This window comes from Peromyscus maniculatus, chromosome 4 (genome assembly GCF_049852395.1).
Source record: "Peromyscus maniculatus bairdii isolate BWxNUB_F1_BW_parent chromosome 4, HU_Pman_BW_mat_3.1, whole genome shotgun sequence".
NCBI classification, from domain to species: domain Eukaryota; kingdom Metazoa; phylum Chordata; class Mammalia; order Rodentia; family Cricetidae; genus Peromyscus; species Peromyscus maniculatus.
This window is the reverse complement of record NC_134855.1, coordinates 60,237,885-60,309,973: the sequence shown is the minus strand read 5'-3', so window position 1 is coordinate 60,309,973 and position 72,089 is coordinate 60,237,885. Positions and strand designations below refer to the sequence as shown.

At 35.9% G+C, this 72,089-nt stretch overlaps 1 pseudogene; it reads right to left on the bottom strand.

Annotated features, from left to right (window-relative positions):
- Positions 1-17,085: 17,085 nt before the first annotated feature.
- On the bottom strand, positions 17,086-62,606 carry LOC143272597 (nitric oxide synthase-interacting protein pseudogene; annotated as a pseudogene).
- Between the last annotated feature and the right edge of the window lie 9,483 nt (positions 62,607-72,089).

The following is a 72,089-nucleotide window of genomic DNA, read 5'->3' as shown; positions in this document are numbered from 1 at the left end:
AACTTGGCTGCATCTTTCTCTGGGATAACCCTTTCAACTCAGAGTTTTATCACTTCATGTTTATATATCTCCTTTTACTCTGCTCATTCCTTGAACATTTCTTACTCTTCTTGGTACTAGACAATGGATCTGGAAGCCATTGACTCTTAGTGACTATTAGCCCTTTGGCATCCTACTTCCTGATTTTAAGCTCACCAGAGCTGAGAAAGATTATATTGCTCTGAAAGAAGGCATATCAAAATTGTGAAGCAATATTCTATAGCTTGTTAGCAAAATTTTCATTCAGTTGCCACAGCATAAGTATATACAGAAGCATCACATTTATTGTTCTAAAACATCACAGGTTCTCTACAGAAATACAGAGTCTGCAAGAAAAGTAATTTAAAAATAAGTTAATATATACTTTCAAGCCCTTTGTCTTAGATTTCACATAGAATGTTACAGTGAGATTTTGTTTTCTATTTAAGGTGATTTTTTTTTTGTTTTCATCACTTGCATCTTTTTTCCTCTGGGACATTATTTTCTCTAGGATTCTATCATTGACCAAAAGCCTAACTGCCTTTTAGCGCCATCTTAACTTAATGTACCTTTCATGAGTAATGGTGCATGACTGTAATCACAGCACTTTGTTAACTGGGGCAGGGCATACAAAGTTCCAGGGCAGCCAGAGAAACATAGAGAAACCCCATTTAGAGTGAAAAAGTAAAACACATGTATGTGCACACATATAAGTACACACACACACACACACACACACACACACACACACACATAACTCAAAGGGAAAAATGGTTTTGTTTAGGAAGGTTAATATCAGATAAATGGTCTTTCCATTTATGTTATTGTGGATTGCACATTCCATGCATAAAAATGAAAACTTTTAAAAATTATAATTTTAATCTTTTGATTATAATACCATTACATCACTTCCTCCTTCCCTTTTCTCCCTCCAAACTTTCCCATGTACCCTTCTTTTCTCTCTTTCAAATTTTTGGAAAAAATTGTTCTTCAATTCCTGGGGGCTATTTGGGTAACCATGACAAAATAAAATAATTGCCAGGTATTTTGTTTTAGGTCTTTCTGGATTACAAAGGATATGGATGCTGGAGACAACGTATTTTTTTTGTTTGTAATTATACTTGTCATAGTCATCTATTTCATAAGTATTCAACTTTTCCTAACAGAAATAATGATTCCAAGTAAAAGCACAAATCACCCATGTTGAGCTCTTCTAAGTATAATTTAAACATCCCTGAGGATTTCCAGCAACTTTCATATAAACTACCTGCAAGGGCATCTCAACCTTTACTGGTGCCTTTGACTCACAATATTAATCATGCTCTCCAGACAGTGGGACTGCCATGAGAGCTTGGGAGCAGAAAACTCAGGGGGATGAAACAATGATATAAATTGACATTTGTGATTAACTGAGCTTGTCATCTGGAAATTTGCTGTCAGTACTGACCTCCACATTTAGCTCATGCGGCATTCTTGGTACTCTGGCAAAAACCAGTGGGCATAAGTATGTAAGATGTCTGATGAGTAAAATTACATAAGCCAGCACTAAACAAGCTTCATTAAAATATTTTTTACAGAACATTAACTAGATATTTTGAATGCTATACTTAAACCATGTTAAATAATATGCCTTTTTAATTATAAACCAACTACTTCTCTCCCCTTTTTAAATAGATTCATTCTCCTAAATAATACTCTACCCTTTCAAATTCTTTCAACTGGATCACATGAAATAAAAAGGAAGGAGGGACACTTGACCTTCAAGCATCAAAAAAGAAGAAAGAAAGAAAAGAAAAAGAAAACAACAATAAAAATCCCATAGTAAGTTTTAAATTTTCTATATTTATTAGCAGATATTAGCAGAAGTACCTATATAATTGAACAATGGTTTACAAATAATATGTGAATATATAAATTTTATTCTATTACACTAAATTTCTATCATCTACAGTAAATGGATTTGATAAGTCTTTCATTGATCATGTAAAGTTAATTAAGTTATTTAGGAGCTCATATTCCATCATCTACATTGTGGAGCTCACAAATGCCTATAACACCATCTCCCAGAAACACAATGCCTTCTTCTGTCCTTTGTGGGCATCAGCATATGTATGGAGACACAGAGAAACTCATACACATTGGTACATGTGCAGACACCCAAATAAAGTATAATATAGCTTTATTAAACTATGTGGTCTTGCAGTAACAAAGCTTTTGTATCAAAATCAAGAAATTAAGGTAAATATAAATTTGTTTTTTCCTTTAAGATACAAACAGATCATGCTTATAGTACTTTGAATTCTGATATTTCTTTTGCTTTTAACCATAAACGAATTAAATCAAAATTGAATTTGAATTTTGCAATCATATCTATTTGTAAGTCAAACAAATAGATCACTAGGGAAGTCAAAATAGGTATATTATAAATGAGACAATGTGTAGGGTCTTTTGTTTTTATTTACTTACTTGTTCATGTTCGTATGCACATACAATGTGTCCATGTGCATGTACCTCTCTCAATCTTATTACCCTGAAATGGGATCACTCATAGAGACTTGGAGCTCACAGTTTTTCAGCTGGGCTGCAGACCAGAAGCCTCTGCAATCCTTCCCTCTCTGCCCCTTCACCCTATTTCCACCACAGTTATAGGTACACACTGCCATGCTGGGCTTCTCCATAGGTGCAGGGTGTTTGAACTTAGGTTCTCATATTCCCACTGAGCTCTCTCCTAAACCCTTAGCTGTCTTCTAAATAACCAAACAAAATGAACAATAAAACCCCAAGCTTATGATGTTTGTGCTGTTAGATCTGTACAAGGTTACACAACTAGTCTTCTTTATGATCCATCACCTAGAGGACCAGCAGTTGAGAAAACAGACCACAGGAAAGGAAATCTTGAGGCATTTGTGTTAAACAAATTTTGGGATTACGAAATGTATAAAATAAGAGGAAATGTCTATGGGACATTGGAGCTTGTAAAAAAGACTCTGAAAATGCATTAGAGCTTAAAACAGACACAAGAATTACATGGTGATGCATTTTTATTTGTCCTCCAGAGTGTTTACTAATCTCAGAATCAAGATGTCTAGTTTATTAGATGAAACAATGCTAAGTTTTGGGAGTAGAACATAAATACACCCCAGTTGCTGGAAATACACCATAGCCCACGAGTTATTGCAGAATCAGTTTACTAAGTACTATCCAAAATCAATACATCTGGGAAAACAAATTGTACTTGTTCTGAGATTTGAGGAATTCCAATAGTGTTTCGTTTAAGCTGTAGCCCCTTAGGCATCACATAAAATGAAGCACATAATCAGCTTTCAGACTGTATTTGCCTTCATTAATCATCAACAGTAGGCAAATTCTGAGCTTGCAAATTTAGATCCTTTATTGTCGCTTTGTGTTAATGATTATTGTCATTTATTCCCCTCCAGGTTTAACATTTTCAGCACAGATGGCAGAAAGCAGAAAGCCCTCACAGAGATGTAATCAGAAAATGTGAGCATGTTGTATTCAAAACACAAGATAAAGGAAAGTCGTGAATTGCTCCCTAGCCTAGCTAATCAATCAAAATGTTATTACATAAATATCTATAGCAAAGCAGTCTCAATTTTGATTTACCACAGGAATCACAGTCTAAGTATATGTTACAACTTTGAATATCAATACATAAAATGCTTATATTAGACAAAAGCTATGCAATAATCTCTACATTGCAAGTTATGCTTACATTAATAAACTAAATTGCTATAATTCATATTTATAATAATAAAAATTTGAACTAGTACTTTGAACAGTATCTTAACTTTCATTTATAGAATGCTAATCTACAAAATTTTAATTTTGCAAAACTTTGCCATCTACAGTCAAAACTTGATTTGTACACAGAGACACCCAATTATGAAGATCAATAATTCACTTATAACTATATCATTCATATGTTTACAAGATTTTCCAATTCATAGTGGAAAAATAATAACTTTGATACAAATTTTCAGGAATGCTAGATTAATGAGAGAGGAAAATGTATTTGAAAAGTAATTAAATTTCTTTCTAAGGTAATGTATTAATTGACAATATATATTTAAAAGAACAAGTAAGGTATTTTGATATGCTTATCTTTTCAAAAAGTAAATCAAACCAAATAACATAACTATTACCCTTCAGAGTATCTTTTTAAATTGGCTAAGGGAGTTAAAAATCTATTATTTTGACAATCTTAGAATGTATTGAGTTAGGAATCACCATGCAGTGACTCTGTCTTCTAGTATCATTGACACTGTACCATCACACCTTCCTTGGCAATTTCAAACATCTCAACCTCCATCAACTTGAGCCACATTCTTTCCTGTGTAGACTCTGGAATCAAGAGAGAGGAAACTAATATTTTTCAAATTGATTGGGTATAGAAGAATATGTTTGAACTACAGGTGCTTTGTGTTATTGCTCTAGTAGTTGCACATAATTTAATTTATAATAGACACATTTTCCTTAATAAGTTAAAAATGGTAGCATAACCACATACATCTTATTTACCCACTCAACTAGAAAGATAAATTCTATCCCTATGACAGTTCTATTGAATCAGAATATCTGAGAATTGGCCCTGGCAAACCAGGATGTATATAGACGCTCCCTAGATGACATTTAACCATATAAAACTTTGAAAAAGACTGCAAGAAGCCATACAATTATTTAATAAGATTAAAGTCTTTTTGTGTGTGTGTGTGTTCAACTGATTCTTTTGATGCAAGTTAGGCAGCATCAATAATGCCACTATAAACACTGACTTTTTAAATAGTGCATGATATGCCAAAGAGAACTTGAGCAAGCCCCCTGTGAGTCTCTGGTTACACATAAGCCAGTCACTACGTAGGTTCATTTTCCTATGTCGTTGTCAAAATAGTCAGTCTTAAAATATCGAAAATCTGCTATTTCCTAACAACCTCCTTGTATAACTTAGTAGGTATTGTGAAGGAGAAGCTGCAGCCCCATGAGCTGCAGAATCTGCCAGGCCTGCACATTTGACGTTTTCCACACAGTGTTGCCTTTTGGAAATCTGAGTCAGCTGGCACCATTTGAGAAGGGTTTGACATTTTCCTGATCCAGGTTAAAGTGACCATAAATTCCTTTGGATTTCAGCCTCACAGCTATGCCTTTTAATCTGTCTTTATCTCATGAATCCACTAGTTTAACCATTTTTCTGTCTTTTGTATACCTCCTTCATGAACTGTAAACGTTACTGCTTTCCACAGTGGCCTCAGGAAAATAGGTAAACTACCTTCCTTCCTTCCTTCCTTCCTTCCTTCCTTTCTTTCTCTCATTCATTCTGTTATGTCCATGATGCCTCAAAAGTATGCAATTTGAGGATGAACTATATGTATTTTCATTTTTATTAGTAAAATCACAAAATAGCAATTATAATCTATTTCACAAGGAAGCAATAAAAAGCTCGTGAGAGAAAGCAGGGTAGACATTAAAGGGTGTGTATTTGACTCGTGGCAAACAAGTGTTTATAATCACAAAAGCTGGCATGGTCTCGAGATTATTCCCACCTGCTTTGACCTGTTTAGGTATAACAATACAGGGTGTTCTCTTATGTGTTTGACTTCTTCCATGCATCTTGAGACATGTTGGTTCAGTTGTGTTCAGATACAGATCAATAGTGTATACTTCTTTTCTTCAGTATTGTATTGCCTTCTATGCTCCTACTATTTGTGAATTAGCCTATTGAACAAACATTTAGATTGCTTCTAATTTTGTCAATTTTTTGATAACCCATGTGTATTGCCAAGCCACTTTTCAAAGTGTTTTTATTGTGTTTTCAGCAATTGATTCACAGTGGTATTCATTCTGATATTTACGGCTCCCAAGCCTCCATGCACTAAGAGGTGAAAAGAGGGTTGTGAGGAACTCTCTATATCATGGTCAGGACAATTGACTGCAAAGGAGTAAGATGCAAATGCTTTTACAAGAACTTGTTCCCTAAAGGGGTGAAACCTTAGAGTGCACAGTGCAATGACACAGATTGTTTTAGAAGTTAGCAGACTTTTTCCCAAACTCCCCAGATTCTGACTATACATGTTTTGCTGGTTAGTTTTAACCACCCAATTAACATAACCCAGAAACATCTGGGAAGACAAAGTCTTAATGAAAAATTATCTAGATCAGATTTACTTGTGGGAATGTCTCTGGGGTATTTTCTTTTTGTTAGTTGAGGTGGAAAGACCCAGCATGAATAAGGATGGCATTCTTTTATTATTCTGTTTAAACCAAACCAAATCAAACAACCCCCCAAAACAAAACAAACAATGCCCCCTCCCTCCCCATATTAAAACATTCTAACAAATAATGGGACCTACTAAGAGTGAAGCTGAAGCGTGACCATTGCATTTGGGGGATATTATGAGAATGTAAACAATGAACCCAATAAAGCATTGTTAAAATGGAACTATATAGCTGAGACCAGGAATGTGCGGAATGTCTCAATAGAGTCATGACATGACTCAGCCTTAAATATATAGCAGAAGTGTGCAATGACCCTGAAATAACCACAACAGCACAAAAGAAAAAGGCTCTTTCGGGCGGTGGTGGCGCACGCCTTTAATCCCAGCACTCGGGAGGCAGAGGCAGGCGGATCTCTGTGAGTTCGAGGCCAGCCTGGACTACCAAGTGAGTCCCAGGAAAGGCGCAAAGCTACACAAAAAAAAAAAAAAAAAAAAAAAAAGAAAAAGGCTCTTTCATTTCTCACTACTGTAGCAATCAACATTATTTCCCAGTGAAAAAACCACTTTGAAATATCTGATAAGCCTAGAAAGCATAATGCTGTCTAAGGAAAAAAAGGAAGTCTTTTAAACTCTTCTCTATTTAATATAAATTTACTCTCTGAATAAAGTAAAGGTCAATTATTGCCTAATTTTGAGTGGCATTTTAGATATGTATCTAAAACTCCTTTTAATAAGGTGGATGCTAATTTTGAGATAATGACTTTTGGTTGTTGTACAATGATAGAATCCTTCTACCTTTTAAATACAGGTGAGTCATTTTTATAATTTAGGAAAAATAAACACACACACATACATAAGCAAATTTTGGAGATATATATATATATACACATTTATATATGTATATATATTGAACTTAAAGTTTATCAGCAAATATGTTGCTGGTCTTTAATTTTCATTATTATGATATCGTTATGAAGCAGGATTGACATTTTTGACCTCCATTCTGTTTCAGTATTTTGCACAGAAACTTACTTGCTTATTCAAGATAATTTGGGCAGCATGGAGTACAGAATGTTTGCTAACTCAAAGCAAATTATAATGCTGATTTTTATAGGGCAACTCAATATAAAACTCATCTATTTCTCAAATTATTATTTCTATCATAGTTCTTTTTATAAACTTAGTAATCTCAGCTTTACACATAGGCAGCACATTAAGTTAAAGATTAAATTAAATGTGAATTACTTAAATATTTTTCTCAGTTACATTAGAAGAATTAGCACCTTAATTAGAATTCCCTCAAGTTCTGAGTGCCCTGACTATGGGGAAGTAGTTTTGGTTGATTGTACTTATCAGCATCAAGACACAAGGCGAAGGTGAGAAAAATTTCATGTTTATCAGTATAGTCCTTGAAGTTGTAGTACAAGTTGAAGTTTTATAAAACTTGTTCATTTTTACAGTTCTCAAGTTTCATATATACATAAGGCTGCATGGCCTAAGTTCTTAAAAAGAAGTGGCATCATTAGAAGGTTTGTTCTAAGCCAGTGTTTCTAGCCTGAAGGGGAGAAGTAATCACTGCAAGCTAATAATAAAACCAGTACTTAACACATTAGTTTTCTAGGAATTTTTTGCAGACCTAAGATGTTTGCAGACTTTTAATAAGTAGTCAAACTTTTGGGGCATATGAAACCCTCAGCATATTGAGAGATGTAAGTATCAACACTTATTATAAGTATCAACATTTCTCTCTTCTCCCTTTGATCCTATACAAAAAGAAACATGCAGGCTGAGTACAATTTCTCAGGGTTCCTAGCACTTTTTCTACAGAACGCTAATAGGGTTCCATCTTTCATGCATCAATACATGATTTCTGTGGCAGTATAGTTTTAAAACTTACTGAGTTTTAAGTTATTTTTCTTGATTGTAGCATTATATTTAGAATTTAATATATATTAACTGGCCAGTGATTTTCCAAATGAATGGTTTTCATACAACATTTTCAAATGAGTACAGAACTCCCTTCCATAATATCTTTCAGAACTAACATCAATCAGGGTGTAATTTAAGGAACACCCTCTTAAGATTATGATTCTATCATATCTGATGTGGTAGATGGCATTTCTGTACAACTGAAGTAACAATATGTTACATGTTAAAGCCATACTTGCCTTAAAAAACAGATTATGTCAAGATTTGTATAATCTAGTAAAACCCTTTTTTATTAATTGGATTAAATTCTAGTTTATTTGTAATATTATACCTCATATACCATACACCTATAGATACACTTCTAAATCATTACTTTTAATTATTTATTTTCTGAACCAATATTGTGAATATGCACTATTGTCCCAGTTTATAAGATAAAATGCTAAGAAACAATTGGGACACTTTATTAAAATTAAAGATTTATTATATTGAGAGATGAACTGAGAGTCAATTCAAGCTGCTTGAACTACACTTAAAACATGTTTCCTATTGTTTATGCTGCTTTTTGACATTAGACATATCATGTTTCTCAGTTCAGAAATAAAATATACAAATGCCATTGACAATATCTGTACACCATCTCAACACCTATGTCTATATTATTTAAGGAATAAAAACTATCAGAAAGATATTGCAATTATAATTCTACAGAAGACATTAGTGTCCAGCCAGTTAAAACTGCAATGGTGGATTTGCTACTTGAGTGCTAATACATGTCCTTTTTAAAGAAAGTATGTAGTACTTGGAAAGTGATCATGTTGATAAAATGCACATTGTTCTTCATGCATGTTTTCCTCAATATAAAAGAAAAAGAGATGGTTGGATGTTGAACAAAGGATCTATCTCTACAATTAAAAGAGAGGAAATTTTTGTAGTGTCCAAATAGACACATACGTATGTGACTGATCTTGTGGTTGGGATTGGAAGTGTCCTCCCCAAAGGTTTGTGTATTGAGAGCTTGATCCTCAGAAAATAGCACTAGTGAGAGATGATTGTAAAATATGGATGTTATTATCAATTAATTGACCTACCATGGAGCTCAGAGCTGAGTAAACTTTAGGGGGTGAGGCCTGGTTAAAGGTAGAGAGTCACTAGGAAGATGTCTTTGCCTACTCTTAACATCCTGGCTCCCTACTTTCTGAACCCATTAGGTGAAGAACATTTTTTTCCTGCCATATCTGTCATTATGCCTTGCCTTGGGAAATTCTTGAAAATTATCATGCCAGATGGAGACAGAATGAAACCCCTGAAAATTTGAGGCAAAGTAAACTTTTCCACGAAGCGTTATTTTCCTCAGCTATTTTGTCATGGCAACAGAAAGCTGACTGACATACCTGAGCTTGAATTTTGGGGAGAGAGAATACAATGAAAACTGGAGGGAAAGGCATTACCATTAATTTGCCATTAATGACATGGAGTATCCTTTATGGATCATAAAAAATACTTTAAAGTAAATTGTGAAGATGGTTTCACATTCTGTCGAACAAGTAAAACAACAACAAACAACCCATGTGATGTCGTACATTTTAAATTAGTGAGTTGTATAAATGTGAATTATATCCCAATAATTATATTGACTTCTTTTTAAAGATACTTGTTGCTGGAGGGCTTCTTTGCAGGTTCCACCAAGTCCTGCAGTCCCACAATCCACATATAAAATAATCACTCAGACAATTATATTACTTATTAACTGTATGGTCATGGCAGGCTTCTTGCTAACTGTTCATATATCTTAAATTAACCCATTTCTATAAATCTATACCTTGCCACGTATCTGGTGGCTTACCGGCGTCTTTACATGCTGCTTGTCCTGGCGGTGGCTGCAGTGTCTCCCCTCCTCTTTTTGTTTCCCCAATTCTCCTCTCTCCTTGTCCTGCCTATACTTCCTGTCTGGTCACTGGCCATCAGTGTTTTATTTATATAGAGCGATATCCACAGCAGACACTATTTAAATGTCACTGGACATCAAATGCTTCCAAGATAAGCCAATGGGCAGAATCATAATTATCATTAATTACTCATAATTATCTCATGACTTCTCACATGGAAACTCTGTATTCCTCAACAGATAGTCAGCTGTTTTAGGGCAATGTTTTCATTTATTTGTTTTGTTTTAGGTATAAATCCTTGCTGAAATAAATAATTGAGTCTTAGTAAAATCTCCTTCCAGGCATTCAAGTCTGTAGTCATAGTCAGGTACAGAACAGATGTAAACAACCAAGTAGATGGGAATGTGGTGTAGTGGTAGAACACTTGTCTTGGAGCTGATCTATTATACAGCAAAATAAGGCAGAACAAAGCAAAAGCAACATTTTCTTATGGTACTGGCTAGTGGCACAGTGGGTGTTCAGTCTTGAAAATAATTTTAACCTGTAGTAACTTATGATATTATATTCCTCTTTTGTCAGATACAAGTCATTCAATTCATAGCATTTCTTAAAAAAAACACCCAAATTATGATAAATTTTACCTTAAGGTTAAATGGATGTCATAAATGATTAAATTTGAGGAGAGCTAATGAATCAAAAGCTTGTTTTTTTGTTTATTTGTTTGTTTTGTTTTGTTTGCAATAGTAACTAACCAATGGAAACTTCCATTTCAAAGAGAAAGAGCATGCACATTATGGGAAAATCCTGCCATATTTGCTAATAATATTATAAGAGGTCATGAGCTACATAGTTCTATATATTCTCTCCTTCCTTGTCATATATTTTCCCATTATTTTTTCTTTGTGTTAGAGGTTTCAAAAACCCATGCCCCCCCTCCTCTCTGTCTCTCTTGCTCCCTCTCCATCTCCCCTCCTCTTTCTCTTTCCCTCCATCCCTCAAGCATTACCCTGTCTCTTTGATTCTGATGTCTCAAACCCTCTGAAACTGTAAAGGCCCATGTAAATTCTTCCTTCTATAAGTTGCTTTGGTCATGGTGGCTTATTATAGTAAATGAAAAGTAACCAAGATAGAAATTGGTTGGGAATAAGAAAGGAGGATGAGGGAATAAGTGTGATTAATATGGAGGTAAATATATTCAAACTGCTTTATATGTATGTATGATAGTGTCATAATGAACTCTATTATTTTGCAAAATTATTCCACAAATATACAGGTAACTTAAAAATATTACTTAAATGTCTATTCACATACATTACTGCTTTTAATTGGGTTTCAAATGTGAAAACTTAAAACAATTTAGATAATTTTGAACTAAAATATTATCTCTTTTGTCTTACCAAATTAGAACAGCTTTACATGATTTGGTACAGAGGTAATTGCAAGCTTATATAGTTCTGTATGAATCACTGTCGCTGAAAAAAATCCTTTTATTCTTAATACCCTTAGCAATAATGACCATAGTAAAGATTAAATATTCTGTTCCCTTAAGATGGAAAATAAGAGCAGAAGTAGTTTCCTTAGACTAATTGATACTACGTTGAGATAATTTTATTATCTATCCAACTAAATCTTTTTTATTACTGAATGACAGTGGAATTTGAGTCTTTGGCATAATAGTTTCATCTGGTTAATCATAAAGATGTTGAAGGCTACTTGAAAGAATAAAGGATATAACCTTGATTTCCTCTTGGACAAACCAAGTTGGCTATGGTTATGGTGGCCCTGAAATTCTCCAGATGTTTTTAATGAGAGCTATTAATTTTCTATCCTCTAATGGCATTAATTGTTCAATACAGAACATGAAGGAAATGCCCTCTGAGAGAGAAGATTCAAAGTCAGCTAGTACAAGAACAGATTTATTTCTGTAACTTAAAAAGGAAACCTAGAGCTATTGTGATGATTGTGTCTATGGAAACAATTGAGCATTTTCCAAAAGAAATGAGAAATTCTGTTGCCTACCTTTAGAGAATGCAAAAATTAATCATTTTCATATCTCCTGTGAAACATGTTATAAATTATTCTTTGTCTGTGAACAAATATGCAGCAACAAGTGGATTTTTGATTACTGTGTAGAGGAGAAACAGACTAAGTGGATGAAATGTTTTGAAGTTTTCTGAATTGTAACTATTTGTGCTGTAAGATAAATATTCTTAACAAACTATTGATATAAACGATTTTAGGTAAACTGCTTCCAATCTACACTCTTCTGCAACCCAGTTAAATCTATATTGATAGCTCTTGAATTTATTTTCTATGTATTATATCTTGTTTAAGCTACCTCTTGAGATAAAACTATTTAAGAAACTATTGTCAAGCATTCATATATAGAAAATAACAAATTAATGTTTTTTAGCTTAAATCAGTATATTCCAGATCAAATAACATCCATTAGGTTCACTTATTGTACCACAAATAACAGCGATTGAATAATAATAGTTCATTGTACATTATCAGTCATTGGTGAGCACTTATGTTGAAATTAGATATTTGCTGTTATGAGTTTTGTTTTGGATGACACAAAATTGCAGATTTATTCTGGGCATACAGGTTTGGAATATTCTGGACAAAACCTGGTAGCCAGATTGCTGGACCCTATTTGTCCTATTTCTAGTTTTGAGGACCCCCATTTAGTTTTCCTTAGCTATTGCACTGATTTACATTCCTTGGGCAGTGAATGGAAATTACCTTGCATTTCTACCTTGACTACAATGGGTTAGTTTGTTTTTGCTTGCTTTCTCATAACATCCATTATAGGTGAGATGATATTTCATTCTGGTTGTGACTTACATTTCTCCTGTGGTTAATGATGCTAAATTTATTTCAGTATAGATATTGGCGACTTATATGTTCTATAATTTCAAATTTCTTAAAGAAAAAGCCTGTCTGTATTATGTATTTTCTCATGCAGTAAGTGAAGAGGATGCTATTTAAACTCCATTGTGATAGCAACATGGATACCTTTTCCTTTGAGAAATTCTTTCTTTTCACTATTATAATCTAGTTAGTAAATCCATTATTTAGCTTATCTCCATTAATAAAATCATAAAATCTTCTCAGTTAAAATGTATATTCATAGTTCAAGATGTGCTAAGTGGCTAGGAAACAACTAAAATACAGAACTATGATATCCAGTCTGGGTAGAATGGGTTTCAAATAACTTTTGTTCAGGAATGATGCTCCAGAAGGTTGACACTGCAAGGGTCTATATCCGCAAGAGAAATACCTAAGAGGCATTTGTTTCAAAGAGTGTAGGGATGAAAGACCCTGAGGCTGAAATGAGTTTACCTAACAGGTAAGGAAAGCCTGTATGGTTATGGGACAAGCACCTGCCTGAAAATTGCGAGACGCAGAAGGAGAGTCAGAAGAGGCAAAAGGATGGCACTGCAGGTCACTCTAAGCAGACTGGAATTGCAAAGCGGAAGTTGTATAAGCGGCAGAATTGTCAGCCTTCTCAGACTGGTTGACAGGCGAGGAAAAAGCTGTTAGCAAGAAGCTGCAACGTGAAGGAAATCACAAATATCAGACAGGGGTTTTATTTTATTATGGATTCATGATAAGAAAAAACTTACGCCATCAAACAGACATACATCAAAGGAAAACAGAAATAAGTTCATAAATATCACTTTAATGCACATTTAATTTTATTCCTCACTCAAAGAAAAGCTATTTGTGTTTGTCATTTATGTTTATTAATGGAATGATGAAAATCTTAATATTTCGTTGATTTGCACAAGATAAATTGTATTATCTAATTATCCTCTTGTGTATTATGAACTCACACAGTTCATGTATATCAATACACATGAAGATGTTTTAACTAAAATTTCTACTGGCTAGAGAATAAAAATGTGAAGCTTTGTGATGGAAATAAGGATTATCATATCCAGCAAATAAATTTTCAGTAGGAGACAGAAATCCTTACTTTAAATGGAATAGATAGAACTTCCTAAATTTTTAGATGCATTAAATAATTCACTGTGAAAAATTATCATCTCATCAAGTGACTATAGAACTGGTATTGTCTTTCTATAATCATTTCAAATTATTTTAATTTTATTTTATGAGTATTTTACCAGAATCACTTAAGAGAAACAGATATCAGGTTAGAAAATACAAGTTCTAAAAACCCATTTACTTACTAAGACATCATACATTTTAAAGTTTATTTCTTGAAAGTGCCTTTCAAGCAAAATAATAACTGGCTGTGCATTCTACTTCTTTGTCATGGGTAAAATTTACTACTTACCAACAAACTGTATTTTATCTTTTCACTTATAGGTGTTGAAAGGACAACAGGACATCATCCAGTTTTTCTTATTTCACTTTTTCTAAAATTTAGGCAAAACCATTGGCTCTTTCCACTATTGCATCTACTGCTCTTGTCTAGGCCATCAATGACCTCAGCTAAATGCAACCAACTGTCATTGGCTTTCATTTTATGTAAAGCAGGAAAGCACTTGGCTCAGGAAATCTCTCCCTCTTCATACATAGGTGGTGCTTCCAGGATATTCTACGCTCATCATTTTCCTGTTGCCCACATTGTTTGTCTTTCAGTTGAATTTGTTAGTTCCCACTTTTTCCCAGATCCCCTATGGCCTTTGTCTCTGTCTTCTTTTCGAGATGTACACATAGCATTGAAGATTTTTTATTTTTGCTTGTTTATTTCATTACAATTAATTTTAATGTGAAATAAACATACAAATATAAATCTCCAATATTCATGTCCCTGAGTTCTAATTAGAAAACTTAATGTACAGGGGAGGCTTTGCCCTGGAGGAGGTGGGAATGGGGCGTGGGCTGAGGAGAAGGTGAGGGGGGCGGGAGGGGGGAGAACAAGGGAATCCGTGGCAGATATGTAGAACTGAATTGTATTGTAAAATGAAATGAAATAAAATAAAAAAACCTTAATGTAATATAAGGCTTTTCTTTTACCCTCACAACATAAAGACATTGACAAATTAAGAAGAAATAAACAATCATGTGTTGTGCTAATATTTTTAATATTGATGTGAACAACGCATTGATGATTAATATGCTTCAGGTTCTGACAAATACTGATTTTGTAATGAACCAACTAAGAAATAGTACCTTTTTCCCACTTACCTTTAAACTTAGTTATCCATTTTACTTTTTATCTCATTTCAATATTGTAGATTTTGATATATTTATCTTTTAATTTGTCATCAGACTTACTATTGAAACTGGAGTTCAGTATTGTTTATACATTGTTGGTAAGAGTTACTTTATATCCAGTACAATACATAAGTTTTCAATATAACATTTAACGAATTCTAGTGAAATACATAGTTAAAAAAAAGTATAAGACAGTTATCACTTGTTAAAGCCCTGCTATGTCTCTTTCCTCCCAATTACTGATCCATGCATTAGTGTCATAGTTTCTAAAAGGGATTCCATAACAATAAAACCACTGCACTTATTATTCAAAAACATGGACGCACTTCACAACAAAGGGACTTTAGATATACCTAAACCTATATTGTGTAATCCCATGAATATCTTGAAATTCAGTTTAGCTAACAGCAAATATGATGATAGAAACAAAAATAAAGCATGTATATTGACTTGAAAAAGGCACAGGAACCTCCTGCAATGTTGGAAATGTCTTTGTCTCATCTAATAGCTTTTCATTCAAGCTGAAAAACATTAGTGAGCTATTTACTAAAGAATTTTGAGATTTATGTTACTATATTTGAGCTAACCTTCATCCTCATAATGAAAGGCAGATTAATAAGAGAAAAGTTTGTACTAGAGTCTTCAAAAAAGTTGAAGACCTAGTAAAAAATTGTGAATGTCTTATTTTTTTTTTTTAATATACAAAACAAGGTCTCACTGTGTAGTTCTGGCTGTCAAGGAACTCATTATGTGTACCTTGAACTCACAGGCATCTGCCTGGCTCTGCCTCCCAGTTGCTGGGATTAAGGGAGTGTGCCACACTACTATGCCCTTGTTGATTTTTGCATTGAAGTTTCATGAAGAATTGACAGTAGTGTGACAAATCCACTGAAGTAAGGGGACTGTAATCACAACATGTAGGAGAGGAGAAACCAGGCAAGACTTCCCAGACTCTCCTTAACCTTTCTGTAGAGCCACTTTTCAGGTATTCAGTGAAGGATAAAGACCTCAAAGGCAGAAAGCCCTTTGTCAACAAGGCCAGGCTCCTGTCTTCAGGGCCTGAGGGAGAATGGTTCCTTGTTACTTGTAGCTCTGATGGCTCATGGCTTCATGATTCCCCTCTCTGCCTCCATCTTCACCTGCCTCTGTCTTCACCTGCCTCCTTCATCTTGTGGTTACACTGTTATTCTGTCTCTTTGAAGGACACTTGCACTGGATTTATAACCCACTTTTCACTCATACAATTTTACTTTGTTCTTGCCTTTATTGATATGGGTTTTCAAATAATATATATTTGTAGAATATTATTTTAAGATGTGTTACATTTGTTTATGCTGTGGAAGTTTTGTTTAATGATGCAAAGATGTGTTGTATTCTTTTATGTTGCATTTGTTTCACTCTATGAAGCTGTGTTACTTTGCCTGTCTAAAACACCTGATGGTCTAATAAAAAGCTGAGCGGCCAATAGTGAGGCAGGAGAAAGGATAGGCAGCCTGGCAGGCAGAGAGAATAAATAGGAAGAGAGATCTGGGAAGGAGAAGGATAAAGGAGGAGGATATCAGAGGCTACCCACCCAGCTACACAACCAGCCATGGAGTAAGAGTAAAAGTATGATTACAGAAGTAAGAAAAGGAAAAAACCTAAAGGCAAAAGCTAGATGGGATAATTATGTTAAAAAAAAAAAAAAAAAAAAAGCTGCACTTCCTGAGACTTAGAGACCGGCCCCCAGCTCCCAGCCTGCCCCCGACTTCCCATCTGGTCCAGAGATGTTTTTAGATGTGAAATGCCCAATCAACCAGTGCAAGGCAGGTTTATTAGGTCTCAGCTCAGGCTTGCATCACTGGCCGGGACAGCTCTGTCTGCGAAGCCTGTACTGCCGCGCTGCAGCATGATGATATCACGTTCTGTCAGCAGATCCCCGTTCACCGGGTCCACCATGTCCTTCTGGATCAGTTTCTCGACACACTCCAGGGTGACCACAGCCCCAAGGGGCCGCAGCACTGCACATGGTGTGGCATTGCTCAGGCTGTCTCGGGTCACAGCACACACTTAGCGCTCACTGCGTGTGATGAGTCCCATGCGGTCTCCAGAGTCGTCCAGCTGCATGAAGCGCACTGGCGTCAGGTCCGACATGCGTAGAGGCTTCCCAGACATGGGGCAGGTCACAGTGCGAGATGGTTTTTCCAGCTTGGTGGCCTTTGCCTCAGGCGTCAGTGAGGGAATCCAGAAGCTGGGCAGCGCTTTGTTCTTGTCCTTGCCTGGGGGACCCGCACTGGCCCCTGGCTGCTCACCATCTGTGTTGGGATGTACTCAGGATCGCCTCCTGTTCCTACAGGTAGCCATCTGGGGTTACCACAGGATCATGGCAGGGCTACAGTGAGAGGCAGCAGCAGTCAAAGTCCTTCACAGCGCCCCGGCTCAGTCGGATGTTCCGGGTTCCATAGCCTGAGGCCACTGCGTCCTTCTTCTTCTCATGATCCTGTTTCCACGAATCTTCAGAATGAAGCTTGTGAGTCCTCGCCGGAATGGATCTCAGCTGAACTGCTGCTAAAGGCCTAAAAGCTGAAAAGGCACTAGTTCCTGGTCCTCACACCTTATATACCTTTCTGTTTCCTGCCATCACTTCCTGAGATTAAAGGCGTGTGTCTTTGCCAAGCAAGACTTGAGATCTCAAGTGCTGGGATTAAAGGGGTGTGTCACCATGCCTGGCTGTTTCCAGTGTGGCCTTGAACTCACAGAGATCCAGATGGATCTCTGCCTCCCAAGTGATAGGATTAAAGGTGTGTGTACCTCCAAAAAAAAAAAAAAAAAAAAAAAGCTGCCAAGAAGCAAGCCAAGATGAGACCAGGCATTCATACGTAAGACTATGACTCTGTGTTTGATTTATTTGGGTGCTGGGTGGTGGGCCCCCAAAAGAGAAAAGAGCCTAAAGAGTAAAGAGTAAGAAAGAAATCAGCTACACACATTCTGGGGAAAGGTGGGGGAATAGAATTCTTTATAAAACATGGAATGTTTCGATGGAGAAATCTGGTTTCTGCGACTTGCTTGCTGGAGGAAAGACAGAAGACAGGTGGCAGGTAGGCATGAGAACACCTTACTTCTGAGGCCCCTGCAGTGTGCTCAGACTTGAAGCACTCCATTCTGCAAAGTGTCATGTTAGGAACAGAGTGCTCTGAGCCTCCAAAGTATTATCTCTAAAAGCTATAGTAATTTTTCTATTTAAAATGAAAAATGAGGTTGTTAGCAAAACAGCCACTCTCATACATCACCAGTAATAAACAGATTCAACTTATGGTGAAAGTAATTTGACATAACAAGGGCATTAAAACTGTTTGGGCCTTTAAACCAGTAGTGCATCTGTTACAGATTAATTTTTGACAAATGGAAACCAGACAACATTTAAAGTGGAAATATATTATAATATTAAATTGGTTGTAAGCAATAGAAATAAAAGAAAATGGTGAAGCAGTGTACTTTGTAGAAGTAGATCTGGAGGATATGGACATACACACACTTCTAAAAGGTATTTAATGGCATCAGAAAAGCCTTATGAAAATGTTGGGAGAAAAAAAGGCAAATCAGGTTCTGTGTATGGAATCATGATAAATTATGTTTGACATAGACACAGATGCTTGCATTGAGCTAGGAGGGGTCCTGGAAGCTGTACATATTGAGTGGTGACATGTTTATACCCAGGGCCTTCACGGGTTGATTCTAACTAGTGTGATCCTGTTGATCATCTCTAAAATGATGTCTGACTTCTTTGGGAGACAATATTTAACAGTTTATAATTCTAATCATAGTTTCTTCCTTCTTTCCCATAAATATTTACTGTGGACTTTCTATATCTTAGAATCCAGTTTGGGCAGGAATATGTGAACATCGTTTTCTTTTAGAGAAAGCCAGTGCATATTTCTACTGCTTAGTCTTTGGTTTCTCTCTTCCTCTTCCACCCTTTCAACTCCTCTTTCTTCCATTTCTTATGTCTTCCCCCTTCTTCCTCCTCTGCCCTCCACCCCTTCCCATTTCCTCTTCTCTCTCCTTGCTCTTCTCCTGTTCCCTGCCCCTTCCTCCTCTTTTCCTTTTCTCTCCATTCTGCCTCCTTTCCTCTTTCAACCCTTCACAAATGTTGACAAATTCTTATTTTATGGACCATGAAGATCAGACTATAAGTCAAATTTGAGCCATGGGGTCATAGTATGCCAACATCTGTTACATCTGAATGGTGCACAATGGTTTTTATAAAATAAGGGCACTTCCTAGCAAAGGTTCAAAACAGCTCAAAATGAAGATCAGTTTAAACACTCGTTAAAATTGAATTATGATACTAGCATTACAGATTTTTAATTTGATTATATTGTTCTTAGTGTAAAGCCAATCTTATATTTTGCAATTAAACATAGATATTTTTGCAATATTTTAATAGTTTTTAAAGATCTCTGAGGTTGAAATTACTGCATTAAAAAAAATAGGATATTTTATTGTGGCCTAAAAAGTTGTGCATTTGCCAATAGATTGACAAACTGAAGCATTTCTCTAAACTTGTCACATTTATTATTATTTTGTAAAATGGCTGTAAAAGTTTCCCTTTTCCTTCTAATCATTTCATTTTTAATAGTAATTATTCCTTCTTCCTTATGGTCAAGGAACCATCACACATTCAAGGACACAAGTGTCTTTTTTGTCATTCTGATATTATTTCTAAACTTCCACTTATTTATACATTCATTCTTTATTTACTTTGCAGGCCTGTGTGTATGCATTGGTAGTTGCATGCTACAGTGAACCTGTGGTGATCAGAGGACAATGTACGGTGTTAGTTCTCTCCTTTTACCATGTGAGTCTCCTGGATCAACTCAGGTCATCTAGGTTGGTGACAGGCTGCAACACTAAGCCACCTTGTAGACCCTGAATTTCATTTATGTCACTTGTTCCTTTTACCTTGGAACCACTCTGCTCTCAAATAAGCTGCCTTGGTGGAATGAAAAGAAAGATATGTTGTTTTGTTTCAATTTCTATACATATATAAGAGATATACTTTATAGTAAGAAATACTAGGTATAATTTTATTTCCTTTTTCATTTAAAAGTTATCTAATTCACTTTTACCAATAGTTATGCAAATATTTAGTTCTTATATATTTACCTCTTGAAAATTCTCTATTCGTGGTTTTCAGTTACTTTCTACTATTTTTGATACAGCTATACAATGACAACTGTGTATCCACCAAAACTATGCTCACAAGCTTGTCCTCTTTGAATGCCATGTAACTCACTAGTGTATACTCGGACTCTTGGGTTGAGAATATAACATTATCAACCTTTAAATGTAAGTGATAAACTTAATGTTATTTTATCATTGACTTTTACAACAAAGTCAGATATTGAATTTTCCTTAGAACAAAAGGAAATAAAGTCATTTAATAGTAAGTTCAAGCCTCAATATTTTATCATGTGATTGGTTACTTTCACATGATATTTGTGATTTGGCTTGGGACTCCTGAGCACTTCTTGCTTGAACCTTTCTAGTAACCTCAAGAGAGATGAAGTTACATGATTGGCAAGAGGCAAAGACCCATGAGGTGAAAAGGAATACCAGCTAATGTGTGTTTAAAGGTCTCTGCTACTACGAAATTTATGAGATCATATTCTTTTCAGAATCCTTTTACTTGATGTTGAAAATAGTGTGTCTAGTAATTATCCTCATGACTCTTACTGGAATCAGTTTTAGCATCCATGGCTAAGAAAAAACTTACACTTATTTTTTCAATAATGAGGTACCAAATATTCTTCTAGGTCTTGAGAATATATTAGGGAGTAATTAAAAAGAGAGGTGTATGATTTGCTCAGATTTTAGACAGCATAATGCAACCCTGAAACAAAAAAGACAATGCTAAAGAAAAGTTAATATGAGATTCTGGAAATGGTGAAAGTTCTGCCTTTGGTGTTTCACTGAATTGCTCAAGTTTCAGCTTAGACCTAAAACAAAATAAAGGTCAAGCCACAGTATGACACTATGTAGCAGGTGTAGACCAGCAAAGGTCCAAAGCCAGAATAGACATCCTCAATATCTTAGAAACACAAAGGCCTTTGAAGTAACATAAGTCACAAGTCAGTGGCTAGAGCTGAGTGAGTCAAAAACGTTTTTTGAAAAGATAAGTGAGATTATGAAGGCTATTACAGATCAAAGAAAAGATTCTATAAAAGTACTTTAACTGAATATTATGAGCCAGTAGTAGCACAGAGAAGTTTAAATTCTGGACTGGGTTGTTTTTCTACATCAACCTCCTGAGTTTAGATTACAAGTTTATACCACTATGCATACTTTAAAATATATATATAGAAATTTAGTTTGTAACTCAAACTAACTTTGTACCCCTGGCAATTTTCTTGCCTCACTCTCTCAAGCAGAGAAAAATATTTATACTGTGCAAGAATTGAAAATGTGAAGAATTTATTAGATTATTGCAGTTACCTAATGAAAGAGAATTGTCACATCATTTGAATGATAGCTATATATAAGAAATAATTATTTTTTATATAGAGTCTCTCATTGCAAGAAATGAAATAAGATCCATTAATCTGGGTAGTATAAGAGTATACAAATATTATTTGAATTAATGTGTAATTTAGATATGGATAATAAGAAGAGAATTCAACAATAACTCTGTTTTCTTGAAGTTTATGTGGGTGGTTACATCATTTACTAAAAACAGATCCAAGACTTATGTGCATTAATCTTTGTGGCTTATAGCAATTGTCTCATTTTCTCCTGATTTCCAGTGGGACAAATATCATAACTGAGAAGACATTGTAGGAATTCAGCTTTGTAACTGGAAGCTTAGAAGGTTCACACTTTTTCTAATAAATCATAATTTTTTATCATGGTATGATTAGTTATAAAACTTTTAGCAACAGTATTGCCTGGAACTAATTAAATGATATAAACCAGAAGACTCCTCAGTGGCATAAGAAGCATAGTATATTCTATAATCTATGGATGAAATATAGAAATGGAAAATTTTGAACTAAATCAAAAATGCTTGAACAAATATGTATTTGTTGTTTTTTGAAGAAATAGATGAGTTTAATGTTATGATTTCAAATGATGTGTTTGAGGATTCCATAACTATAATCTTATATAAATTAAATAAATAACAGAAGCCCAAATAAACCATATGTAAATAAAAATTAATGAGAAATATACTTATACATAGTAATTTTTTGAGTGATTTTAAATGTTTGAGGGTACAAACATACATATACAAAGATATTATCATCAACTTGCTTAACACTGTAAAACTAGAGTGATCTTTCTTCTTCAATAAATGAAGAATGTGGGAAACAATACCTTCATTTAAAATGTTAGGTATTTTTGTCTTATATTTCTTATTCATTGTGTGAATATTTGACATGGCTATTATAAAAATTAGAGCAATATTATTCTGGAAATAGTTAATAGAGATATGTTGCAGGGGCATACATTAAATTTCTTCTCTTTTTGGTTAACTGTCCTCCAAAAATCATTGCAAATGTCATTATTTTCTGACTTACAATTTTTTTGTGTCTGAAATTTAGGATTCATGGAACCATTTAGGCAGATTTACATTTCCCTTTTGTAGCTGATTTAAGATAGGAGAAATTGCTCTCATCTTTTCCACAGTCTTCAAAGAAGTCCTGAGGGAAGACAAAGTAACTCATAGATGTGTGGCTTATTTCCATATTATTAGAATTGGTGTTTGTTTAAATGGGTCAGAACAAACTGATGCAGTGTGTAGCTTCCTGGCATGTCCCCCACATGATTGCCTGAGATATATGGGTAGCATTGTAAGTCACAGAACAGATAAAGCAGAACCCAAAACAAATACTTAATGTTTCAGAGCAAAGCATACCAAATTTTTAATTAGGAATTGAGGAGCCATTTCAGAAGTCTAGGAATCAAAACAGATGTTACAGTAGGACAAAAAATTAACGTATGGCCAAAAAGCTGTAAATCTGAGTGTTTCTTTTTCACAAGCATTCATTTTCACCAAAGCAGCACTGTTCTCTTCAAGAGTCAACAACTCTTTTCTACTATCAGAGTGAGACGTTTGTTTTAATGTGGATGTGGAGTTGATGCTATGTTCATTCACAGAAGCACTGGTAAGGCCAAAGTTGCAGGATAAAAAAATAATCTTCAAATTCTGGGTTTAATAATTTTTTCAGTTATAAACAAATGACCCAATGCAGTCCAAGACTTTGAGTAAATACCAATAAAAAGAAGATAGCAGATAAATTATAACCATACATACTTTAAAATAAATATGCCAGGTGACACGTGCCCAATTTTTTTTCAGTATTGGAATGATTATTGTCATACCATGTATAACAATCTGAGGCCTATACCACAGGAGGGGATTCATGCCTAGTACTGTCAAAACTCCATGGTTGAGGAGGGCATAGGCCCCAATGGGGAACTTACTACTGTTGATTTGCTAAATTCACATGCTGTCCAACTGCTTTCTGAATATTTATGTGTATATCCATAGACCAGCGCTGCTCTCAGCCTTGATCAGAAAGCTTCTCTTTGCAGTAAACGTCAAGGAATACAGAGACTCATGGTTTCTCAAGATGCTGAGAATTGTTGAACTGCTGAGTGCACAGTTGTAAACAAGACTTTTATACAAGCCCCTCTGAGGCTCAGGGAGCAATGCAGAAGGGAGTAAAAGGAATGTAAGCAAAGAATGAGAAGGAGAAGGACTACTAAGTGTTTCCTTTGCCTATAATGAACCCTTCCAATCATGAACTCATAGCAGCTACAGTTGCCTGTACTGGACAGGCTTAAGACAACGCTTCTCAACCCTTCAGTCTTGGATCAGGGAGACACATAGGGCTCTTCCTACCCGGAGGAAGTATTGGCTGTTAACTGATGTTGGAGAAGGACAAGTTCTGGTCTTCAGTTCTATACCCACTGATGAACTCCAGTTTCCAGTGGAGAGTTGCAAACCAATGATCATGATTATGGACCTGGTTTAACTCAGTGGGTCACAAAACAGTACAATGAAAATATGAACATGGGAAAAGGATTTGAATGAAGGCTGAATAGGGTCGATAATAAAGGTGGGAGAGATAAGAGAGTGGGTTGTAAGGATATTAAAAATGAATTATACATGTGTATGAAATTGTCACATAATACATTTAATTAATGAAAAATATTCTAGAACTTGAAAGACTTAAAGTAAATAAATCATAGTATAAACATAGTACAGATCAAAAAAATCTTTTATTATTAAAAACTATATTAGGATCATGATCACTAGTTCTATAATTTTAAAGCAATATCTTTTAGAGAGAGAGTATTATAGATAAAATCATCACCATGTCGTGTACATTGTGTATGGAAGAAGAATAAACATTGACCATGACCAACATGGTACACTGAGAAAGCTGACAGAAATATGATAGCCTTTCAATGTATGTATGGCTTGGAATTGTAGTTGAGTTTTCCTGTGTCCTGCCTGACCTGTGGTCAGGACAAATGTCTCTCGCCCACCAGTCCCGCAGCTGCTCAGACCCAGGTAAACATACAGAGGCTTATATTAATTAAAGATGTATGGCCTAATGGCTCAGGCTTCTTGCTAGCTAGATCTTAAATCTTTAATTAACCCATTTCTATAAATCTATACATTGCCATGTGGCTCATGGCTTACTGGTCTTTACATCTTGCTTCCTCTGATTCTGGCTGGTAACTCCTGACTCAGCCTTCCTGTTCCCAGAATTCTAATCTCTCTTTATCCTGCCTATACTTCCTGCCTGGCTTCTGGCCAATCAGCACTTTGTTTATTCAACCAACCACAGCAACATATTCACAGCATGCAGAAAGACATTGAGTTAGAATGTTGCAGATTTAGAACCAAATTAATATTAGCTGACTATAGTCTTCTTAATAAACGCTCATTGTCCACATCTGTGTCTGTCCTAGCATCTTGTCACTATCAGTGCAAGTCTACCAACTTGGAGTTAAAGCTGTCATCAGATAGCATCTGAAATCTGAGGCAGTATCAAGAGAGAGTGATAAGTATGTGGATATGGGAAGAGAATGGAGCCTCTCACCCGGACCCTAACTGAAACCTCTCCCAGCTGAGAAGCAGGAATTCTAACAGTTAACTGCATAGGGCCTTTCTTCCTTCACAGTTGAACATATGCACTAAGCCTCTTGTGTATGATTAGTGGTTTCTGAGCTTATTACACTTAATCAGATTATAATTTCGTTTAAGGATATTCTGGGGCTACCTTATACTTTCAATTTATCAAAAGAGAAATAAAAGAAAAGATTTCCTAGCAACCACTGAGCACGACCAAGATGTTATACATGTCTAATGCTAAAATACTTTAGATTTTTTCTTACCTACACTTAGTAATGTCTTTTCCTTTTCTTGATCTGTTTTCTTTTCTTAACTCTGTGCTTAGAATATAGGGTTGTTTTTTTTTTTTCAGATTTTAATGAAACTCTGAAAGGGGTACATTCTGATGAGCCTGGAGTCATGGTCAGGCCTGGACTGAATCCATAAGAGATAAAGGGAGTCCCCAAACTGCAGAGGGCAAGACTCTGTGGCTGTGTCTCTTAGGTCCCACTGCTGACAAAATCTTTAGCAAATTCCTGAACACTGCTGAATCCTACTGCCTGATGCTTCCATCACTGTATTAGAAACGTGCTTTCATTTATTACTGTCTATATTGTTCAGTAACGATAAAGAATTACACTAAGCTACTACATTAGAACATATTAATTGTGGAAGGCAGAATCAACATTCCCAAGCCAATCTACTATTTGACCCAAGATTAAAATTTTCTAATGGCTGAGGGAACTGGATGCAGAGATCTACTGCCAGGCCCCAGGTGGAGCTCCAGGAGTCCAATTGGTGAGAAAGAGTAGGGTTTGTATGAGCGAGAATTGTTGAGACCAAGTTTGGAAAAAGTACAAGGACAAATAGCCAAACGAATGGAAACACATGAACTATGAACCAATAGCTGAGGAGCCCCCAACTGGATCAGGCCCTCTGGATAAGTGAGACAGTTGATTAGCTTGATCTGTTTGGGAGGCATCCAGGCAGTGGGACAGGGACCTGTCCTCAGTGCATGTGCTGGCGGTTTGGAACCTGGGGCTTATACAGGGACACTTGGCTCAGCCTGGGAGGAGGGGACTGGATCTGCCTGGACTGAATCTACCAAGCTGAACTCAATCCTCAGGGGAGTCTTTGCCATGGAGGAGATGGGAATGAGGGGTGGGCAGGGGAGGAGGCGCGGGGGGGTGGGAGAACAAGGGAAACCATGGCTGATATGTAAAATTAAATTAAATTATAAAATAAAAATAATAAATTAAAAATAAAAATAAAAAAGGTACGGAAATAAGAAAAAAAAATTCCCCCTTTAAGGTACGAGCTGTTCTATATCGACATTAGTGATTATTCCAGATTATTTCAGTGTTCAAACCTGTCATATCTATGTTAAATAAATGAAACATACCTTGTAGGAGTTTCAGTTATTGAAAACTATATTAATTACCAAAACACATTCTTTGCACATTTAATAAATGTCACAGTTCTGTCATTGAGCTAAGAAAGTCAAGGAAACAGCATTTTCCTTAAAATATTAAGCAGTAAGTTCAAATGAATAAAAATAGCAAGGACATCTCACTTTAAGATGGTAAGCTTCCTATGACATGCAGTATGCAAACTGTGCTGGGTAGAAACACAGTGTTAGCATATATCTGCATGTGTGTAGCAGATAAGCTAGCTATAGAGTGAATAGTGAAGACTTAAAATATACTTTCCTCTAATACTTACTCTAAATAAGGAAACACTAAAACCAACGTGCCCTTCCTCAACAGAATAGCGTTGATAGGATTGTTCTATTCTGGGCACTCACAGACACCATATTCCATACCAAGAATAACTCTATGCAAAATGCCATCTTTCCAAGTTTGGAACATGACTGCGCTGACTCTAGACAGCCAGTAGTTGCTTGCTGTCAGCAAAATCAGCAGGGGTGCCAGCCAGGAGCACTGCAGCTACTTCACAGCATGAATGTTTCCATAGAAGAACATATTCTGCAGTGAAATAGTTTAGTTCAACATTCTGCAAAATTTACCTCGTAATATGGGCAAAGCTAAGGGTTGGTTTTAGAGACCGATAAATAAAAGTTTGTAAGGTGATTGGTGAATCTTTCTCTGTTTATCTAACTTATTAATTTCACCAATTAAAGATACTCTGTCAAAAGAGCTACATGTCAGGTGCAGTAGCTATTACACACTGGTGTTTTCCTCTGTTCCAAACAGAAATTAACCTGTGACTATAAACAACTGTAGTTGCTATTTTATCTAGGATACCCTGCTTTGAAATAAATATACTTGTAGAACATATTTTAATGATGCACATAATAACTTGTGTACCTACTCCAGTTAACTACTAAGAAATATGATTGTATTCCATACACTCTATCATGCTCTAATACAATCTTCTGTTTGTTTTATTTTTGTGATTGTAATTTAATTATAATGTGTCTCCCTTTCCTTTCCTCCATCCAAACCCTCCCATTTTCCCCTCCCTTCTCTCCTTAAAATTCATGGCCTCTTTTTTCTTTGTTTTATGTATTTGTGTATACATATACACTCCTAAATATAATCTGTTGAGTCCATACAACGTTACTTATATGTATGTTTTCAGGGGAGACCATTTGGTACTGAACAAAAAAATTGGTGCTCTATTCCCTGGAGAGTACCACCTCTTCCATTCTTAACATTCCTCATTTTCCCACAGTTTTTCACAGAGGGTTGAGATTTCATGGCTTTTCCCTGTGCAGTTTGGCATGATTGTTGCTGTAGTCTTTGTTCAGGTCATGTTTGAGTGGTCATGCTGGTGAAACTTTATGTGCATAGCTTCTGATGCTAGCAGGAGACATGATCTGATCCTCTTGCTCTTAGAATCCCCGCCCCCCTCTTCTATTATAGTCCCTGGGCAGGAGGTGAGGGAATGTTTTGTAGGTATATCCACTTCCATTTTTAGTAATTGTGTACTTTTAATTGTACATTTATAACAGATCACTGCATTCATTAAAAGCAGTAGTGAAATGAAAAATAATGTCCTATTTCTGCTTTAAATATCATAATTTCTTCAGACAAACAGGAGAAAAATAATTTTCAGAAAGCCTAAATTCAATATTAAAGAAATAAACATACACTTGAGTCATGTTTTTGTGTTTGTTTGTTTAAAACATTTTGCTTTCTCTACTATATTCTATTTATTTATTTATTTATTTATTTATTTATTTATTTATTTATTTTGTTTAAATATGGTATGTACTCACTCATAGGAGGATACTAGAGGTGGAACAAGGATGACTGGACTGCTACTCACATCACCAGGGAGGCTACCTGAAAAACAGGACCCCAAGAAAGACATGAGGATTGCCCAGTGACAGAGAAATGGCTGAGATCTACATGAACAACCTGGACATGAGTGAGAGTAATGAAGGGCAGGGGTCGAGGGAAAGAGAGCCTGTGGGAGCGGGAGATCCCAGCTAGATCAAGAACAGAGAGGGAGAATAAGGAATAGGAGACCATGGTAAATGAAGACCACATGAGAAAAGGAAGAAACAAAGTGCTAAAGAGGCCCACAGAAATCCACAAAGATACCCCCACAATAGACCGCTGGCAATGGTCGAGAGACAGCCGGGACTGACCTACTCTGGTAATGGGATGGTCAAACACCCTAATAGTTGTGCCATAAACCCCATCCAACGACTGAGAGATCTGGATGCAGAGGTCCACAGCTAGGCCCCTGGTGGAGCTCCGGGAGTCTAATTAGCGAGAAAGAGGAGGGTTTATATGAGCAAGAATTGTTGAGACCAAGGTTGAAAAAAGCACAGGAACAAAGAGCCAAATGAATGGAAACACATGAACTATGAACCAAAGGCTGAGAGGCCCCCAATTGGATCAGGCCCTCTGAATAGATGAGACAGTTGATTGGCTTGATCTGTTTGGGAGGCATCCTGTGCTCATTGCATGAGTTGGCTTTTGAAACCTGGGACTTATGCAGAGACGCTTGGCTCAGTCTGAGAGGAGGGGACTGGACCTGCCTGGACTGAGTCTACCAGGTTGATCTCAGTCCTCGGGGGAGGGTGTGCCCTGGAGGAGGTGGGAATGGGGGGTGAGCTGGGGAAGGGGAGGGGGCAAGGGGGGGGAGAACAAGGGAATCTGTGGCTGATATGTAGAACTGAATGGTATTGTAAAATAAAATAAAAGGAAAAAAACTGTCATGAACTGTATTTGGTATTCTATTTCTTATTTTATGTGATGGTTTTGTAATAGCAAAGTATATCTTAATGGAACTATTTGGGGACTACAGTTATTTGGAATTGTTACAGAGAATTGCTGACAGATTTGACTGTTAAAAAATAAAACATTTTGCTTTCTCTACTATATTCTCTTATTTATTTATTTATTTATTTATTTATTTATTTATTTATTTATTTATTTATTATTTTATTTATTTTTCCTGTTGCTTTTTGTTATTTTGAGAGAGGGATTCATTTACACAGGCTAGGTTAATGCTTAAGTTCTTGAAATTTCTGTTTCTACCTCCCCAGTACTAAAATGATAGCCATGTGCCACTACATGTTGCCTTAACCTTTTTTCTATGACAACTTAAATATAGTGTTATGACAAAAAGCAATATTGTGTTCTTACAAAAGTTAACTCAAGAGTAACAAATAAAGTAAAAGTAATGAAAATAAAGACAACTTTTTGTTTGGGAGCTGGCAGGATGGTTATGTGGGTTAAGGTACCCATAGCGGAGTCTGAGGACCTGAGTTCAATATCCAAGGGCCCATCTGGTGGAAGGAGAGAATGGACTCTTGCAAGTTTTTCTCTGATCTTCCCATGACATGTTCACACACACTCATTCACACACACACACACACACACGCACGCACACACGCGCGCACACACACACACACACACACCGTACCATACCGACCAACCAAACAAAAATGCTCAAAATTTAAAATTTAAAGTTTTAAAAATAAGCTAAAAACTTAAAATATAAATTTAAAATTTCAATAATAATACAATGGTACAAAAATGAGTTTATTTTCTCTGTTGTTCAAAGGGTTAAAAGATGGGAAAGAAGAGCTATGAGAAATCTTAGGCAGTTCCAACAGAGGCATCATACAATGCCTGGGATATCAGGGGCCTCGCTTGGGTTTTTAGGTCCATTCATAAGAGAACTTAAGAATGGACACACACACACACACACACACACACACACACACACACACACAAAGCTTGAGGAGGGAAAATGCTCAGGTCAATTTATTAGTGTTTGAAAGGAAATCTTGACATCTGGCAAACTATCAAGACTGCCAAGAGAAGGAGAATAGAAATGATAACCAGGTAAGGAGGCCAGGCAGCTGGCACCAAGCAGCCAGTAGAGAGAGAGAGAGAGAGAGAGAGAGAGAGAGAGAGAGAGAGAGAGAGAGAGAGAGAGAGAGAGAGAGAAGGAAAAGTTGAGACTCAGAAAGGTGGGCAAATCCAGCCCAACTGACCCTGTGGTGGCTCCTTACAGACTTCTCTGGAGAGTGAAACTCTGGGAAGAAAAAATAATCTATCTCAAGGTCATTGCCTTCCGAGGCATGGGCCCCTAACCAGGTACCTGACTGTTTAAACTTTAAGGGAAGAAATAGGTGCAAGGCATGTCTCAGTCTAGAGATGGTTTCTATTCTTTCAATGTATAGTGATTTTTATTACTGATCTCATTACTTGTTTTTTTTTGGTCATAATATGTCAGTTTCTCAAATTAAAATTTTTTTCATATGTGTTTAGTTTGTGCATCTTAAATTTTGAACATATTAGAATAATTATGAATATTTGCTAACTCCTTATTTTCATCTTATAATGGAGTGTGAGGAAGTGTCAACAATTGTACATTTTTTTGTAACCCAAGGATAAGTCACCCTTCATACAGAAAATTATCTTTGCTACAGAAGTAGACCATTACAGGAAGAAACAACCAGTCAAATGCAGAGTGGTAGAGTCCAGTCCCAGTTGATATATCTAAAAAAACTGGTTGTGAGATATTGGATTACTCAGTGTCACTATGATTGGCTTGATAAAAAGCTGACGAGGAATAGCTTGGCCGGATTTGGGGGGCAGAGAGGACACTGGGCAGAAGAAGAGTGGTGTGGAAAGGACACAGCAGCGGACAGAGAACAAAGCAGCATGGGCCTTACGAAGTAAAGGTACCCAAGCCACTCAAAAGAACATAGATTTTTAAGATATGGGTTAATTTAAGTTATAAGAGCTAATTAGGAACAAGCCTAAGCTATTGGTTGAGCTTTCATAATTAACAATAAGTCTCTATGTCATGATTTGGGGGCTGGTTGCCAGGACAGAAAAATCCACCTACATAATCTTCTGCACCTAAGGCTCAGGGATTACTGAAGAAGTGAGGGTGGAAAGATTGTAAGAGCCAGAGGTTCGGGGAGTTTGCTGTGAGGTTGTGTCTCCCAGTAATGTCAGAATCTATACACATTGAGTCTAATGAAGATGACTGGCTATGCAAGAGCTGAGCAAGGACAAGAGCAGATGTACTTAATTTCTGTAGGAGATAAAAGATGTGTCGGACTGGAGAGATGGCTCAGAGGTTAAGAGCACTGGCTGCTATTCCAGAGGTCCTGAGTTCAGTTCCCAGCAACCACATGGTGGCTCACAACCATCTGTAGTGAGATCTGGTACCCTCTTCTGACCTGCAGGCATACATGCAGGCAGAACACGGTATACATAAATAAATAAATCTTTAAAAAAATGATGTGGTTTTATTCAGAAGATACGCCCCAGGATGTCCTAGGAACTTTACGGGCGTGCAAGTAGTCTGGTTTTAATGTTTTTGTTCTATCCAAAACTCATTTTTAAGGGAAGACCCTGCTGTGGCAGTGTTAGTCGGTAAGGTCTAATTTAATGGGTTAGTTTATGAGGACCCCATTTCTATGAATATGATGATGCTTCTATATAAAGAGCTGGTGGGACTGAGTTTGCTCTTCTGATGTCTTACCATGTGATGACTACCTTGTCTCATATTTAGAAGGTCATGGTCATAAACGCCACCTTGTAGGTAGATAATAAACAGTCTCAACCTTAATAATGAACTGCCTAGTCTTCATAATTACAGGAGAAAACATTTCTGTTGTCAATTACCTAGTCTATTACATTCTGTTTTGGGTGCATTTATGAACTAAGGCAGATTAATGAAATTCCATAGATTTTATATTTCATCCACTGGAGCTTGAAATTTTTAGCCTCTTTTATTTTGCCTGTATAGTAAGCATATTATAAATACACTTGTCAATGGATTTTTCTTTTCTGTAATGTATTTAGGTGGTCTGGATCACAGCTCCCTAAATTTTAATAGAGACTGGTAGAGTAAGCAGCCTTGAATCAATCAATCCACAAACATTTCCTCTCAGATTGCTGCTTTAATTTCCTCTCCTAACTCTGCAGTTGGTGAAAGAAGTATATACTAACCATAGGATGATTAGTATTTTTTGTTGCTGGTTTAGATTTTGTTTATTTTTAATTTTTATATGTATGGCTGTTTCATTTCCATTTATTAACCTACACCACATGTATGCCTTGTGCCTGAAGAAACCAGAAAAGGACTACAGATCTCCTGGAACTGGAGTCAGTGATGGTTGTGAGCCAACATGTGAGTGCTGGGAATTGAAGCGGGATCCTTTGCAAGAGCAGTCAGTGCTCTTAACTGATAATTTCTTAGGTTTTCCACAGTGTGGTTTTTGTTCTTGTTGTTTGTTTTATTTTTCGTTATTTTGTTTTTTTTAAAGAAAATTTTAGACTGCTAAAGTCTGTGTTTAGGAGCATTGCCTTTTACTCAGGCTTAAATAAAGTATAGGAAAAATTTTGATGGCTAAACAAAATGACTATAAAAATCCCTAGGGATTATCAGGGAAGACAAGCCTTTAGTCTCTTCATGAAAAAGAATATATAAACATGCAAAACAAAATATGGTACATTATTCTTAAATAGAAAAATAATGCTTAATAAAAGTGCTAGTTGACATTTTAATTGCCTTTCACTTTTAACTTTTACTAAAACATACACTGACTTGAAAAGCAGCATTTTCTCTGCCTTGTATGAGAACTGATTGATTTTCAACAAACTGTTTGTCTTTGATGAAATCAACACTAATTTTCTCTTCTTAGACTATCTGTCAAAGTGAACAAATACTCTATCAAATGATTGCATTACTTTTCCTTTCATTCTTGACAGAAAAATGTATTGCAAGGTGGTAGGATGGGAAGAAATATGAAAAACAAATATTACTTACCAAGAGGCATTGATTGGATCAGAACTCCTTGGCTAGTTTGATCCTCCTAATTATGTATCAATTATAATTTCATTCATGCAAGCCCAGTAAGATTTTATCCATCATCTTTCTTTTGGAATGAATTAAAGGACCAGGGATATGTGAGAGCCAAGGTAACATGAATTGAACTCATTTGTACAGACAAGAGTACAATAACTATCACAGAGTGAGCACTAATGATCTCAGACACATCAGAGAAACAGGTACATACACAGGGATTTGTACAAGGGGATGCACATTTTTATGTAGAAGAAGATGTAATCTGCATCCAGAGGCCATAACAATAAATGGACACACACTAACACATATTAATATATAGTGCATATGTGCATATATACTCACAGCATACATATACAGTGTACATACATGTAGTGTGTGCTTATATACATATGCTATTATATACACTAGAATACATGTTTAGAAATAATGCTAGATTGATATTATTTTTGATCAATAGTGTTCCTATTAACTTCCATTTTAAAATGAATAGCTATTGATGATAATTTTAATCAATCAAATTCATAATTCATAATCTCTCTAAAATTAATAGATCATGAGTTATAAAATTGAAAATCACCATTTTGGACTTCTTAGGATATATATTTTATTAATTGAATTTGTGTGACAGTTATGTATTTACAAATTCTCTGTTACATATTTTCAAACATCTTGAGCAATATGAATTACAGTGAACCCACAGAATTAATACAAACTTCTTCAGTCACATTCCCATAGAGAGCTAGTCCTGGCTAGTTTTTCCAGAAATAGAAGCATGGTAAAAATACATAGTTGCAAGAGTTTGTAGAAGAAGAAATTACATTTTGGGAATGGAAATTTGATTTTCAAATGAATGCTAAAATCCTTGCTATGACAGATGGACACAGCAGCTCAGAGCAGGCCCCTGCTGTCTCTTTCCCATTCTTGGCTGCCATGGGAAGGCTTCAGACTTTAAAGCAATAATACACCCTTAGGAGGCACAGGATAATGCATACCTTAAATAGCTATAAGCAGTATGAGCCCAACAATTAATATGCACCTTCTGATTCTTAACTAGCAATTTGCCTGAAAGTTATGTCAACTGTTAAAAAAAATGTTGGATAGACTAATGTCACAAGAAAAACTTTGCTGTAGTTTTTATACCTGTATTACATCTTTAAGTAGACTTCCTACCTCTTGCTTTCTATTTTTGTCTGTAGTACTCTCCTTTTAGATACATGATAAAATCTAAAAACAATGACATGTGTGTGATGCTGTCAGGATACCAGAATGAAGCTATTGTTATAATTAGCAGTTTGCACATAGTACTATTTGAATATTTTGGCCAATGAGCAAAGAGAAATACTGAGAATTTATGATGATGATGATGATGATGATTATCACTATCATTATTTTGTTTTTTGAGACAGAATTTCTCTGTATAGCCTTGGAATGTCCCAGAACTCATTCTGTAGACCAGGCTGGACTCAAACTCATAGAGATCCACCTGCCTTTGCCTCACGAATGCTAGAATTAGAGGCCTTTATTTTATGTTTCAGAACAACTTAAATTTATTTTCCTCTTTTTCATCACACTCATCAATTATTAAACATTTATGAGAACATTGGCATGCGTTCAGAGCTGAACTGCATCTTCACAATTTAAAAATGATTTGTCCGTTTTCATAAGAAGAAAAACTAGAATAATATAAAACAGATATTCTAGAGAAATTAAGTGTGTTATTAGGAGTGACTATCAACCTAGTCCTATAAACCTAGCCCGCTCCCCATGTCTGGGTAGATGATGAACCCTAGAAGAGAACTTACTACTGACCCTTCACTAAGCCAGTAGCATTTCTAACTGCTTCTAAATATATATCTTTATACTCATCCCTTACCAAAAAAGAAGCTTTTTTTTTTTTCAATGTGGCAACTGGTCAAAATATAGAGAACAATTGACTGTGGGGTGCCTAGCCCCATTTGCCATTTGACCATTTTTTAAATATTTATTTTTATTGTATGTGTATGAGTGTTGGCCTGCATGTATATATGTCTACCAAGTGCATGCATGCTCCCTCTGAAGGTCAGAGAAGGGGAGTGGATACCATGAAGAAGAATTACAGAAGGTTTGGAGTTGCCGTGAGTTCTGGGAACCAAACCCTGTCCTAAGCAAGGACAAGAAAAGGTGCTTTTAACCACTCAAAACCCATGTTTTCAGTATTTTAATATTAATAAATTACAACATAATTAAGTCAGAGAAGGAACCTAAAATATAGCACAAAACATATACGTAGTATATACGTAATAAGTGCATAGTAGTCACATGATCAGTTATATGACATGTTCAAACACTCTGATACCATATAGATAGGAATATGTCAGTTCTACAGTAGTGTTTCAAGGACTAAATACTACAGAAAGTCTTTAATTGGTACCACATAAGATGAGGTCAGCATGAAAATACAGATAAATGTGTTGGCCCCACCCTCCATTCTCTCCTGCTCAGGGGGCATCAAGAAGAATCCTCTGTCCAGCGGGGAAACAGAGAGTGCACTTTGTTTGCAGTTTAGAGTCTGACTGTCTATGTTGTTGTCTAGGAAACATCAGGCATACTGAACTAGGAGAGTTTGTTTAATATAAAAGCAGATTTCAGATTAATTCAATCACAGGGAAAAGGGAAAGAAAAGAGGCTTCCAGCAGTTAGCTCCTTGTCAGGCAATCTGAAGTAAGTATCCTCTTCCTTTCCAAACATGTTCACATGGTGAAGGGAGTTGGCAACTCACCAGGCATAACCATAATGGTATCATCAATACTCCCTAATTCTGCACTTCCTAGTAAAGAAAATAATTGCTTAGGCACATCCAATATTATACAATACATAATACTTGAGTTTATATACGACGTACTTCAGTTCCAGACTAAAATATTTAAGCATGAAAATATTATTTTATCTTACATTAAATCAAAGGATAACATGCAAGTTTGTTTCTGTTTACGTGTATTTATCTGTTGCTAGTTTAGATGCCAGTTTTCAATCCTAATAAATACTTTAAAAATATTTGGAAATCTACTGGTATTTGAATGTGGATTTAATTTTGTATTTTATGTGCATGGGTATTAGGCCTGTATGTATGTCTGTGCACCACGGGCCTGCTTGATGCTAGCAGAGGCTAGAAGTGGGCAATGATTCCCAGGAGCCTAGTTATAGACTGATGGATGCTGTCATGGTGCTGAGAGTTGAGTCTCTGCTCTCTGGAAGAACAACTAGTTCGCTAACCTCTGTGTCCATCCACTGAGTGTTGATTGAAAACAAGTGGCATACTTTTAGCATTTTGAAGATTCATAATGAATTTAAAATATAATTGGTAGCAAATGGAAAATCATTATTAAATGTACTCAGATAGGTCCCATGCTAATTATTTCTATTAGGGAAGATTTATTGTTATTATTATTATTTTTAAATAAACCATCTTTTGAGAATAATACCAACAGTGAAAATTAAAGGAAGGTGACAGTATCTTCCACATTTGAGTCTTTGAAAACTGTATATTCATGTGCCTGAAAGAAACTAAATTCCTGTATTTCAACATGTTTAAATTTATTGAAAATGATAAAGTGTATAAATTACATGATTAAGTATGTAAATTTAAACTTTTATTAGAAAGATGAAACAAAAAATATGCTTCTGTGATATAGAGAACAGGGAACCCTTATACCCTACTGGTAAGATCTAAGCAAATGTTAGCTTACAAAGAACAAAATGGGGGAAGGTCCTCAAAAATTAAATAAAATTATGTGTTCCAACAGTCCTACTACTTTCCTTAGATAAAAAAGATATTTTGAGGTAACATGTAAGATATAATAATATTTTAATCCTTATATATTTTAATATGAGACCATGAATATAGACTCAAGTATTATGCATTGTATAATGTTGGAGATGCCTAAGCAATTATTTTCTTTACTGGGAAGTGCAGAATTAGAGAGTATTGATGATACCATTGGTTATGCCTGGTGAGTTACTAACTCCCTTCACCATGTGAATATGTTTGGAAAGGAAGAGGGAATTCACTTTGGATGGCCTGACAATGAGCTGACTGCTAGAAGCTCTTTTCCTCCCCTCATATGTATTGCAGGATTTATAACATGCTTGATATGGAATCAACCCAATGTCTATCAACTGGTGCAATAATAAAGAAAATGTAGCATATGCTGCATGCATAGATATGCAATGGAATACCATGCAGCCATGAAAAGAATGGAACCTTGACATTTGTGATGACAGATGAATTGGGGAAATGGCATCAAGTGGAGTAATCTAGGCCTAGAAAGACAAATACTGCATTGTTCTGCATCTGGGTTCTACAAAGGTCTGTAGAAGTACAGAGAATAGCAATGCCCCTGGATGTTAGAGGTGAAGAAGATGGAGTTGACTGAAGAGCGCACAATTATAATTAGATAGGGGAAATAGATTTATAAATGACATTTTTGTAAATATAATGAAAAAGGAGTTTATATGATCTCACCAAAAAATGATTACTTTCTGAAAAGTATTTTTATTAATTAACTAGATTTAGCCATCTCATAATGTCTACATATATCAAAATATGTTGTACATAATAAACCTGATAATGTTATATATTATTTAAAAATTAATTTGAAAAGTAAACAAGGGACAGGACTGTTGCTCAGTGGTAGAGGGGATTCTTGTCCATTTATCTATCTATCTATCATCTATCTATCTATTTATCTATCTATCTATCTATCTATCTATCTATCTATCTATCTATCTATCATCATCATCTATCTCTATTTCTCTCTGTCTCTCTCTAAGTAAAACCTTCAGCAAAGATTTTTGTGTGTTTGTGTGTATGTGTGAGTGTGTGTATGTGTGTGTGTATGTGTCTGTGTCTGTGTGTAATATGTAGAGAGGGGGAAGAGAGGGAGAGAGGAAGAGAGAGAGGGGGAGGGGGGCTCTTTGTACTTTAAGGGGCATGAATTAATAATAACTATTAAATTAAGTATGCCTCCAAATATTGCCATTCCATTCTGTTTTTGAATAGGACATGGATATGGATTTAGGGACTGCTTCTAAACCACAATATAATATTTGTTTGCTAAAAACCATTAATGCTTCCAACACTTTAGTCCAGTTGCTTGAAAAATATGAGTCAATCCATGGGAGACCTCCCCTTTGCAGAAGAGAACCTGGGTAGGAGTGGAGAGCAGCTTGTGGAGAGGAGAGATCTGGGAGGGACTGGGATAAGAAGAGGAATGGGAAGCTGCAGCCCAGCTGAAAAAAAAAAAAGGAAAAAAATGTGAGCCAAAATTAAGCAATTGACACAATAGTGTAATGGATGCTAATTGTAACTCTTTTAGTATGTGTTATTTTCCTGACAGGATGCAGCAACAAAACAAACCCTCAAATAAGTAGGATTAGTTAAGAGGGCAGCTAAGCAAATAGTATCTTCAAGGGGTATCCATTTGTCAGCCATTAGCAGGAGGCAAACAGATGCCTAGAAACTGGGATCCCTCCTCTCTTCTTCAGAAGCCTGCAAGCAGAAGTGCTCAAGTAAAAATCTATCCCAGAACCAAAGAGCAGACTCAGCACTGACAGCCAAGTAAGGCAACTTATCAGGTAACGACGAAAACTCCGAGTGTATGAATTTACGGAAGGTTTCTAAATTTATTGTGGTGAATAGAAGAGATCCCAGTGGCCAAATCCAATCTAATTAGGATAACAACATTTTTCCTCCTTCACTGCCAGCTTTTGTATGAAAAATTGCGTCTTCTCAAACTCAGTCAATTTCAGAATGTCTGCTGGCTGAGTTTGCCCGGCAGGAGGCTAAAAGATCCATTATGCTGACAGATGCTCAGTTGTAAGATTGTGTGGAATTTAAATGACTTGTATTTTCTCTGAACAGCCGTTTAAATTGAATTACTGTGAAAATGAAATCAAACTTGGCTTTTAAAATTCTTACCTCTTAAATAATATCTTTAAATGGTTGTAGATATTAATGATAATTTCTCCTGTGTTAAAAGCTGAGTTCTATTTTCTAAGTATGTATTTATAGGATTTTTTTTTTTTGGAGGGAAGGAATTTTTAATGTATTACACAACTACGTATTTTGCATAGTTATGACAAATATGCATTTTCAGTTACTGTTATGGTCAGATGAAGAGCATCAGCAGCTTATTATATCCAGCTAATTTTTCATAGCACTAATATCACTTAGTTACTAATGTTTAGACATTGAGTGGCCAAGATTATTTGCCCAGATTCTTTTTCTTCTAGCTAAGCGTGCATGCAAATAAGCTCTGCTCTCATTACATACATCAAACAAACACACACTCATTAAGATATCTCTAGATACCCACAGGCGTGATCTCTATACCTGTGCACAGTTTAGCCTTTTTGAGACAGAATAGAAAGCTGTGAATCTTTTCATAAAGCTTCTAAAAAAAATCTTCCATTGCTCTATTTATCAGCATGTTACGAACCATATTGGTTTGTCAGGTAAGCTGTAAAGATATGAAAAACTCCATTGTCTGAACATCAGGATATTATCTCATAGTTTTCAAGGTAAAAATCTCAAAAGAATGCATCGTTAGGTTCTTTCTGAAGGCAGTGAGAGTGAGGCTGCTCTAAGCCTCTCTCCTGAGGTCCATGTGGGTCTGATTCGCTTCCCAGCCTCAGTCCTTATGACATTATGAGAGGAGATTTGGACAAGCAACCCAGTAAGAAACTCATGATCCCTTCTTGGGAACATGATAGACAAATAAGGTTTTGCTCATATGGCAAAATTTATAACATGTAAATCAAGGAAGATTAAGGTAATAAGAAATTAGATGATCATTTAAACATTACAAAGTGATACCTTATGGTAAATATTTGATGTTAAAAATTGCTCACCAGAAAGGATAGTTAAGAAAAGCCACACTCAAGCAGTAGAATTAAGATAATATATAATTTTTACTTTTTTATTTAATTATTTTATTTAAAATTTTTATTTTTTTATTTAATTGTTATATAATTTCACCTTCTTCTTCTTCTTCTTCTTCTTCTTCTTCTTCTTCTTCTTCTTCTTCTTCTTCTTCTTCTTCTTCTTCTTCTCCTTCCAACCTTTCTCATATGCTCCCAAATTGATAGCCTCTCTTTAATTGTTACACATATATGTATAAGTATATATAAAACTTGCTGAATCCTTTTAGTGTTGTTTGTATTATATCTTTCTAGTCTTGACAACTTGAGATTGGACAGCCAGTTAGTGAGAACAATCCCTGGGAAGAATAATTCTCATTCTTAGGTGGTGTTTCTCTTGCAGATCTTCCTTTAAGAGTGGAATCCTGTGGTATTTTCCCCATCATGTTTGGATTCCAACTGATGCTGCCATGGTTTAGGGCTCATTTACATGGTCATATTGCTGAGATTTCATGAATGCAGTTTCCCTGGTATATTGAGAAGATGCAATCTTTCACTAGAGTTCTTGGTCCTCTGACTTTTAAAATCTTTTTACTCCTTCTTCTGGGGTATTCCCTGAGACTTAGGCACAAGAGTCATCACTTGAACCTTGATGGCCCATGATCAGTTGTTAGAATCATTTTGACCAGTTGTGGTTTTCTGCAATGGTTCCCATCTACTGCAAAAGAGGATTCTTTGATGAGTGGTGAGAGCTACACTTATAAGTGGGTGTAAAGATAAATATTCAGGGTGCAGTTCAGAATTTTTCAGATGTAGGAAAGTGGTAGTAGTAGGTTCTCCACTAAGAACCAAGGCCTCACTAACTATGGATGATTGAATAGATTTCCAGTGCTAGACATGATTTACCTTCACCAAGATATGAGTACTATTACTTACTGCACCATGTAGGATTACTGTGATGTTTTAGTCTGTGTGCAAATGGAGAAAAATTCAGTAGACCTGAAAAACATATCTATTACTTTATAAATCCATCATTAACTGTGGTGAAAACATTAACATTTTTCTTTTTAGAAATTTTATGTTGTTACTTACTGACATTACTACTCTGTACTGTGGATCACTGACACTATTACTCCAAACTGAAATGTTGCAGCCATTGTTCCACGTTTTGTTTCTTTCTATCTTTTATCTCTTTCCTGACACAGAAGTTTTACAAGGTAGGCTCTAGAAGAGGTTTTTGGTATGCTTTCAAAGAGAATTCTGGAAGCCCAACAAGTTTGCTAGCTGATGAACTGAGTAGTTTTAGTTCTGCCATGTACTTCTGCTGAGATTTGCTTCATCACACCAAGAATAAAAACATATTGTCATAAGCTAATGTCTCAAATATCATATTCTTGTGATGGAAATCTAATTAATAACATCACACAATTAATCCAAATATAAATTTATAGGTAATGTTGAATATAAACTTACTTACTGCCAGACGGTGGTGGCGCATGCCTTTGATCCCAGCACTTGGGAGGCAGAGGCAGGCGTATCTCTGTGAGTTTGAGGCCAGCCTGGGCTACAGAGTGAGTTCCAGGAAAGGTGCAAAGCTACACAGAAAGAACCTTTCTCAAAAACAAAGACAAAAACAAACAAACAAAAAACTTATTTACTGAACATTTTTTATAGTTTATTTGTATATTTCAGTTCTTATAAACAGGAATATTTAAAAATGGTAATCTCTTTATAATTACTTCATGAAAAAAATTAGATACTCTTTATAACCTAAAAAGCTTTTGTGTTAATAAATCAATGTGCTTAAGGTTTAGAAGATAATTTAGATACACATTTGGGGAAGCAAACCCAATAACAATGCCTTGCTATATAAATATATGTCCACTTTGAGAAGTATAGTGTGTCAATGGTCTTCCCTATCATACCAGTTAAACTTCATTTCTCAGAGAATACCGGTAAAAGATGACTTCAATGTCTTAGCAATTTGACAAAGCAACTTAAAATGTTTATGCATTCTTGTCACTGCTGGAACCAACCAGCTATCACTAACATAGCACACACACTAAAAAGTGATGGCATGGAGTAGAATAAATCTTAATTGGTCTTGATAATTAAAAACCCAGAGCCAGATAGAGGGGTAAATCCTGAAAGATCAGAGAGACAAAGGAGTAAGCCATACCCACCTCTTATCTCGTCAATTCCTCAGCCTGAAAGGGGTGAACTCCTGTCTCCTCCCACCTTATCACTTGCTCTCTCCACCCAGACATATCACTTCCTGTTTCCTCCTCCATAGTGCTAGGACTAAAGGCATGTGCCTCCCAAGTACTGGCATCAAAGTCATGAGATCCCAAGCGCTGGGTTTAAAGGTATGGGCCAGCACTGCCTGACTTCTATGGTTAACTAGTAGCTAGCTCCACACTCTGGTCTGTAGGCAAGGTTTATTTGTTAGAGCACAAACAAAATATCACCACATTTCCCTCTTTACATTTCTTTAGTGAATTTCTTTGCTGAATCTGGTAACAAGGAAAACTATAACTATAAAGTCTTTATCTCCATCAGAGACTTGAGAAGGAAATAATATTACCTGAATAAGCAAGAAGTGCAAGCAAGCAACTTCCAAAAGATGTTAAAAATGACAAGAACAGTTGGCAGCCTGGACAGTCACCTGAAGCCTAGCATATCTTACAGACGTTTCTGTGAAGCAGGATATTCTGAAAGGCTATTCTACCTTGTCTTGGCAAAGTTCAATAGTCACTTTCTTTTGTGTCCTGCTTGTCCAATTTGTAGAGCATACTGTCAGCAGTCAAGGCAAACACATTTTCTTACTCAGTGGCTTAATTTGCTACAAAGAAAGTGAGCTCCTTCTGGAGTTTCTTTGATGCTGTCATCTTCACTGAAGTAGATTGGTGCTACCAGGAACAGACACGTCTCATTGTCATTAAAAAAAAAAAATAAGACCTATGTTATTAGAACATCTTAAATGCCATATTCTATAGATCTCTGAAGTGTTTGAAGACAACCTGTCTATCAAAAATATATCTCGGTTTGACCTAGAAAACATACCTAATATGACTACAAGTTTGATTATAATGACTGACTACTAACTTGCATTTCTTTATATCTTAATTAGTTGGTAATAATAACTTTCAAGGATTAGAAAGTTGCATTACATTGTTAAATGGGTTGTAGGTACAATATCTTGGACAAGAATAGAAATGTATGTATAGTATATTCTAACAAAAACAATCTCAAACAATATACAAAGATCCATATCAATGTAAAATATTTAAAACAAGTAGTTGTTTTTAAAAGTAGATTCAATAATATAACCTTTAATCCTATCATATCTGTATTCCCCTTTTTTCTTTTCAGAGTAGAATCAATAATCTACTTTTTTTATGCTATAATTTCTATATCCCCTTTTTTCTTTTTTCTTGTTTTTTTTTAATACAAGAGCCCTGAATCTAATCTCCTTTATTCAGCTTTTTTCCTGATCATTCCCAATAACGACTTGTAACCAACCATCTAAAACAATGACAAATATCCATATCCCACTGAATGACCAAAAACCACCCATCCCAGTCTTGGGAATGTGGGTGTCATGTTCTTAAATTTACTTCCTGCTCTCTGGGGGCAATGACATCTTTAGAGGATCCTGAAAAAAAAATTGGTTAATTGTCAAGTCCTGGAAGAGGGAGGTATATTATTTGTTGTTCAGTCTCTGCATAATGGAAAAGTGCAGGGCTAGAGTAGTCTATGAGGCTGGATCATCTTAGCTAGGCAACTCTTAATTGTCCTGAGTAATTTGTAGTCCAAAGCTGATCTTTAGGTGGTATTTGTCAGCTTAGTGGCATTACCATAGTGCATGTGGAATCGTCTTCATGGGGCCCCATCATCTTTTTGGAGACTTCAAAGGTTGCTGTTAGGCATGGTCATGGTTCACTGGCAAAAACTTAAATATTTTAAATGTTATATGCAGCAGACCCCAAAGAGGATAAAGGACCAAAATCTGTTATATACATCCAGAGTATAAAAACTTAATTCCTAGTTACCTGATAGGGACTCAAACCTGAAATCATATACAGGAAGCTAGATGAAGCCTTTTCTAGATTTAGTCAATACTCTATATGACCACTAAAATGATGACAAAAATTATATATATATATAATATTATATATATAATTAAATTATTATATATATTAAAATTATATATATATAAAATTATATATATATATATTGAGATAATATTAATACCTTATGAAAGAGTTTTAAAGAGTCAAAATATGAGACTAGTAGCAATAGAATAGTCCCTAAATTTGGATTTTCTTCTCTCCCATATCAGATAGCTCTTCTGACATGGGACAGAGATTTTGGATTTTACTTTATCAAGCATGATTGGTTTTAGAAAAGGAGAGAGCCACACTCCAACTCCGAAGTCAGCTTTAATTTTCAATTGATCTGGGACTACAAAAAGCCCATTTGCTAATATATCTGTAGAGAATACCAGAAACAAACATTTAGGAAGACATGAAATTATATCCTGTTAGACATGTGATGTACCAATAGGCCAATTTACTCTTTTTCTTGGGATATTTTTTTCTGAATGATTTGTCCTTTTTATTCACATATCTAATTTTTCCATTGTTCTTCAGATTCCTTAGCTGGATGCCTTCATTCTCCTGAAAGACAAAAACAAAACCCTGCTCCAACCCGAAATTGGAAAAGGTTCCCTTTTGGCAAGTTATATCTGATCAAATGAGAAGCATTTGTTAGTCGTATAAGTTAGTTTAAATTGAATGGTCATGCTGGTTGATGAATTATCACCTCTTCTAATCAACAGGTCTCTTGTTCAAATCAAACCTTAATCAATTTTAATGGTATTCATAGCTTTTCTTCTCCTGTGGAAACAAAAGCAAAACCTCTTCCCAAACATAACACATATCTTGGTTTCCATTTTGAAGTCAATACATCTTTAAAGTATACAAGCTAATTTAATTCCATAGTTTTTTTTTTATTATTATCCAATGTCTCTCCATAACTGTCATTCCTTTCTCATTAGCACTGGAAAATTCAAAGTTAATAAAGCATTATGCATTCTATTTCTTGGTTATTTATTACCCCTTTCTGTTTATTTAGAATATCCCTTAGAGTTTAATTTGATCTTTCTATAACTGCTTGCCCTGTATGATTGTGTGGTATAGCTAGAATATGCTTTATATTGTGATAAGCAAAAACAAAACAAAAACCAAACCAAACCAAAACAAAACTGTTTCATTTTACTAGAGATATATGCTGGAGCATTGTCAGTCTTAATTTGTACAGGTATTCCCATGATGACCATAACTTCTAGCAAATGTGTGATTATAGAATCAGCCTTTTCAGAACTCAAAGTAGTTTCCCATTGAAATCCCGAATAGGTATCAATGGTGTGGAATAATAGCTTAATTTTCCAAGTTCTACGAAATGAAACACATCCATCTGCCAGATTTCATTCCTTTGAGTACCTTTTGGGTTACTTCCTGCAGGTAGTGGAGTTTGGTTGCATTAAGAACAAGTAGGACATTTCCTCTTAATTTTCTTGGCCTATTGCCAAGTGATGGAAAAAACTATTTTCAAACCCCTGCTATTGCCATGGTGTTTTTTATGAAACTCTGAGGCCCCCAGCACATTTCTTATCAATAGTTCATCAATTTAATCATTACTTTGTGCTAGAGGGCCTTGCAGACCTGTATGGGATCAGATGTGTGCTATATATAAGGGATGATTCCTATTCCTGATTATTTCTTATAACTGAATAAATAATAAAGTTAATTCTGACTCATAAGGAATAAATTCAGCAAATTTCAATGAGTGAAACAACTCTTTCTGAACACTGAGTCAGTAACTATGTTAAGAGGTTCTGTAAGGTCCACTAATACCATCAGAATAGCATATAATTCTGATTTTTGTAAAGATTCATAAGGGATTGAGCCATTTTACTTAAATTTTCTGATTTACAACCTGCCTTTCCTGATTTGTTTGTATAAATATAAAATTTAGGGGCTCCAGAAATTGGTGTTCCCTGTACAATATGAGAAAGAATCCAGTTAGTTCTCTTTATAAATTTAATTCTCTCACTTTGGGGATATTTGCTGTTAATCTCTCCAAAAAAAATTTACTGCAAGCTCTTTACCAACATTCATTTTCTGCCCATAATTTTGTCAATTTCATCATTAGTAAAAGGTAGTACAATTTCTGCTGGGTCTATTCCTACTAATTGATGAATTCTCAATTTTCCTCTTAGAATCAACTCAGAAACCTTTTCCACATAAGTTTTTATTTTTTTACTCTGTTTATGGGGTAAAAAGATCACTTCTAAGATATCTTCCCTCTGTATTAATATTCCTGTGGGAGAATGTATAGCAGATAACATAACCAGAATATAATCAAGCTCTAGATCTAACCAATCCACATGTACATCCTGTAATTTCTTTTCCACCAAAGCCAATTCTCTCTCAGCTTCAGCTGATAATTCTCTTGGACTATTTAAGTCCTTGCCACCATTTAAGGTTTTGAACAAATTACTCAGTTCATCATGTTTTTTCCCTACTAGTGGGCCATAGATTGGAAATGTCTCTTAGCAATCATTGAAAGTCATTAAGACTTACAAATCAGTCTCTCCTAATTTGTACCTTTTGGGGTTGGATTTTTTTGTAGACTGTAGACAAATTTCTAAATGGTCTTATTAAATAAGAAACACAGAGCCAAATACAAGGGTAAAAGCCTTAGAGATCAGGGAAATAGAGACACCAGCTAGCCTTAACTCACCATGCTACCTGTCTACCCAGGCTTTTACTGCCTTGCTGTTCTGCTATCTCCTTGGCTTTTAATCCGGCTACCTCACTTCCTTGTTACTTCCTGTCTGTACAGACCTGCAGGTCTCTATGGTTAATACTGAGATTAAGGGCATGTGCTACCACTGCCTGACTTTTGTGTTTATCTTAAAATGACTTGCTATTCCCTTTGATCTCCAGGTAAACTTTATTTATTAACATGCAAATAAAATATCACCACAGTAGACCTATTTTATAAACTAAGAATTTAATAGAATCTCCTCTTTGTATTTTCTCAGGAACAATTTGTTATTTCCAAAAAGGCAAAATTTTCTTCTTCAAACATTCTTTCTCAAGTATCTACATTTGAATCAGCTAATAAGGTGTCATCCATGTAATGGTAAACTACAGATTCTAGAGAGACCATTGACTAAATCACCTTACTAACAACTCTTAGATCAGTTACCATTCTTCATTTTCCAGATTTCTTTTTAATAACAAATACAGGAGAATTCCAAGGGCTGGCTGATTCTTTAATATGCTGAGCATTTAAGTGCTCCTATATCAGTTATTCTAAGGCCTGCAGTTTTTAGATGTCAAAGGCCATTCCTCAACCCATCTAGGTTTGTCTGTTAACCATTTTAAAGGTAGGGCTGTTGGTGCCTTTGAAAGATCAGCAGCTGTTGTGCCCTGCTCTTGTACAACCTGAGTGATTGGTGATTTTTCTTTATAATGCCTTTTAAAAATTTCCTCAGAAACATACCTTAATTTATCGTTTGTTGATGAGATTGGAGGAATGTTAATCTCAGTATTCCATTGCTGTAACAAATCATGTCCCCATAAATTCATTGCTATGTTAGCCACATATGACTTTAATTTTCCTTTCTGTCCTTCTGACCCTATACATTTGACCCATCTCATGTTCTGTTTTACCTGACATAAAGTTCCAGTACTTAAACGTTGAACATTTACCTCCCGAAGAGGCCAATATGGATGCCAAGATTCTGGCACAATTATTATTACATCTACACCTATGTCTACAAGACTGTCAATGACAATGTCATTTTTTTGTATTTTCAATTTTGGTCTTTGTTAATTTATAGAAGTTTGCCAAAATATTTGCTTTATGGTTATTCCTGAAATTTTTGTTCTCTCTTCTATATCTCTTCTATCATCCAGAGCAGTATGGTTTATTACAATAAGCATTAGGTTCTTATTTGCTCTGGGAAGGTGTTTCCTCTACAATGACAGGAAACAACTAACCCGAATTTGATATGGGGGTCTGCAAAAGGCCCCCCAATGTGTTTCCTGATGGTAAAAGTTACCTTGACTGTCATTTGTTGATCTATATTCATTAGTCCAATGTCAGCCTTTGCCACACCTTCTGCATATTCCAGAAGGGAGGGGCATTCTATTGGCATTTTTCTTAGAAAAACATTGTTTCTAGGAATGCCCTGTTTACAATTCCCTTTTAGATGACCTTGTTTACTGCAATTGAAACACTTGACATTTTGATTTTTCTTCATACCCCTGGAAATCACCTCCCCTATCTAAGCATCATCATGGTTATGAGATTCAGTATTGACTATATCTTAGATCCATTCCTCTAATGGTCCTGATCTTGCCTTTATCAGCCTAATTACTCTTTTCCATTATGAATTAGTATTTTCTTTTTTTATTTTCTGAGCACGTCTCATTTTTTTTTATTTTACAATACTATTCAGTTCTACATAACAGCCACAGATTCCCTTGTTCTCTCCCTTCCTGCTCCCCTCCTCTTCCTCCAGCCCATCCCCCATTCCCACCTCCTCCAGAGCAAAGCCTCCCCGAGGACTGAGATCGACCTGAAAGACTCAGTCCAGGCAGGTCCAGTCCCCTCCTCCCAGATTGAGCCAATCGTCCCTGCATAAGTCCCAGGTTTCAAACAGCTAACTCATGCAATGAGCCCAGGACCTGGTACCACTGCCTAGATGCCTCCCAAACAGATCAAGCCAATCAACTGTCTCATCTGTTCAGAGGGCCTGATAAGTATTTTCAAATGCCAGAGATTCAATTATTATATTTGCCTAGCTTCAGAATTTGGTATCATTCTATTTACTGCTGAAGTCAATTTTTGTAAGAAATCCATGAGGGTTTTGTTTGGGCCCTCTACAACTTTAGTAAATGACTCAGTATTCTTTCCTATTTCAATTCTGTCCCAAGAATTCAAGGCTTCTGCAAGGCAAAAAGCCAGGGTGTGGTCATCATGTAGAGATTGCCTTTCTATATTAGCATAATCTCTCTCTCCAAGAAGTTGGTTTGGGGAGATTTCCATGCCTTTAGCCCTAATTTGTTGTTCAATGGTCTTAGCCTCATCTTTCTATCAGGTCTTCCACTGTAATTGAGGACCAGGCTCTAAGACTTCTATAACCAAATCTCTCTAGTCTTGAGGAATAATTCTATTACAAGTTGACCAAGAATTTAATATCTGCTTCACAAAATGTGAATGCATGCCATAAGAGACTAATGCTTTCTTGAATCTTCTCAAATCTAACATTTACATAGGAGTCCATTACTGTGGGATGCTCTGTATGGCAAATGTGTTGTTCTGATTGGTTAGTAAATAAAACACTGCTTGGCCAGTAGTCAGGCAGGAGGAAGTGTAGGCTGGACAAGGAGGAGAAGAATTCTGGGAAGTGGAATGCTGAGTCAGAGACACTGCCAGCTGCCACCATGACAAACAGCATGTGAAGATGCCGGGAAGCCACAAGCCATGTGGCAAGGTATAGATTTATGGAAATGGATTAATTTAAGATATAAGAACAGTTAGCAAGAAGCCTGGTACTGCCATACACTTTGTAAGCAATATAAGTCTTTGTGTTTACTTGGTTGGGTTTGAGCGGCTGTGGGACTGGTGAGTGAGAGAGATTTGTGCTGTGGGCCAGGCAGGAAAACACTAGCTACAGTCCATTCAGCTCTTACACAACCTTGGGGATATCTATAACTTGGCAGTTTCTTTAAGGTTACTGAGTAATTTAAGGTTGGTTGTTTGAAAACTTTAGGCTGTTCCTCTCTAACCTTATAATACAATGCTGAGATTTGTTCTACTTTCAATATCTCTGTCTGGGTCTGAATTTCTCTATGATCTGCTTCAATAAGTTTTCCTTAAATTATTATCTTGCCACTCATATTTACCAACTTTTTTAATGATAAAAATGATCAACAGGTATTTATAATTGATATTACCTAAATCCCATCTAAATTAATTATCCTTTCATTTAATTGCTCCATTTTCAAACTATCCAACATATTATTATACAGAGACCTAACTCCCTCCATTGTAATAGTGTGGGGAAAAAACTCTTTCTTTTAACTAATTCCTCTCTTTAATAATTACCCACTGTCTCACCAAACCTGCCAACAAGGACGATTCAGGTGATGGTGAAATGTGGGGCTGACTGCTCTGTGTAGAAAAATAGAAGCCCCACCAGTTTTAAGGCAGCTACCTAGTGTGGCAGCAGCCAAGGGGTCCAGGGAAAGTCCACAACCCAGGGAGAGAGAAGAAGCCAGAGAGCCAGCCATCTGCACAGGGGGATGTGGGAAAGCAGCTAACGCATGCGGTTTTTGGAGCCCCCAGAGCCTATGGAGTTTGCAGCAGATAGGCTGCAATAGAAAAATCCTAACTCACTCAGGTGTGGTATTGTATTCCCCCAAATATTGTGCATGCTAATAAACTTACCTGGGGTCAGAGACCCCACAATATTAAACATAAAGCGTAGGCAGTGGTAACACATGCCTTTAATCCTAGCATTCCAGAGGCAGAAATCCATGAGTTCAAGGATACAGCCAGGCATGGTGACACATGCCTTTAATCCCAGGGAGTGGTGGAAGAAAGCAGAAAGCTTTATAAGGCGTGAGGACCCTAACCTAGGAGCATTTGGCTGGTTAAGCATTTGGCCTGGTTAAGCATTCAGGCTTTTGAGCAGCAATTCAGCTAAGACCCATTCTGGATGAGGACTCAGAGGCCTCCAGTCTGAGGAAACAAGACCAGCTGAGGACCCGGCGAGGTGAGGTAGCTGTGGCTTATTCTGGCTCTCTGATCTTCCAGTTTACCCCAATACCTGACCCGGGTTTGATTTTTATATATAAGAACTTTTTAAGATTCATGTTACACTCAGGGGCTGAGGAAGATAATGGAAAATTTTAGTCATTGGGGTAGTGACTCCTCCGGCCATGTGCTGGTGGCTGCAAAACTACAGGCAAGTGGCTGTGTGTGTGTGTGCGTTCTACTAGTTAGGTGCCAGATGTAGTGAAAATCCTGATTGGTCTTAATAATAAAAACCCAGAGCCAGATAGAGGGGTAAATGTTGAAAGATCAGAGAGACAAAGGAGCAAGCCACAACCACCTCTTACCTTGCCAACTCCTCAGCCTGAAAGGGGTGAACTCCTGTCTCCTCCTGCTTTATCACTTGATCTCACCACCCAGTCATGTCACTTCCTGTTTCCTCCTTCATAGTTCTGGGACTAAAGGTGTCTGCCTCCCAAGTACTGGGATCAAAGTCATGAGATCCCAAGTGCTGGGATTAAAGCTGTTTGCCACCCCTGCCTGGCTTCTATGGTTCACTAGTGACTAGCTCCAAATTCTGGTCTCCCAGCAAGGGTTTGTTTGTTAGAGCACAAACAAAATATCATCACAGCATGGGATACAGCATTGTTTGATTTTTGGATGGTTCTAATTTATGATGATCAAATGATAAAAAAAAAGCAAAAGGGTGTAGGAAATAAAAGCCCATTCACTTGTGTGTGATAGAGGACTGGAGTTTGCAAAGTGTTGGTGTAAAACATAACTGCATAGAAGAATGTGATGTAGGAAGCATTATGTAATGGTATAAATTAAATTACTTTTATTAATTGAAATGAATACTGGGAATTTTTATACTAAAACTCAGGATTCTGGATTTACCTGTTACTTACATAAACATAAGAAAAACCAATAGCCAAAGGGTAAATTTACCTGAAGAAACACAAGATTGTTTTGTGAAAATGCACTTTTTGTGCTTCCAAAATACTAGGTTTGAGGTATACACTCTAAGTTTTCAATAATTTATAAGAATTCTTCTTCCTGAAAATCCATGTTTGGTAGAACAATTGTACACTAAGCTCTCCATATATGTGTTAATTTTAAGTTCATATAGCTGGATTAAGGAAAGTTGAACTATTAAATACAGAAACATTATAGTAGACATATATGATGAATACCAGAAAACCATCATAAAGGAGAGCTGCTTGACTTGAGTGACTGACTTAAAGGATTTGTTCAACTAATATCAGAAACATAAGATTATTTTTTTAAAAAGCCTCAGCCACAGAAATATTAGCAATACACACCCAAAATAATTAAGCAGGGGAAATAAGCTTTATCTAAGGGTCTTCTAAGTCACTGGAATAACACTGTGAAGCAAAGCTATCTATATCTGTATAGACTGCATCAGCCATATTAGTGGATTTAGCTTGCTTTATTTACTTATGAGCATACCAACCTTTAAGAACTTGAGTTTTCTTTCAGGATACATAACTATTCAAGATATATGTACGGAAAATTAGTCAAAGATTATTCTGACAGGTACATATTTATATGATTGAAAATGGCTTAGAGTGACAGCTTATGTAAGAGAATCCTAAGTTTAGTTATTTGGCTTTGTATTGATATGTTTTAGAGCATCAAGGTCTCTGAATGTGCAAGTTGGAGACACAGCAGTCTGCAGTGTGATAATGTAACAAAGCAATGAATTTGTGAGCTCTCCTGATTCATGGTATACCCCAGCTTGTTAAAAGGGGTTCATTTTACTTTTTTATTCATTTTGTTTTAAATTTTAAAGACATACAATGGAATAGGTCAAAATTTTATAAATTACCAAAGAATATTTTTGTAAATTGTACTCCCTTATAGTCTATAGTTTAGAAAGATTAAGTGGGAATTAACAGTCTTACGGTGAATACAAGGATAGAGTTCCATGAGTATGGCAGAGGAAATGCAAAGGGTTTGCTTCTGTGATGTGGCCACATAGTTTCTGGATTATTGAGCATCCCTGCAGCCTTGGCTTCAGTCATCAGCATCGAAAAGAATAAAAAAGAGGAAACTGAAGAACCACTCCTGAAAACAGAATTCTTTTCTCCTGCACATTGAGGGACACTCCAGAATGTCATTTCTCTATTCTGCTTTTATAAACTCAGCATCTCTAGTTACATGGCATTAGGTGATAGTCTTAATTACTAGCTTCTGATTGATCAGCCTATTACAGTGATTCATAAGTAATGGAATAAAATATCTACACCTTGGGGAAAAGACTGAAAACATAGGTCAACCCCTTTAAGAAATAGTAAATTTATTTATTTAATGCATCATCCTCCAATTTCCAATGTAAGTAATATTTTCATTAATGCCTTAACAGTAACCTAACATAAGACATGAGTTATACAGTAAAGAAAGGGATGCCCATATTCCTAGAGAGACTGTCATTATCTCGTTTCTGTAGCCCTGCCTCTAAACAGGCTGGGGTGGGATATTTCCTAGAATCCTGGAGTCTAGCCAGTCTGAGAAACACAGAGGCATCCTCTTTCAAAATTAAATTTCTTTAAAAATTGTATCTTTAATTGTGAGATCAATATAATTACATTATTTCCCCTTCCTTTTCTTTTCTCCAAACACTCTGTTTTCCCTCATGCTCTCTTTCAAATTCATGGCATCTTTATTCATTGTAACATCTATATATGCATATACATACATACTCCTAAATATAACCTGCTCAGTCTGCATGTATAATGTGAGTTGTACGCATCTGATCATTTGGTACTGAATAACCAATTGGTGTGCTCTTTACTTTGGAAGACTTTTTCTCTCTCTCAGTACTCTTTAGTTGCCTGTTGTTCTTTGATGCATTAATGTACTTAATCTTATCAATAAAAACCAGGAATCAGATATCGGGGTAAAAACTTGAAAGATCAGAGAAGCAGGGGAGCAGCTACCAGTGACTTCCTACCTCTTCCATTCCTCTGACCAAAAAGGCCATGATCCTGTCTCAGCCCCTCCTTACCACTTCCTGTCCCTCTATATACAGTCCTCCAAACCTCTGTGGTTAACTAGTGGCTAGCTCCATCCTCTGACTCCAAGTAAGCTTTATTTGTCCAAACACAAACAAAATATCACACAACAGTTCTTTGTGTAGGGTTGAGGCCTCCTGGGCTTTCCCCTGTCTATTTCAGTTTATTTGCTAGTGTCGTTGTTCAGCTCATGTTTAGGTAGTCATATTGGTGAGACTTTATGGACATAGCTTTTGAGATTCCTAGGAGATACAAGCTCATAGCAGACTCCCTGATCTTCTTACTCCTACAGTCTTTCTGCACCTCTTCTGCAATGTTTCTGAGCCTTAGGTGTTGAGAGTTTATTTATTTATTTATTTTTTTTTTGGTTTTTCGAGACAGGGTTTCTCTGTGTATCTTTGCGCCTTTTCCCGGAACTCACTTGGTAGCCCAGGCTGGCCTCGAACTCACAGAGATCTGCCTGGCTCTGCCTCCCGAGTGCTGGGATTAAAGGCATGCACCACCACCGCCCGGCTTGAGAGTTTTTTTATAAACAAATTTAGTGGGAGCCAGGCAGTAGTGGCCCACCTTTAATGCCAGCACTTGGATCTCTGTGAGTTTGAAGCCAGTCTGGTCTATAGAGTGAGCTTCAACATAGCCAGGGCTATGCAGAGAACCACTGTCTCGAAAAACAAACAAACAAAACAAGTAACCAACCAAAACCAAGCAAACCATATTAATTGGGAATGGGCTCCACAAATCTTCATTTTCATTGTTTTTTTTTTTTTTTTTTATGATGGTCTCCCTCTGTTGCAAAGAGAAATTTCCTTGATGAAGGTTGAGGACTATACTTATCTCTGGGTATGAGAACAAATAATTAGGATGTAGTCAGGGATTGTGCTTGTTTAGTAAAGTGATGGCTATTGGTTCTTCTCCAAGATCCATGACTTCATTAGCCCTGGGTAGTTGGTGAGGTTTCCAGCACCAGGAATGATTGCCCTTTGTTGAAAGTGTTTTAAGTCCAATTAAAGAGCTGTTGGTTACCACTTAACTTTGCATGTCACCAAATAAATTACTGAAAAAGTGTAATGTCAATGCATATAATCAACATTTCCTTATTATGCTATAAGAGTTAGGGTGTGTACTTTTATATTTAGTGATTCTATAAATTGAGTGATGATTTTTTAGTTCTTCACCATAATTTAAGGAAATTTTTCATTGAAGTTTCCAAACACAAACATGAAAAAAAAAAAGATTTAAATGTAGTGTTTCTTAAAGGATTCCCTTTTCCCCTGGAGCCACATTGATGTCTTCAAGCAACTTCCCCTCATCTAAAGCAACCTAAACATTGTGGTGAAGACTGATTAGTGGAAGCACATTGCTGTCCTTACAATGATACCCTGAAGTGTGCACATTGAGATACAGTTTTTGAAATACAGTTACATCGCTTCTCTCCTTCCCCTTCCTTCCCCTCCACCTCCCAGTTATTCTCCCGCAGACCTCCCCTCAAGTAGATAGCTCTTTATCATTGATTATATTTGTTACATGTGTATATATGTGTGTGTGTGTGTGTATGTATCTAAAGATAACAAAGTTTCTAAACAGCAATTATACAAAAGGTTTATTCATCCAAACATCTAAGAGATAACTGAATACAAACAACAACATAAACCCACAGGCAAAGCACATGTGTGTCACTGAGCAATTTTAAATTCTTGAAAGATAATCCATACTGATAATTTTAAATCAGAATTGCTTCCCAATTTAGTACAATATCACACACAATTTCACCAAATACAATGAATTATCTTAATTATAAATATGTGTTTTAAATACTAACCATGTGCTTAAAACGTTTTAAGAAAAAAATATTAAAGAAATAGATTACCGTAATGAATCTGTTGCTCTCTTCCAAAGGGAATATGTCCTCTTGGAATGGTGATATTGCCGTATTACAAATGTCAAGCTCTTTTAGATGTCTTATTTGTGTTTGAAAATGCATTTGCATTTTTGAGGACAGGTGTACATTGTGTCGCTCGCCTACCTCACTGTAGCATCTCATTTCTCAAGCTGCCACTTGCATGTAATGTAGAAATTAAGCACACTAGCAGCATACCTGCTGCTGACAGCTGTGCTTATCTGTGCAGCATTCACACTGACATCTGCACCATCGCTGATCCACCCTCTCTTCAATTAATGCAATCAGGAAGCTGTACAATTCCCAGAGCACAAATCACTGAGAATTTTAACTTTTACCTGTCTTTTCATTGCCTAAAATTCATCGTGTGCTCTTCATATATTCTGTATATCTGCATAAATTTCCATATGACACCCATGAGGAGTTGCATTCCTGTCATTTTCCCTGAGGGGCTGAATATAAATGGTTTTTCCTTATTAAAATCATCTCTGTTTGTTAAAATATGTTTTTAGTCCAGAATAAATTAATTTCCTTACCTAGCAATATCCTGAACACTAGATGAATGTGAAGTTCCAGGAATTAGCATCATAGCATCAGATAGCACTGGGATTTATATGGGGATAAATTTAGATAATGTAGAACTATACAGTAAATATTCATTAACTCAACTGTATCTGCAAAAATAAACTCATGTCAGTTTTGAGTAGTTTGGACAAAATTATTTTTCTAGTACACATTACATTTTTTATCCTTCTAATAAAATACTAAATTGATCAATAATGACATGCTATGACTTCTGTTTCATACTTTTGTGTGGTCAAAGGAATAATTCATATTTTAAACTTGCAGAAAATGTCTCAAAATAGATATTTCATTTTAATTTGTATTACCATTGCAATATGTTGTGTTCCTACAAATATTCTAATGAAGCTTAATTGCTGGTACCATGTGTTTTGGTTCTATACTATTTATTTATTCCATTGGCTTTATTGCCACTGTTTCTGCCATGTCACTTTACCTTGCATTTATGAACATACTCCAGGGCACTTTCCTATACCCATGACATTTCTACATCTGAGAATCCATCATGATAATTTTCCTGATAACTGTTTCATTCTTGGAAATACTTCCATCCTAAAATTTAGACTCTTGTTGGTTGTGTCAGAACTCAACAAGATTTTCTCTTTCTCATAAACTTATGATGTGTGATATTAACTTAGCTTTAATAAATGCTTCATTGTCATAGCTAATTCATACTTCCCAGAAAAGCCTTCACCTAGTTCACACAGTATGGAAAAAAAATAAGGAAACCTCTACCACTTACATGGGAACTCTCAGAAGAAGCAGTGTGGCCCAAACACAGCTTGGAAGTGAACTTGTGTTCTTTCTAAATAAGGCTAGCAAATAATATTTATGTCAATATCCTCAAGAAAGAAAACTGAGTAGAGTATAAACCAATGTTATGAAGCTAACTGATGGTGAGATTTGGAATGAATTTAAAAATGAAAAAAAAAGATGTTCACCTAAGAAATGTTAATCTGTGAAGATATAATTAAGTTTATCTTAACATTTTTTAATCTTCCTAAAAGATACATATCACCATAACTTATCACATTAACATTGAATGTTCATTGGCTAAATAATAACCAAAGATTAAACATATATTATAAACAACTGAAAACATTCTGTAACCAAGAATATCACTTAAGCCAACATTTCAAAATTAAACATATATACATGTATACATATTGTATATGCATTGTACATATGTACATGCCTGTATAATTATTCAGTATGAAGTTTTATTATTTCTTATTTAATCATATTCTGTTCATATTTAGTAAATATGGTATTTTTCTAATATCTGAATAAATAATATTTTATATTTGCTTTTATATTTATTGGGTTTTACATTTGTTTAGAAAATACATCTTTATATTAAAGTTAATTTGAACTCTTTCATATACTGTTGCAAAGATTAAACTCAGTACTGAATTTTGCTAGGCAACTACTCTTGTACTGAGTCACATATATCCTCTGTTCTTGACTCTTCTTTTGATAACAAAACTAACTTCTTTGTTTTTTCTTCTCTCTCCCATTTCTGAGCATCTTTCATTTTCCCGATTAGTAAATAACAGCCAATTAAAATGAAAACAAAGGAATATTGTGTAATTTATGAAATAATCAGTCAGTAGAAATGACATAAATTGGAGGCAAGAAACTGAGTTTAAATAATTTTATTACGAAGGCACTATAGATAAAAAAATCCATTTTCTAAGTGAATGAAGTAACATGATAAGCACTTTCATAATTGTCAATTTTTTATTAATTCTTACAAAATAATGTATGTGATATTTTTCTATACTGCCTCATTTTAGTACAATATAAAATTGAATCATATAGAGTAACTTATACAATTGCCAATATATGAGTAAATATATTATGAGCACATAAAAAAAGGCAAGAAAAATGAGGCTTGCCGGAATGTCAGTCTTATGAGATTGAAAGAATATATCTACTGTAAAACAGAATTTTAAAAATTTATTAGTAGGTTGTGGTTTGAAATTATCATAAATTTCGTCATGTACAGGCTTTGGATTTTTAACCAAATTGTATAATATAGCCTTGTCTATGTGATTTTTGTATTCTATATTGTGGTATTATTGAGGGATTAATGAAATATTAGAAATAACTACAAGAAGAAGAGAGAACATTATCAGATAATAAGTGGGATTAGATCTCCAATAAGATTGATTTAAGACTGGACTGAATGGCTGTCAACAATTTTTTATAACATTGGCCCATGATGGATGCTTCTATAAGTTTTATTCCAATACAAGATTTTGTTATAAGCAGTTTGTAACAGTGTGACAGAAATTGAACATATTGCATTCTATTCTTAAATTTCATTAAGGTGGTAATAAACACTGGACAGCCAGGTTTGGTCTCAGATAAATATTCACAAATGTGTGTGTCCTCAAACATGAATTCTTTACCTTTAATAGCACAGAAATAATTAGCTTAACTGTGTCAAGAGATAGAAGGGATATGGAAAAATAGACAATGTAAATGATTATTACTATTATTGAAGAAAAAGCTTAAAGGATGATTTCTGTCATGTCAGTAAACTTGAGTTACAATAAGAAAAAATATATAGTTATAGACGTAATTATTGATTAATAAGGTATCACCAAATCTTTTTCTTATACATTAATAAAAACATTCACCTGGGTCATAGGGCTCTTTGCTACAGAGTACATAGATTATTTGCAATGACTGAGAATCAGGGTAAAAGATCTGAAAATGAAAAGATGATATTAAATATTAACACCGTAGTTACCTGTTCATAACAAGGAAGATATATTATTATGCTCTAAATAAGATAAATAATCTACTTTGCAATATCTGACATTATTCTCCTTCATTTTTTCTAGTTCACTTTTCAGGTCTTGGAGTGTTTCCCTCATCCGTTTCATTGCTTTTTCATTGTTTTCTTTCAGGCATTTATTGTTTTCTTTTGCTTTATTTGTCTTTCCCTCTAGTTTTTTATAGCGCTCTTCCCATTTTTTTTGTCTGTTCCTCAATTTCATTTTTGATTTCTTCTTTATAGGCCTTTAGAATCTTCATGATGTTATTCTTAAGGTTGCTTTCTTCTGCTTCTTTTTGTGATGTTCAGGTATAGCTGTTGGAGGAGGGCTAGGTTCTGGTGGTGTTGTATTACTCTTTATTTTGTTCTATGTACTTCTGCCTTGTCGTCTGCCCATCTCCTCGTGGATTCGTTCTTTGTCTTATCAGTGCTCTTCGTCCAGACCGAGCTGACAGATTCGGGCATTTCAGGAAGCCTCTGGCCTGGATGGGAGCTGGGGGCTGGTCTCTAAGCCTCAGGAGTGTTGGGGGTCTCAGGCAGATGGGTGTGGGGGCAGGGTGTGTAGATTGCAGAGTCTGCTGGGGGTCTAGGAGAAGGGGAACCTTCCCACTGGGGCCCGCCTGATTGCCAGAACCTGGTGCTATGTTGCGCAGGTCTTCCCCGGAATGGCTGGTGCCCAGGGATGGGACCTAGAGGCAGGCCTCTCTGGGTATGACCCCAGGCACTCACCACTGGTGACATTATTCTCTTAGAATACCAACATAAAGCACTATTAGGAATCATGCTTATATTATTATAATTTTAAAGGTGTGTGTGTGTGTATGTGTGTGTCTTGTGATATGCATGCAGGTACTTGCAGAGAGAAAAGATTACTTCAGATTCCTTGGGGTTGAAGCTATAGGCAGTTGTGAGCTATAAATGTAGATGCTTGGAACAAAACTTTGGTTCTTTGTCAGATTAGCAAGTAATCTTAACAATGGAGCCATCTCTCCATCCTCTTATGATTATTTCTTAAACTCAAAATTTTGATCATTTCATTTTGTAAAGCCAAACCTCAAGTACATAGTAAGATTTACAGATGTGCTCACCTGTAGCATGAATCTTAAAAGTTCTTATGAATAAAAACAAACCCGAGCCAAATATTGGGGTGAATACTGGAAGATCAGAGAAGCAGAACAAGCCACAGTTTTTTCGCATCACCAGTTACTCGGTTGATCCTGTTTCCTCAGGCTGGAAGCCTTTGTGTCCTCATCCAAATGGATCTCAGCTGAACTGCTTCTTGAAAGCCTGCATGCTTAACCAGCTAAAAGCTTCTAGTTTCTGGTCTTCTCACCTTATATATATACCTTTCTGCTTTCTGCCATCACTCCCTGGGATTAAAGGCTCACTTTCTGGGATTAAAGGTGTGAGTCACCATGCTTGGCTGTATCCTTGAACACACAGAGATCCAGGTAGATCTCAGCCTCTGGAATGCTAGGATTAAAGGCATGTGCTACCACTGCCTATCGTCTATGTTTAATGTTGTGGCTGTTCTGTTTTCTGACCCCAGATAAGTTTATTAGCATGCACAATATTTCAGGGAACACAATACCACCACATTTCTCCCCCCTTTTTTTTGTCTAAAATTTAAAAAGCGTATAACTAATACAAGAAAACTATATCCAATAAGTATATACAATATATACAGTCAAGAATTACATTAACGATGTCTAGTCCATTAATATTTGACAGGTTCAGATGAAAAAATTGATTAATATATAACAATGTCCAGTCCAGTAACATTTGATAAACTCAGACAAAACATTTCATTACTTATCCTATTTAAAACAAGTAGTTCTTTTTTAAAAGTAGATTTAATAATTGACCTTTTATCTTATCATATCCATATTCTCTTTTTCCTTTTCATAATAGATTCAATAATATGCCTTTTGTCATTTTTATATATTCTTCTTTTTCTTTTTAGAGTAGATTCAATTATCTATCCATTTATCTTATTTCTTTATATTTTTTTCTCAGAGTAGACTCAATGATCTACCTCATATCTATATTCTCTTTTTCCTTTTCCTTTTTCTTTTTTTTTAAACAAAAACTGTGAATCTAATCTCCTTGTTCAGCTTTTTTCCTGACCATTAACAATTAACAACTTTTAACCAACCATTATAAACAATAACAATATCTATAACTCTTGAAACAACCAAAAACTTCCCATCCCACCTCTTGGGAATGTCATTTTATTCTTAAAATTACTTCCTGCTTTCTGGGAGTGAAAACATCTTTAGGGGATTCTGAAAAGATCATTTGTCCAGTCACTGCATAATGAGAAAGTACAGGGCTTGTTTCAAGCCCTTGTTAAAGTAGTCTGTCAGGTTGGATCATCTCAACTAGCCATCTCAAAATTGCCCTGAGTAGTTTGTAGTCTAAAGTCAATCTTTCCATGGTGTTAATCAGCTTAGTGGTTTTACCATAGTTCATGTGGAATTATCATTGTGGAGTCCCATCATCCTTTTGAAGATTTCAAAGTCACTGTTAGGTGTGGTCATTGCTTCCCTGAAGACTTTTGTTTTTGTGTCTCCTCTGTGCTGTGATTTGGAGCAATCACAATCTGATAAATGTCTGTCTCTTGGAACCATGAATGTTCTTCCCTAGAAGAGAAAATCTTCACAGCAATTTCTCCCCAACATTTGTCTTGCCAAACTTTTCCAAACTGACCTTTGTCGATGTTTTCTCATAACATGATGGTCCTTGCAATTCTTCTCTGAACAAGCAGCAGTAAACACTTTGTCCCAGGCAGCAGCATTACTGCAGTCAAAATATGATGAGAGGCAGTCAGCAACTTGGAGCAACAGCTGCTGCCTCCACGGTTCCACTGCTGCCACCATTTTTGGCTGGGCCCCAGCTGCAGCTTCTCCTTAGCAAGCCTCCTAGGCTGGCTTCAAACTCAATACAATACCACCACACTCAGAACTAACTTGTATCATTTTACTTTATGTTAACTCTCATATAAAGGTCCACAGCTTCACAGGCATTCACATTTTCTATTGTATCCAACACATTGTTGTTTCCAGCTTCACCTTAGATCTACTGCACACTCTCCAGTGTCAGCTGATGCTTAGGATGACTTGAGTAGGGTTATTTGATTTTTAAAAAGGCTGTTGAGCAAATAAGTTGCCTTTAAGTAAAAATAAATGTTACTGAACACTAGGCTAGAGCAAACACCTGGGTAGGTTCTGTCTTGACAGTATTTCTCTGTCTCTGAGAAATGTATTAATTTAACTTTTTACATCAAGAAACCAACACACATACCCATATGAACAACATATTCCTAATGTTATTAGAGTTTCACATGCTTAGAAGTCTGGAAAATTTTCTTAAATATAATATGCATAATATCTAATAATAGTCCTTTTACTAAAGAGTAATGGGGCCTGAATTGTAAAATGCTTCAGGAAAAAGTAAGCTATAGCAATGCAATCAAGACTAAAGTCTAATAAATATAGTAGACTGTCCAAAAGAAGTGAAAAAGTCCAATACATGTTTGGAAAAGTGTTCAACATCTATCTATAGTCATCAAAGAAATGCAAAGTAAGATTATATTGAAATTCTACCTCACTATAGTAACGACAACAACAACATCAAAAATCAAAGTTAGGGGCTCAACTGGATAACAGATAAAGAAAATGTGTGATATATATATACTCCACAAGAGTTAGTTTAAATAAGCCATGAGGAAAAATAAAATTATGACATTTATGGAGTAAATGCTGGCATTGAAGTTTTCAAGTGAAATAAACTGCTCGGAAAACCAAGCATTAAGTGCTTTCTCTCAATGTTCCAACTCTCCCTCTCTCTCTTTGTGTGATATAGAAATGGAAAAAGAGATGCGATAGTAGAGAAACTGAATCTAAGGGAAGAGTTGAGTGGGGTTTATGAGAAATAAAAAAATACCTGAGACATGAATCCCAGAAGACTATTTGGGGAGTGTAAATAAATAAGAAGGAGGTATAGGGGTGATGAAGGAGGAAAGTGGGCACCAACAAAGACAAAGTGTAATGGCGTAAGTATGTAAATGTCCTGAGAACAATACTTTTCATTCCAACAAGTGTATTTTTAATAGTTTATTCATTCCACTAATAGACTGGAGAAAAATTATTTCATAATCATTCTTTATAATTTCATTCACCATAATTTTGAATTTCTTAGCTAGCTTAATTAAAACAGAAAAGAAGAATCATTGAATTCAGAATAAAAGTAATGAAACTTCCAATATTTCCAGGTGAGAAAGACAGAAAGAGAAAATTGCAAAGAATTTGTATCAAAATACAATTAGCCATGAAGTGAGGGTTTGTTTGCAAGATGCTGATCAACATTAATAAAAATGATCGTATCTTGTGTACTAGCAATGAGTGTATGTAATACAATATCACTTACAATGTTACATCTCAGTTGATATTATACAATTCATTAAGATATTAACTTTATCCAGGCAGTGGTGGCACACGCCTTTAATTCCAGCACTAGGGAGGCAGAGCCAGGCGGATCTCTGTGAGTTCAAGGCCAGCCTGGTCTACGGAGCAAGATTTAGGACAGGTGCAAAAGCTACACAGAGAAAATCTGTCTCAAAAAAAAAAAGGGGGGGGGCGGGCGGCGGTGACGCATGCCTTTAATCCCAGCACTCCGGAGGCAGAACCAGGTGGATCTCTGTGAGTTCGAGGCCAGCCTGGGCTACCAAGTGAGCTCCAGGAAAGGCGCAAAGCTACACAGAGAAACCCTGTCTCGAAAACGCCCCCCCCCAAAAAAAAAGATATTAACTTTATCAGCTGTGTGAGGGTAGATGATATGTATTGTGATATAGATGAAGCACTTGCAATAACGTTTTGCTTGAAGATTTTTACCATTCATTAGCATCATAATTCCTTTTCATATTGTGCATTCCTCTACATTAGTGCACTGGCTAGTTTTATGTCACTTGACACAAGATAGAGACATTTGGGAAGAGGGAACCATGACTGAGAAAATGTCCCTACTGAATTTGCCTGTGATACATTTCCTTGACTGATATGTGAAGGCATAGCTCACTGTGGGTTGTGCCATCCTTAGGCAGGTGGTTCATGGTGCTATAAGCAAGCAGGTTGAGCAAGTCATTATGAACAAGCAAGTAAGCAGTATTCTTCCATGGCTTCTGCATCAGTTCATGCCTGCCCTGTTTGAATTCCTGTCCTTACTTCCTTCAGTGATGGTCTGTGATGTGAGTCTGTAATCTGAAATTAACCCATTCATCTCCAAAGTGCTTTTGATTGTGATATTTTATTGTAGCATTAGAAATCCTAAAAAAGACAGTGGTAATGGTACTTTGCATAAGACTCAGGTTATATATATTTGAGATGAGAGTATGATCTCTCAAAACTTACCAGTACAGAAAATTTATTGCAACAACATACTTTAAATTGCTCAGAAACAGAATGTCAAATACTTACTATGGGATATAGTGGGTAGCTGTTCCAGCTTTGACCTTGAAGCACTGTCCCATTGAGGCAGCTGGTAACTGCCATGCCTACCTATGACCTGCCCCAGGGACGTGGCCAAGACAGGAGCCCTTAAGACCCCAAGATCCATATGTGCCAGCCCTCTGACCAAGTCAGAGTTCTCCAGAGAACCATGCTGGACTGCACCCCACCTCTCCCAGATCCTGTAATGAACCCCTTTACTGGCTGTAAGTTACCCCCAAATAAACCTCCTTTTAACTACCAGATAAACTGTGTGGAGTTGCCCTGGTAAATCCCTGCATTAATGTGAAATGACAGAAAGTTAGCATGATTCTAGCCTTGCACTGGAGGTCTGGCTAAGATCTCATTGTATGCCAGTATTGACCTGTATTTGCTGTTGGATAAATAAGAAAAATTTGGAAATTTTTGGTGAAAGGAAATACTCAAATCACTCTAAGTCACAATTATTATAGATCTGAGCAGATCAATTTAGTAATTAACCATTTAATTCATACTGCTGTATATTTGCTGGTAAGATTCCAGAAAAAAAGTAACAATAATTATATTTTGAACATCCAAAGGATTAGCATTTGCACAATTTGGATTATAGTATATTGATAAAATTATAAGTATTAGTTTATCACAATGATAAAAATGTAACAACTGACATTAATTAATTGTACATATATGTAAAACTATCTTTGTTATAGATTTTCTTATCTTTTTCTTAGGTACAGGTTACAAATTAAACTGATTTTTCTTTTTGGAAAATTTTTATATTCACATACAAAGACTCCTAAGATCAGGGCACAAATAATTTCATTGTCTTAAGGTCATTTGACTCTCAGGTGTTAGGATGAATTAGAGTCACCAAGCCCCGAAAATCAGACAGCTAGTCACCAGGGACAAAAGTGTTAATAGAGACAGATTGATAGATGTCACTTCCTCAGAACAAAGGCTGACAAAAATATTCAAAGACAAATTGTACCACAGAACGCCCTCTAGCTCTGGACTACAGATACTGCAGGATATTCACCTATAGGTGATACATTTACCCCACTGCTAATGAAAATTAATGTGCTCAATTCTTTTTTTTTTTTTTTTTTTGAGATAGGGTTTCTCTGTGTAGTTTGCGCCTTTTCCTAGCTCTCGCTCCGTAGACCAGGCTGGCCTGGAACTCACAAAGTTCTGCCTGCCTCTGCCTCCTGAGTGCTGGGATTAAAGGCATGTGCCACCACCGCCCAGCTTGAGCTCAATTATTTTAACGTGTGTCACATACATATTTTATTTCCCTTTTTCCTAACTTCATCTTTTGATTGATAAAATATCAAACTAATGGCATATTTTAATGAGGATTTGCTGCCTACATGGACTTCTATAATCTTCATGACTCATAACTATTTATTGACTGTCTTTTACTCTTTGAATAATTACAAGAAATTTTGAAATGGAAAAATTTTTAATAAAATAAAATATAATAAGATAAAATAAAAACTGCCACATTGACACCAGACAAGGTAAACCAACAGGAGGAAAAGAGCCCCAAGAGCACAAGAATCAGAGACCCACTCATTCGCATATTCAGGAGTTACATAGAAGTACTAAACTGAAAGCTATAACATGTATCTGGAGGACCTGGCCCAGACCTGTGCAAGCCCTGTGCTTGCTGTTTCAGTTCCTGTGAGTTTATATGAGCTTTGCCTGTTGTTTTAGAGGGACTTGTCCTGATATCCTTCATGTCCTCCCTTCTCACACGCCTTCTGCCTCCACTTCTGCAGGATTCCCTGAACACTAAGGGGAGTTTGATGGAGACCTCTCATTTAGACTCTTGTGTTCCATTCTCATTCTCCCTCCCTCCCTCCCTCCCTCCCTCCCTCCCTCCCTCCCTCCCTCCCTCCCTTCCCTCCCTCCCTCCCTCCCTACCTCCCTTCCCTCCCTCCCTCCCTCTCTCTCTCTGTTTTTTTTTTTTTTTTTTTTTTTTGTGTGTGTGTGTGTGTATGATGTCTGTCTCTGTATTTGTTTCCATCTGCTCTAGTAGGAAACCTCTCTGATGATGGCTGAATAAGGCACCAATCTATGAGCACAGACAGATATCATTAAGGGTTATTTTATTGTTCCTTTTTTTTCAGACAAGTATTATTTTGTTTTACCCTAGGTCTCTGAGCTTTCTAGTCTCTGGTTCTTGGTCACCCAAGCAGTGTCGGTATGGGTTTCATCTTGTGGAGCAGGCCTTAAGTCAAATCAGACATTGGTTGGTTAGTCCCACAAGTCCTGTGCCACCACTGCCCTAGATATTTTGCAGGCAGAACAGAATGCAGATCAAAGGTTTTGTGGCTGGTTTTGTGTTTGCATTTCCCTTTTGATAGCCTGTAGAGTATCTTCCTATAGCAAAGACACTAGAACATAGGAATAAAGTTCTGTGTAAGCACCAGCTCTATTGTTCCATATTCAGTGAGTTGTGTGGGTGTTGTCTTCAGTAATGGAACCTAGCAGTCAGTTTGTATACAGTGATCTATTTTCTTAGCAATAGTCTGGGTTGTTTGAGGGTTTTCATGGGACCACATTGGCCAACAACTCAACTGGATGTAACCCAGTCCTAGTAATGGAAGCTTCATTTGGCGACAAGAGATGTCTGGTGTTCATTCTTTTGAGAGTTCCTTAGGATCACCTTCATATACTTTAAGGAGTTTCCATTGCACTAGGGTTCCCTACTCTCCCTCAGATGCCCTTCAATTCCGTCTCTCTCCACATTCACTCTCTCATTCCCATTTCCCCTCCCGTCCCACATTTGATTATCCTGTTCCTCCCACCATATCCATAGCCCCAGTCTAACCATAAAATCTATTCTATTTCCCCTTCCTAGGGAGTTGTGTACCTCCCCCCTCCAATCCCTTCCTCTTTGCCTAACTTCTATGGGTTTACACATTGCAGCTTGTTGATCATTTAACTTTGCATCAAACTCCCCTTTAATGAGTAATATCCACATATAAGCTAATACATAGCACATTTATCTTTCTGAGTCTGGGTTACTTCATGACGGAAGGTTTTTTTTTTCTAGTTCCATGCATTTGTCTGAAAATTTCATGATGTAATTTTTTTTTCCCCTAAAGCTGGGTAGTACTCTGCTATGCACATGTACCATATTTTCTTTATTTGCTCTTCTGTTGAGCAGTATCTAGGCTGTTTCCAGTTTCTGGATATTATGAATAGAGCAGCAAAGGAACATGGTTGAGCAAGTGTCCTTGTGGTATGATGAAGCATCCTTTGGGTATATGCCCACGAATGCTATAGCTGGATCTTGAGGTAGATAGGTTTGCATCTTTCTGAAGTCTTGTCATACTGATTTCCATAGTGGCTGTACAAGTTTGCACTCTCCCCAACAAGGGAGGAGCATTCCCCCATTCTACATCCTCACCAGCATGAGCTGTCACTTGTTTTATTGATCTTAGCTATTCTGACAAGTCAAAGATGGAATCTCAAAGTAGTTTTGATTTTTATTTCTCTGATGGCTAAAGAAGTTGAGTATTTCTATGTGTTTTTTAGCCATTTGAGCTTTCTCTATTGAGAATTTTCTGTTTAGATCTTTAGCCCATTTTAAAATTTAATTATTTTGAGCCAGGCAGTGGTAGCACATGCCTTAAATCACAGCACCCGGGAGGCAGAGCCAGGTGGATCTCTATGAGTTCAAGGCCAGCCTGGTCTACAGAGCAAGATCCCAGGACAGGCACCAAAACTGCACAGAGAAAACCCTGTTGTGAAAAATAAATAAATAAATACATAAATTTTAATTTTCTTGGGTTTTTATACCTAGTTTCTATCAGATGGTAAAAATATTTTCCCACTCTCTAGGCTGCCACTTTGTTCAAATGATGGTGTCCTTTGCCTTACAAATATTTTCAATTCCATGAGGTCCCATTTATTAATTTTTGATCTTAGTGTCTGTGCTAGCAGTATTCTGATCAGAAAGTCTTTTCCTGCACCAATAAGTTCAAGGTTATTCCCCAGTTTCTCTTTTATCTGGTTTTATGTTGACTTTTCTGACCCATTTGGAGTTTTGTTTTGTACAGGGTAGTATAGTTCTATTTGCATTCTTTCACATGCAGGTATCCAATGTGACCAGTATTATTTTTGAAGATGCTGTCTTTTTCCTAGTGTGTATTCCTGCCTTTTTTTAAAATTAAAATTCAGGTGTCCTTTGGTGTGTGGGTTTATGTTTGAGTTTTAAATTCTATTCTATACATCAGTATTCCCATTTTTATGCAAGTATCATGCTGTTTTTATTAATATAGCTTTGTAGTCCATCTTGAAATTGGGAATAGTGAGGTGTCCAGAAGTTCTTTTATTTTTCAGGACTGTTTGTGCTATTCTACTTTTTTGTGTGTGTTTCCATATGAAGCTGAGAGTTTTCCTTTCAAGATATGTGAAGAAATCTGTGGGAATTTTGGTGGGAATTGAATTGCATCTGTAGATCGTTTTTGGTAAGATGGTAAAAAAAAAAAAAAAAGAATACAACATCCCTTCATGATTAAAGTTCTGAAGAGATTAAGGATACACAGTATCCTTACCTAAACATAAAACAAACAGTTTACAGAAAGTTCATAGTCAACATCAACTTAAATGGAGAGAAACTCAAAATAATTCCACTAAAATCAGGAACAAGACAAGATTGTCCATTTTCTCCATGTTTATTCATTGTGCTACTTGAAGTCTAAGCTAAAGCGTGAAGTGTATGGAAGGAGATCAAGGGAGATACAAATGGGAAAGGAATAAATAAAAGAATCTTCATTTGCAGATGATATGGTAGTATGCATAAGAGCCCTAAGAACTTTACTGGGTGAACTCATGCATCTGATAAACACTTTCAGTACAGTAGCTGGATACAAAATAAGTACACAAAAATCAGTATCTCTCTTATGAACAAATGAGAAATGATTTGAGAAAGAAATCATGGAAACACCACCTTTCACAATAGCCTCAAATAATATATAATATCTTGCGGTAGCTAAATAAGCAAGAGAAAAACTTGTATGTTAAAAACTTCAAGTCTTTGAAGAAAAAAATTGAAAAAGGTATCAGAAAATGGAAAGATCTCTTATGCTCATGGATTGGCAGAATTTCATCAATTTTAAGAAATTAAAATTTATAAATGTTTGTAGAAACTGCAGAAATGAGTTGAATTTAATAATGATTTTATCCTAATAAAAAATCTTATAGTATATTAATTTTTGTTATTAATTTATAAATTATAAAATAATGTAGATAAGAAAGTATGCTCTTAAAATTCAATACTGTATTGTTAACCATAACATTAAGATGATTTTACATAGAAATTGAGATTTTTTTTTCTTATAGGATGCTTCTTTATAAGATGTATCTTTATTTAAAGTATGTTTATGTTTATATTGATTGAAGCAACATAGCTAAAAACAAAAAAGAGATTGTCATAGAGAAATAAATTATAGAAATGTCATTAATAATTATTCCAAATAATGATATATCTTCGTAACTAATATTGAAAATTATTTTCCTCTGCATTTTTGATTCCATGTAGCTATAACACTAGACTTCTATTCACAGTTGCATTGTCCTTTCTTACAGCTTGTGTAGGCCAGGATGAATTCATCATAAGGAAAGGAAGGTGCAAAGGAGATAGTACATCACAGTAAAAAATCTCCTGGGGTTATACAAGTACACGTATGTATGAAAATCAGAGAATTCATCAAAATCTGATGAACAATGAGCAGGAAAGAGACATCATGCAATATTTACATGTTCACAATCAGTGCACTGACGAAAGAAAATAGTCAAGATGAAACTGAAGATGTGAAGGAGCAGATTTTCACAAAATAATGATATTTGTTCCAAATGGTCAGCACTGAAAACATGTATATACACATAAAAATATATAGACAGAACAGGTTATATTTATGTATTTGGTAATATATAAGTACACACACACATATGTAACAACAATTAAAGAGATACCATGTATTTGAAAGAATGTTAGGTATATGGGACGTTTTAGAGGGAAAAAACGGAAGGAGAAATGATGTAGTTGTAAATTAAAAAGTCATTTTAAAAATGTAATGACATTAAATTCAGAAACACAACTGCAAATGTGCAATTGTGATCCCAGAGAAGTACTTGGAAGGAGAGTGAGTCTTTTTCTAAAATTATAATAAGATGCAGTCCGTGAAGGAGAGCATTTGATTGAGGTATATACATATTACTCAGAATCTGAATGCTCTAGAGTGCTCCCAATTTTGTAAATTATTGACTGTGAACAAAGTGAATCCTACAGATGCAGACTGATGCTGTCTCTGGGTTCTGTTTGCTACTATCTTGAATTTAAAGGAATTATGCTTTTAAACAAACATAGTTGTCTCCCATGGTTCTTTAGGTATGAAGTCTACAACCTACAGGTTTAATGATCCTTCTTGTCTATACTGTCATCTCAGCCACTGGTGCATTTCCACAGGAAACAAAAGTAAAGGTCATAAGAGGTATCGGAGGTACAAATCAAAATATTCTTTGGATAAGCAAGATGTATTCTTAGAATTCAGAGAGATCTCTGTCTTCCTTTAGCCCTCCCAGTCACCAAAAAAGGATTTAAATATTTATTTATTTTACAATATGGCCAATAGAATAAGAAGGTATACAGCCACAAATTAAGTAAAATGATTTTGATAGTTTTTCTTTTGGTAGGAAAATGATAGAAATCAAATGTTTATTTATTTTTTCCTGGATAGACTGTTCTGACCCCAATAATTTTTTTTGCCACACTTGTATAGTTTAAATTAAAATATATTTTAATCTGGTACAATAAAGCATTTTTAATTTTGCTTATTGTTCTCTTTAGTAAAATGACATATTTAAGAA